The 72,089-nt window shown below is 40.0% G+C and overlaps 1 protein-coding gene across 1 annotated transcript; it reads left to right on the top strand.

Moving 5' to 3' along the window:
- Positions 1-21,591: 21,591 nt before the first annotated feature.
- LOC133456430 (antigen WC1.1) lies at positions 21,592-63,774 on the top strand. The gene is made up of 20 exons (XM_061734905.1): positions 21,592-21,646; positions 25,044-25,388; positions 27,135-27,236; positions 30,171-30,380; positions 31,888-32,076; positions 32,147-32,301; positions 34,021-34,168; positions 35,979-36,281; positions 46,696-47,004; positions 48,063-48,407; positions 49,402-49,704; positions 51,576-51,890; positions 53,658-53,918; positions 54,932-55,107; positions 58,960-59,068; positions 59,954-60,103; positions 61,795-61,875; positions 61,995-62,175; positions 62,600-62,634; positions 63,566-63,774. Exons 1-20 carry the CDS (start codon positions 21,592-21,594, stop codon positions 63,772-63,774), a joined length of 3,981 nt encoding a protein of 1,326 aa, XP_061590889.1.
- Positions 63,775-72,089: the final 8,315 nt, after the last annotated feature.

The following is a 72,089-nucleotide window of genomic DNA, read 5'->3' as shown; positions in this document are numbered from 1 at the left end:
GTATTAATGGTGGTACCAGCAGATGCAGAAGTACTACAGTCCTTTAGTATTAGTGCTGGTACCAGCAGGAGTACTACAGTCCTCTATTATTAGTGTATTAGTATTAGTATTAGCAGCAGAACTACAGGAGTCCAGTTTGATCTCCGTCGTGACTTGAACATGTGTGAACTGATCTATGTCTCCATCTGGTGTCAGAAACATGTTACTGCAGCAAACATCAGGACTTCAAGTTCATCTTCAGGTTTTATTCGACAACCAATAAACTTAGTTTTAAACAAATACTTTTTCGTCTTTTATTGTGGATATACAAATTCCTCTGAATTATACAATTTAAAAAAAATATATATATATAAAAATGTTCATCCAAAAATGAAGTCAATAATAAAACAACAAACATGAGTTATACTAAGTATCCCCAATAATCAACAGCTGACAGATCCACCTTACATGTAGTTCTTCTACCGACCACTAGGGGGCTGCTCTTTCCTTTACGTCCCCCCTCAGCACAAAGAACTAATGAAGTAAATAAAGGTGAGGATTATAACGAGGCCAGCAGAGCGCGCTGTTTCCCCGTGGAGGATCTGTACAGTCAGAGTTTTTACTACAAGCTTTAAACAGGCCTGAACCCAGAGTTCAACAAACTCCCATAAGTGAATAATAAATAATAGGCAGAGGTGTAATTTAAATTATTTTCCCCTGGGATTAATAAAGTATTTTGATTGATTTATTGATTGATTGATTAATAAACAGACATCTTTTTTTTTCCAACAGTAGGAAACAACTGATTTTGCTTTGATTTTACTACAGTTGGTTTTAGTGAAGTTATTGGATATTTTTATATTGGTAAATATATATTATTATATTAGTATACAAGCAATTTGTAGACGGTCCCTAAATCAGCATCATACAGTCAGTTTCATGTTGACATCAACGTCTTTTCTGCAGTTTACAGTCTCGTTTTGATGACGATGGACTTGTAACTTGTCTATGTCTCAGTGGTTGGAAACAGAATGAGCAATGGTAGAATTAGTGGTAAAATTAAAATCCTGTTTGGATAAGTTGTTAATTATATTTATGAGTCAATATGCACCTTTATTCTTAAAATAAAAAGCATTTCTGCTAATACATTTTTATTTTCAAATTTTGCATTTCAAATTGAATTTTGTTACACTTTTTGCAAGAGAATTGTTTGAAAATTAATTTGTGAATCACAAAATGCAGCTTTATTCTGAGAATAAAAATAATTTTTGCTGATCCATTTTAATTTGAATAATGGTGCAGGATTGCTTTCATACTTGTCAAGTTAGACTTCATTTTAAAAGTCTTTTTATTTGTTTTGAACTCTTGATTTTGATTTTTTGATTTAGATTTTTATTCTTGTGGTTGCTTAATTTAAAGCAAATTAATGCAGAATTCCAGTTAATTTACTCATTTTAAATTGTATTTGTAGTTTTAACTAATTAAAAAGCAGCTTGATACAAATATTTGAAAAAATAAAAAATAAACATAATTTTAATGCTTGTGATTTTCAACATTTTTGTAGGTTTTTTTTTTCTTGTGTTCAGTAGTTGCTCAATTTAAAGCAAATGAATGCAGAATTCTAGTGAATTTACTCATTTTAAATTGTATTTGTAGTTTTAACTAATTAAAAAGCAGCTTGATACAAATATTTGAAAAAATAAAAAATAAACATAATGTTAATGCTTGTGATTTTCAACAATTTAAGGCTTTTATTTTGCTAACTGAGTTGTGAGGAGATTAGAGAAACGGCTGGAACTGGAACTCAGTCAGAGGAGAATATTTACTTGGACTCAAACGTGAAACGTTCTTCTCTGAAGCCGAGATAAAAGGAAGCGGCTCTCGCCACGATTTCTTATCACGACTCGTTTCCCACCGATAAGAATCTGCTCTAGCTGGGGAAGAACTTGCTCCGGCTGCAACGGCAGGAGCCTCAACCTTCAGTCCTGACGATGCTGCTCTTCTGTTTTAACATTCTTCTGTTCACCGTTAACCTGCATGAATTTTTCCTCTATTGCTTGTAATGTTTTTATTATTATATTTTATTGTTGTGAACTGATTATTTTTAGCCTTAATCCTTGAACTTTTATCATGATTTCATTTTAATTACAGTTTTTCTTGATTGCATAAGCATGATTTTCAAAACAGGGCCCGTGGTTTCAAAACACTACACACAATTAGCACAACAACACACCAAATTAGCAAAACACTACAGATCCTTTGCAAAATTAAACACGCTTGTAAAAACTATACACTTCTTTTTAAAAACCACACTTTGTTACTATATGAAACAAACACGTTTCACATTACTATACTCTGTTTGCACGAGTTACACTCTGCTGTGATAAACCTAAAACACTTTTAGCACTTCTACGTCCCTATGATTAGAGTAGGCTACTATCAACAAAGTACAAATATACAGTTTTTATTGATCGTTTTGGCCCATTTTTCCATTCACAGTTTACTTTTTCAAAACAGCTCACACAAAGCCCTTAACAGAAGCTGAAATAACCAAAACACTTTATGATGTTTGCAGAATGACACCACTTTCTCAAAACTTGTCACACATCCATCAAAACCAAACTTTTCCATCAAAACCTACAATTTTTTCTCAATTGAACATGTGTGCTTTCTCATTTATTTACTGTAACGATGGATAACAAAATTGAAACCACAGCTATCAATATCAACTTTTGTTCAACACCCTCATAGTATTGACTATTTTACAACTGACAACATACTACAATTTGGGTTTTGTATTGAGCACTCTAACTTAGTTATATAACTTAGAAATATACTGTCACAGAGTATTTACAGTAAAATCAGAAAATGTGTATACAGTAAAATATAGTAGATCTGTTTTTGTATTGCTGAAGTTCCTGTCAACACCATTGATTTACATTTGTTCTACTGTGTACAAAATGTCAAGATTCTGACAGAAAAATATTTATTGCAGTACTTGTCACATGCACATACTGTAAGCAATCAAAATGACAGGGTTCAATATGCAGTACAACAAAGGTCAATTCTCAAAGAAAGTACTGTAAATGAAACACAATCAAATAAAACCCTGTAAATATGAAAAAAATAAAAATACAGAAAAAATTACGCATTGTCGACACGGGCCTGACAATCAGGCCACATTTTCTCGTCCACGTCCTCCTCGATCTATGCTTGGTGTCAACTTCAAGCTATTGACCTCTTTGATAGGTTGAGGACTACTTGCTTTGTTTTGCAAAGAGAGTTCACACAGGTGCTGATAATTTTTAGAATTGAGAGAGCAGTTCCAATTGGCTGCTACAAAGTGTCTGCAATGTGTTGCCATGGTAAATCAGTTATGTTTTGTGTCTCTTTGTGAGAAGTGTGTTAACTGTTTTGAAAAGTGTATTACAGTAAAAGTCAAAGAAAACTGTGTGGAAAGCAATGAGAAATAGTTAACCGATTCGCCAGAGAGGACTCTTGCTGTGCAAAGAAGGTGTGAGCATTAGATAAAGTTGACCCATGATGTGCAAAATGTGTCAAAGCAATCGAGAAAAACTGTAGTCTTTCTCTGACTCTTGTGCTTGGAGACCAATGAGCTCACCTGCTGCTTTCTATAGTGTAGATACACCTGAATGGTGTGTCTACATTTAAGCAAACAAGTGTTTGCACACCTGATGACTGTGTTGAACCAACTGGTTGGACGGTGTGCTAATTTGACAGTCAGTGCTTTGGTATTGCAAAGAAGTGACTTTATGATAGATTTTTGTGTCTAATGTACGTTTAGTGTGTTTAGTGTTTTGAAAATCACTGTGTGTAGAGTTTTGCAACAAGTGTGAGGTTGACAATGTGCTTATAGTTGTGCAAATATGGGCGGATGTTTTGCTTCTTGAGTGTAAGGTTTTGCTAATAGTGTACTACTTTTAATTTTAGTGTGTAAGCAATCGAAAAAAACTGTAACTATACTGTGTCAGTGTGCATTGGTCTCCCAGTTTTTATTTTTGTTTTTATTATTATGCCTATTTTTCAGTCAAAATGTCAAAGCACTTTGTATTTCATGTACCTGAATGAAAGGTGCTATACAAATACAATTTGATTGATTGATTGATTGATTGATTGATTGATTGATGAAGGCCCAGAGAAGAGTTGGTGGAATCAACCCCGGAATATATATTTTTTTTCATTATGCACTTTGAGAAAAAAGTCGAAATGTCGAGAAAAAAGTCGTAATGTCGAGATTAATGTTGAAATACAATTTTAAGAAAAAAGTCAACATTTCGTGAATAAAGTTGAAATGTTGAGAAAAAAGGCGAAATTTCGACTTTATTTACGACATTTCGACTTTTTTTTCGAAGTGCGCTATAAAAAAAAAATCTTCCCCTCTCAAATATTTTCTCTCCTGCCTGGCCCTGATACTCTTCTGGCCCTCAGGGGGATTTCCTCGTGTAATTCTATCAGAAATTGAAACAGTTTTTTGTTTTAAACAGCATACTAAAGGTTTTTTTTGCTGAATTAACATCAGATAAATAATTATTCAATCCAGAGCAGGTCCAGATGTTCAGCTACAACATCCACAACAACATCCAGGACGAGGAATTGGACAGTTTTTATATCTTTGCTTTTGTTTGAGTCTGGAAACTTCAGCTCAAAGAGTAAAACACTCGCACGCACGCACACACACACACTAAACAATTGTTTATTTTATTGATTGTTAAAGTAAAAATGTAAAACTGATCATTTTAAACAAATAATATTCTATTAAATCATGTTAAAGACTTTACTGTCAGGTGAAATATGTTCAATTATCAGTCTTTTTCTTTGTCATGTCAGTTTTTAAGTCCTGCCTTTAAACTCTTACTTTGTAAAGCTCTTTAAATGTTTGTATGTAAACCACCTTTTCTTTATTCATGACATGCGTTTCCAAATAAAGCTGCTCTGCCTCTGTTAGGGGGGACTTTAGAGGTTTTGAGGGGTTTTGAGGGGTTTTGAGGGGTTTTGAGGGGATTTGAGGGGTTTTGAGGGGTTTTGGTGCCTTAGGTGACGGCTTCTCAGGTGAGTTTACGTGAACTCGCTAATTTTATTATTTTTTCAGACAGGATTTTATTTAGTTAGCATGTTTGTAATGTGGATCTTAGTTATATTCATTCATATTAAAGTTAAATGTTCAGATTTTTTTAGATTGCATTTATTTATGGATTATGAATATTCTTATGGAACTGAAATTTGTATGAATGTGTGTGTGTATTTGTGTGTGTGTGTGTGTGTGTGTGTGTGTGTGTGTGTGTGTATGAATGTGTATATATATATATATATATATATATATATATATATATATATATATATATATATATATATATGTGTAATTGTATTTTATATATAATTATATTATATACCATATGACGATGTAAGGGAGGGCTGAACTTGATAAGCTTTTCTTCCTTCAGCTCCTTCTCAAACTTGCACTTCATCGTAATGTGCTATTTTTTCTTATATCATTATATACACCATATTTGTTATATTTGTTTTATGCTTCTGTATGTTTGAGACAAGTAAAAATCAAACCCAGTCACACATCCACCATACACGGGTCCACATCTGGGTTGATTCTCTCCTGACGCCCGTGAACATCGGGAGCTTTCTGTTTGTGGGAGCAAATACAACAACCGTGAAAAGCATTGGTCTTTTGATTTGTGGATGGCGTTTCCATGGAAACCCTTTCTCCAGCTATTGTGAGTGTACGGAAGAGTATTAGGGCCATGCAGGAGAAAAATGCGCACTTCGAGAAAAAAGTGGAAATGTCAAGAATAATGTTGAAATACAATATCAAGAATAAAGTCAAAATTTTGTGAATAAAGTTGAAATTTCGAGAATAAAGTTGAAATTTCGAGAATAAAGTCAAAATTTCGAGAAAAAAGTTGAAATACTATTTGGTGAATAAAGTGTAAATGTCTCCTCTGGTCCATCAAATCTAAACTAACTAACTAACTAACTAACATCCTTGGAGTGGAACGTTAAAGTACGTTTCTGAAGTTATGCAACTGTATATGTGTGATATGTGTTTCAAATCAATATCGTCATCAAATTGTGACCTTTTTCTCGACATTTCGACTTTTTTCTCAACTTTTTTCTCAACATTTTGACTTTTTTCTTGACATTTTGACTTTTTTCTCAAAATTGTACTTCAACATTATTCTCGACATTTTGACTTTTTATTGACTTTTCGACTTTTTTCTCAACATTTTGACTTTTTTCTCGAAGTGCATAATGAAAAAAAAATCTTCCTCCTCTAAAATATTATTTGTATTTTTCTCCTGCCTGGCCCTGATACTCTTCTGTAGTGAATGTCGTCACGCGGCGCACAAACGTGTTGAATCTGATCAGGTGGATGGAAATAATGTGAAAGATTCTCTCCAAATCCAAACGGGCCTGTGTTCGTGTTCACGTGAAGAGAGTGAGACGCGTTCATGTTTCCTGAGAAAGAAGCAGCAGCAGCAGAAGTGTGAGAGCAGCGTTTCCTGCCCAGATGGGGGATCTGGTTTCACAAATACGAGCCAGAGGTTTGTGGCTTCGCTGCTGCTGAAGCGGCTCCGTCGACGGCTGCCGCTCCGCTCGCTTCGTCTGCCACGGCAGCGGCGATAACCGCGACCCGTGTGGTCAAGACGGACCTGAACGGACCTGATTGGACCTGATCGGACCTGATCGGCCCTGATCGGACCTGATCGGACCTGATCGGCCCTGATCGGACCTGATCGGACCTGATCGGCCCTGATCGGACCTGATCGGACCTGAGCAGACCTGATCGGACCTGATGGGACCTGATCGGACCTGATCGGACCTGATCGGACCTGAGCAGACCTGATCGGACCTGATGGGACCTGATCGGACCTGATCGGACCTGATCGGCCCTGATCGGACCTGATCGGCCCTGATCGGACCTGATCGGACCTGATCGGACCTGAGCAGACCTGATCGGCCCTGATCGGACCTGATCGGACCTGATCGGACCTGAGCAGACCTGATCGGCCCTGATCGGACCTGATCGGACCTGATCGGACCTGATCGGACCTGATCGGACCTGATCGGCTCTGCAGGGCCGGCAGCCAAGATTGAACAAAATTTCTGTACAATATATCTGGGAAATATATAGGGGTGTAACAATATATCGTGCCACGAAATTTTGCGATCACGATCTCGAGAAAAAAGTAAAAATGTTGAGAAAAAAGTCGAAATGTCGAGAATAAAAAGGAAAAGAAAAAGGAAGAAAAAATAGAAAAAAAGGAAAGAAGATGATACGTGTCGTGAAGGTGACAAACTGTAGCTGATATTGGGTTATTATTAATATGAATATATTGTGTTTACTAGTAACATCCTATTGGTGCAGCGGGATCACGTGACGACCGCACCTAATCTAATTTTAGTTGTTCAATTTCTGGAAAAGAAAAAAGTCGAAATGTTGAGAAAAAAGTTGAAATTTTGAGAAAAAAAATCAAAATGTCGAGATTAATGTTGAAGTACAATTTCGAGAAAAAAGTTGAAATGTTGAGACCACGAAATTTTGCGATACAAAAACATCACGATACGTGTCGTGGAGGTGACGAACTGTAGCTGATATTGGGTTTTTAATATGAATATATTGTGTTTACTAGTAATATCCTATTGGTGCAGCGGGATCACGTGATGACCACGCCTAATTTAATTTTAGTTGTTCAATTTCTGGAAAAGAAAAAAGTCGAAATGTCGAGAAAAAAGTCTGGTTTGGTAACCTCAGCATTTTGAATAAAAACAAGCTGAGGAATGTGGTCAAACTCTGCCAGAAAACAATTGGCATTAGCGTGAATGATCTGGATCACATCTATGAAGCCAGAGCCACTCGGAGGGCAAAGGCCGTTCTGGCGAACCCTCACCGTCCTCTTCATGCTGAGTTTCAGCTTCTCCCGTCCAAGAGAAGCTACACTTTTCCCTGTAGGGCCAAAACAAACAGGTACCTCAGGTCATTTATCCCATCTGTGGTTAAGTTTTTAAACAGCCTATAGGGGGAACAATGTGATGTGATGACTGTTTTTATTATATTTATTTATTTATTGTATTGTGTGTTTGAAGTGGGATATATATGTATGTTGTGCTGTGGTTGAAAACCAAATTGCCCTTTGGGGACATTAAAGCTTTTCATATTATATTATAGCCGGCTTCCAAAGCCGATCTCAATAATATTGATAACATCAGTCCGACATATTTGCACATGTTGTATGTTTGAATTGTGCTTCCACATCTGGACCTGAAGTTAAGTTTATTTCAGACCTAAATCCTTGTTCTACATCAAACTCAGACACCTGTTAGGATTTTATTAAATTGTTAAAAGTATGAGGGGATTTTTTCTATAAGATTGTACTGATGGTTGATCTCAGTGCAGAACCAGCTCCTGTTTTTATGAGCAGACTGATTATCTGAGTTCTTCTTTAGGTGAGGACGGTGAAGAGGAACGGATGTTTAAGATCGATGAATCCCCTCCTGTTTTTCCCTGGGTCCCTAGTGGCTCCCTGGGGCTTGTTCAAAAATGTTTGACCTTTTTTTCTTTTTTTTCCTTTGTTCTTTTTTGTTTATTTTTTTTCTTCTTTTTTCTTTTTTCATTTTTTTCATTTTTTCTTCCTTTTCCTTTCCTTTTTAATCTCGACATTTTGACTTTTTTCTCGAAATTTTGACTTTGTTTCTGACATTTTGACTTTTTTCTCAACATTTTAACTTTTTTCACGAAATCTTGACTATTTCTTCGACATTTTGACTTTTTTTCTCGAAATTTCGACTTTTTTCTCAACATTTCAAATTTTTTCTCGAAGTGCATAATGAAAAAAAAAAAAAACTTTTCATTGTTTGCAGCTCCAGACATATTTGTTTTTTGTGTTTTTGGTCCAATATGGCTCTTTCAATATTTTGGGTTGCCGTCCTCTGTCGTAGATCTTTGCTGGGTTGGCATGTCGGATTAGAGATAGACAACAGGAAATATATGGCTGAAAGTGTGACATGTTTAAGTTTCTTTCCCTGCAGTTGACCTCCCAGATAAGGTTCAACATCGGCTCCTACAACGTACAAAACACCTCCCTTTTTAGTATAAATACGACTGGATCAATGACCACTGTGTGCATTTCTCTCCTACCTTTGTGATGTGAGAAAAGTTTACCTCCGGCTGGAAAACATTGTGCATAATCAGTACTGGAGTTGAGGGGGGATGAGGGGGGATGGCATCCCCCCCTGAAATAAAAACGGTCCAAATCATCCCCCTGTAAAACTGCCATCCCTCCTTTCCATCCCTCATGTCATTTCATCAATGAATGTGGTTTTACTGCTATTTCAACATTTAGAGTCATCACCAGAAAAATAACACCAGAAAAATAACTTATTTGACAATTTTCACCTGTTTCAAGTAAATTTTCACTTGAAATAAGTAGAAAAATCTGCCAGTGGGACAAGATTTATCTTCTCATTACAAGCAAAAAAATCTTGTTCCACTGGCAGATTTTTCTACTTAATTCAAGTGAAAATCTACTTGAAACAGGTGAAAATTGTTGTTTTTTCCAGTGATGAGTCTTGTTTTAAGTGTAATAAGATTTTTTTTACTAAAATGAGACATTTTAACTAGAAATAAGACAAATATTCTTGTTAAGATTGTGAGTTTTTGCAGTGATCCATGTTACTTATCCTGTGAAGGACAGAGTCATATTGATAAGTTCAGAAAAGTGTTTTTTATTGTTGTGTTTTGATGTATTTGATGTAAGCCCAGTGGATATTTAAAGCTTACAGAAGGCTGCATTTAACTGCTGCTATGTCATTCCTGCAGTATTTCTGCAGCTGTTTTGGTCACTGCTATTATTTGTAATATATTATATTATTTGTAATCAGCACAAATTATCTGTCCCCATATGATAAAATCCACCACCATCCCCCCTGATTTTTTTTTACAACTCGAGTACTGTGCATAATATAATAAAAGCTTGTATTATGGTGCAAACGACAAACGAACACGAGGATCTTTCACACCCGACGGTTACGTAACTCACGTCAACCCCGAACTAAAAGCTTCAACGTCTGCTGAACAAAGAAAACACAAAAAAGACAAGAAACAAGCAGCCGAGGCGGCGAGAAGACGTCAACGGGACAAATATAAACTCACGTTCGCTTCGGTTTAAAGTCTGTTTCAACTCATCTGACGTTTGTATCAATCAATGTCTGGTTTTCATTGATCCTTCCCTTTAAACTCAGCTCCACTGAACTCCTCCGTTTATCTGAACTCCTCCGTTTATCTGAACTCCTCCGTTTATCTCGTTTTACGAGTTTAAATGCCACCGAGACGGGTTTTTACTAAGGTTTTAAATATCACATTGAAAAAACTGTGCTGTTTATTGTTTTCTTACATTTAAACTCATTAAAACCTCGAGGTGTTTGGAGTGACGCTGCTGGTAAACTGCGTTTTCTTCGGGACTTTAATGAATAATTCTGCCGACTCACATCACATTACCCTAATTTAAGCAGCCATCCTCTCGGAGGCTGTTTTATTGTTTTATATGACTGTTTATTGTAAAATCATTCAAACATTTAACCTGCTGAAAGGTTTACCTTGCCCCAAGTGTTTCTTAAACAATTTAAAATTGTCTTTTTTTTTTCTTTTTTGAACATTTATGGTCTGAAAAAAGCTCAAAACGTGCTATTTGATCCAAGACAGAATCTGTTGAAGCCTGTAGTTCAAAGAATAAAAGATGAGTAATTAGTCGGGTCCTTCATGGGTGTCTGATGAAAATCCTTCTGAAAGCCTCAACGACTTCTAATATTTAACATTTCTAAATGACTGCATTAGTGATGCACAAAAGCAGCACAGCAGACAGGAAATTAAAAACGCTCCGAGGCTTTTACACACGTTTTTTTTTTGGTTGGTTGTTTTTTTCCATTTTGTTGCAACACATGACTAATCTTTACTTTCTGGTAATGAAGTAATCTGGAAAGTCTGAAGCCACAGAAACCTCAGGTCTGTGCAGCTCCGACGTTTCTGACACTACGCCCAAGAAACATACACGTTTCTACCGCTACGTCCATGAAACATACACGTTTCTACCGCTACGACCATGAAACATACACGTTTCTACCGCTACGCCCATGAAACATACACGTTTCTACTGCTACGTCCATGAAACATACACGTTTCTACCGCTACGACCATGAAACATACACGTTTCTACCGCTACGACCATGAAACATACACGTTTCTACCGCTACGACCATGAAACATACACGTTTCTACCGCTACGCCCATGAAACATACACGTTTCTACCGCTACGACCATGAAACATACACGTTTCTACCGCTACGCCCATGAAACATACACGTTTCTACCGCTACGACCATGAAACATACACGTTTCTACCGCTACGACCATGAAACATACACGTTTCTACCGCTACGACCATGAAACATACACGTTTCTACCGCTACGCCCATGAAACATACACGTTTCTACCGCTACGACCATGAAACATACACGTTTCTACCGCTACGCCCATGAAACATACACGTTTCTACCGCTACGACCATGAAACATACACGTTTCTACCGCTACGACCATGAAACATACACGTTTCTACCGTTACACCTAGGAAACATACACGTTTTTACCGCTACGTCTATAAAACGTACACGTTTCTACCGCTACGTCCATGAAAAATAAACGTTTCTACCGTTACACCTAGGAAACACACGTTTTTACCGCTACGTCTATAAAACATACACGTTTCTACCGCTACGTCCATGAAACATACACGTTTCTAGCGCTACACCCATGAAACATACACGTTTCTACCGCTACGTCTATAAAACGTACACGTTTCTACCGCTACATCCATGAAACATACACGTTTCTACCGCTAACGCCCATGAAACATACACGTTTCTACCGCTACACCCATGAAACATACACGTTTCTACCGCTACATCCATGAAACATACACGTTTCTACCGCTACGTCCATGAAACATACACGTTTCTACCGCTACGCCCATGAAACATACACGTTTCTACCGCTACGCCCATGAAACATACACGTTTCTACCGCTACGTCCATGAAACACACACGTTTCTACCGCTACGCCCATGAAACATACACGTTTCTACCGCTACGCCCATGAAACATACACTTTTCTACTGCTAGTCCATGAAACATACACGTTTCTACCGCTACGCCCGTGAAACATACACGTTTCCACCGCTACGTCCATGAAACATACACGTTTCTACCACTACACCCATGAAACATACATGTTTCTACCGCTACACCCATGAAACATACACGTTTCTACCGCTACACCCATGAAACATACACGTTTCTACCACTACACCCATGAAACATACACGTTTCTACCGCTACACCCATGAAACATACACGTTTCTACCGCTACACCCATGAAACATACACGTTTCTACCGCTACACCAATGAAACATACACGTTTCTACTGCTACACCAATGAAACATACACGTTTCTACCGCTACACCAATGAAACATACACGTTTCTACCGCTACGCCCATGAAACATACACGTTTCTACCGCTACACCAATGAAACATACACGTTTCTACCGCTACACCAATGAAACATACACGTTTCTACCGCTACGCCCATGAAACATACACGTTTCTACCGCTACACCAATGAAACATACACGTTTCTACCGCTACGCCCATGAAACATACACGTTTCTACCTCTACGCCCATGAAACATACACGTTTCTACCTCTACGCCCATGAAACATACACGTTTCTACTGTTACACCCATGAAACATACACGTTTCTACCGCTACGTCCATGAAACACACACGTTTCTACCGCTACGCCCATGAAACATACACGTTTCTACCGCTACGCCCATGAAACACACACGTTTCTACCGCTACGCCCATGAAACATACACGTTTCTACCGCTACGCCCATGAAACATACACGTTTCTACCGCTACGTCCATGAAACACACACGTTTCTACCGCTACGCCCATGAAACATTCACGTTTCTACCGCTACGTCCATGAAACATACACGTTTCAACCGCTACGCCCATGAAACATACACGTTTCTACCGCAACGACCATGAAACATACACGTTTCTACCGCTACGACCATGAAACATACACGTTTCTACCGCTACGACCATGAAACATACACGTTTCTACCGCTACGTCCATGAAACATACACGTTTATACCGTTACACCAATGAAACATACACGTTTCTACCGTTACACCAATGAAACATACACGTTTATACCGTTACACCCATGAAACATACACGTTTCTACCGTTACACCAATGAAACATACACGTTTCTACCGTTACACCAATGAAACATACACGTTTCTACCGTTACACCAATGAAACATACACGTTTCTACCGTTACACCAATGAAACATACACGTTTCTACCGCTACACCCATGAAACATACACGTTTCTACCGTTACACCAATGAAACATACACGTTTCTACCGTTACACCAATGAAACATACACGTTTCTACCGTTACACCAATGAAACATACACGTTTCTACCGCTACACCCATGAAACATACACGTTTTTACCGCTACGTCCATGAAACATACACGTTTTTACCGCTACGTCCATGAAACATACACGTTTCTACCGCTACATCAATGAAACATACACGTTTCTACCGCTACACCCATGAAACATACACGTTTCTACCGTTACACCAATGAAACATACACGTTTCTACCGTTACACCAATGAAACATACACGTTTCTACCGCTACACCCATGAAACATACACGTTTTTACCGCTACGTCCATGAAACATACACGTTTTTACCGCTACGTCCATGAAACATACACGTTTCTACCGCTACATCAATGAAACATACACGTTTCTACCGCTACGTCCATGAAACATACACGTTTCTACCGCTACGTCAATGAAACATACACGTTTCTACCGCTACGTCAATGAAACATACACGTTTCTACCGCTACGTCCATGAAACATACACGTTTCTACCGCTACGTCCATGAAACATACACGTTTCTACCGCTACGTCAATGAAACATACACGTTTCTACCGCTACGCCCATGAAACACACACATTTTTACCGTTACACCAATGAAACATACACGTTTCTACCGCTACGTCCATGAAACATACACGTTTCTACCGCTACACCCATGAAACATACACGTTTTTACCGCTACGTCCATGAAACATACACGTTTCTACCGCTACATCAATGAAACATACACGTTTCTACCGCTACGTCCATGAAACATACACGTTTCTACCGCTACGTCCATGAAACATACACGTTTCTACCGCTACGTCCATGAAACATACACGTTTCTACCGCTACGTCAATGAAACATACACGTTTCTACCGCTACGTCCATGAAACATACACGTTTCTACCGCTACGTCCATGAAACATACACGTTTCTACTGCTACACCCATGAAACATACATGTTTCTACCGCTACACCCATGAAACATACATGTTTCTACCGCTACACCCATGAAACATACATGTTTCTACCGCTACGTCCATGAAACACACACGTTTCTACCACTACACCCATGAAACATACACGTTTCTACCGCTACACCCATGAAACATACACGTTTCTACCGCTACACCAATGAAACATACACGTTTCTACCGCTACGACCATGAAACACACACGTTTCTACCACTACACCAATGAAACATACACGTTTCTACCGCTACACCAATGAAACATACACGTTTCTACCGCTACGACCGTGAAACATACACGTTTCTACCGCTACGTCCATGAAACATACACGTTTCTACCGTTACACCAATGAAACATACACGTTTCTACCGTTACACCAATGAAACATACACGTTTCTACCGTTACACCAATGAAACATACACGTTTCTACCGCTACGTCCATGAAACATACACGTTTCTACCGCTACGTCCATGAAACATACACGTTTCTACCGCTAAAACCCATGAAACATACACGTTTCTACCGCTACGTCCATGAAACATACACGTTTCTACCGCTACGTCCATGAAACATACACGTTTCTACCGCTACGTCCATGAAACATACACGTTTCTACCGCTACGTCCATGAAACATACACGTTTCTACCGCTACGTCAATGAAACATACACGTTTCTACCGCTACGCCCATGAAACACACACATTTTTACCGTTACACCAATGAAACATACACGTTTCTACCGTTACACCAATGAAACATACACGTTTCTACCGCTACACCCATGAAACATACACGTTTTTACCGCTACGTCCATGAAACATACACGTTTCTACCGCTACATCAATGAAACATACACGTTTCTACCGCTACGTCCATGAAACATACACGTTTCTACCGCTACGTCCATGAAACATACACGTTTCTACCGCTAACACCCATGAAACATACACGTTTCTACCGCTACGTCCATGAAACATACACGTTTCTACCGCTACGTCAATGAAACATACACGTTTCTACCGCTACGTCAATGAAACATACACGTTTCTACCGCTACGTCCATGAAACATACACGTTTCTACCGCTACGTCCATGAAACATACACGTTTCTACCGCTACGTCAATGAAACATACACGTTTCTACCGCTACGCCCATGAAACACACACATTTTTACCGTTACACCAATGAAACATACACGTTTCTACCGCTACACCCATGAAACATACACGTTTTTACCGCTACGTCCATGAAACATACACGTTTCTACCGCTACGTCAATGAAATATACATGTTTCTACCGCTACGTCCATGAAACATACACGTTTCTACCGCTACGTCCATGAAACATACACGTTTCTACCGCTACGTCCATGAAACATACACGTTTCTACCGCTACGTCAATGAAATATACACGTTTCTACCGCTACGTCAATGAAATATACATGTTTCTACCGCTACGTCCATGAAACATACACGTTTCTACCGCTACGTCAATGAAACATACACGTTTCTACCGCTACGCCCGTGAAAAATACACACATTTTAAAAAGTTTGTTCTTGGTTTAGGTGCCAGTAAATGATCATAACATGATTGTCTGGTTGGATATTTATTGTCATTTCTAGTGAACACTATCTGATCTGCGAAATATTGTGTTTTTTTTACTATTAATCAAATTCCTCATGAAAGTAAGGAGACTTAATTTTAATCTGTCTATAACCAACAGCCATGATAAATGCTGATGCATTTTTAAGATATTTGCATGCAGTGAACAATTTAAAGAAATCCTAGCTGCTTTGTTCTGTGCAATTTGAAGTTTTTTAATATCTTTGGTGCCTGCAGATGACCAAATAATTGGGCAATAGTCCAGATGGGACAACACTAGAGCCTTAATGACTTGGTTCAGAGTATCTGGTTCAACATACTTGGAATACTTCCTTGTTACTGCAATACTTTTACCCATTTTCTTTGTAATGTGATCGATTTGTTCTGACCATGTTCACTCCAGCACTCACAAACATCTCACTCACGCTCGTCCATCTGGACCTTTTTTTCTCAGACCATCATTGTAGCCACTTGCAGTCTCTGAAGGCTTTTTTATAGTTCAGCCACAGATGTGCAGTGTACAGATGTGAACAATACGCTTTGAACAGAGTCAACTTCCCTCCAACAGTACAACGACCACATTTACGTGACACTACATTTGCTTGCACATACAACCAGTACTCGAGTTGTAAAAACAAATAAAATCAGGGGGGATGGTGGATTTTATCATATGGGGACATATAATTTGTGCTGATTACAAATAATATAATATATTACAAATAATAGCAGTGACCAAAACACCTGCAGAAATACTGCAGGAATGACATAGCAGCAGTTAAATGCAGCCTTCTGTAAGCTTTAAATATCCACTGGGCTTACATCAAATACATCAAAACACAACAATAAAAAACACTTTTCTGAACTTATCAATATGACTCTGTCCTTCACAGGATAAGTAACATGGATCACTGCAAAAACTCACAATCTTAACAAGAATATTTGTCTTATTTCTAGTTAAAATACCTCATTTTAGTAAAAGAAATCTCATTACACTTAAAACAAGACTCATCACTGGAAGAAACAACAATTTTCACCTGTTTCAAGTAGATTTTCACTTGAAATAAGTAGAAAAATCTGCCAGTGGAACAAGATTTTTTACTTGTAATGAGAAGATAAATCTTGTCCCACTGGCAGATTTTTCTACTTATTTCAAGTGAAAATTTACTTGAAACAGGTGAAAATTGTTAAATAAGTTATTTTTCTGGTGTTATTTTTCTGGTGATGACTCTAAATGTTGAAATAGCAGTAAAACCACATTCATTGATGAAATGACATAAGGGATGGAAAGGAGGGATGGCAGTTTTACAGGGGGGATGATTTGGACCGTTTTTATTTCAGGGGGGATGATTTGGACCGTTTTTATTTCAGGGGGGGATGATTTGGACCGTTTTTATTTCAGGGGGGGATGATTTGGACCGTTTTTATTTCAGGGGGGATGATTTGGACCGTTTTTATTTCAGGGGGGGATGCCATTCCCCCTCATCCCCCCTCAACTCCAGTACTGTATACAACATACAACACACGACACTGACGATAAATGTCCTCATCTTCTGTCAGTTGATCTGTGATCACGTGGCCAAGATATTTCACTTCACTACAGATATTCAGAACATTACCTGACAGTTTAAAGTCAGGAAAAGTCATATGTCTATCTTCCACGGTTCTGCAGATCATAATAACACTTTTTGACTCGTTATACTTTACATCCTGTTGCTCCCCACACACAGAACACACATTAAGGAGCTGCTGCAGACCAGTGAGCTCGGGCTAAACATCACACAATCATCTGCGTACATAAGATGGTTCATCACTGACTGCGTTTCCATGCATCAATAACCCTTTTAAACAAGGAATATTAGCAATAGCCATGTAAACACCAATAACCCCTTTGAACACCGTATTTTCTGGACTATAAGCCGCTACTTTTTTCATAGGTTTTGAACCATGCAGCTTATACAAAGGTGCAGCTATTCTGTGGATTTTTCTTCCACCACTAGGGGGAGTGCTAACCGGAATTAGAATCAAAACTAAGACTAAATAAATGCAGAGAAGAATACGCTACTTCTTCTTTAGCAGATAGAAGTAGGTAGAAACAGATTTCAAACAGATAAATATATAAATAAATTCCAGTTATTTTCTCTTGGTTCTGTCCCGTTTTAATCAGCAAAGTTGCTGCCGTGTTAAAAGACACTGTTAGGAAAGATCTATTTAGGTACAAACATGTACATCATTTACAGTTCAAAATCCTCTGTACATGTATTAAATATCTAATAATAAACATAAATATCTACGGCTTGCATATCTTTTTTTTTTTTAAATAGAGCAGATGCGGCTTATATACAGGTGCGGCTTGTATATCTTTTTTTATTATTTTTTTAAAAATAGAGCGGGTGCGGCTTATATACAGGTGCAGCTTATAGTCCAGAAAATACGATAACTGGAATTTGCTCATATTCCGGTTTTTAAAAACCGGAATATGAGCCCTGGGTTACTCCTTTTCTAACCTGATCCGACTATACGACGCTGGGAACACGTGAAGGTCTTAGTTAGCAGGCTAAATGTTAAAGGTCATGACAAAACAATCAGGAAAAGATTTTAAAAGGTATGTTGGGAAGATTATTAGGGTCAGGGAGGAGAAAAATTAAAATATATTAGAGGAGGAACATTTTTTTTATTATGCACTTTGAGAAAAAAGTGGAAATGTCGAGAATAATGTTGAAGTACAATTTCGAGAAAAAAGTCTAAATGTTGAGAAAAAAGTCAAATTTTGTGAATAAAGTTGAAATTTTGAAAAATTTCGACTTTATTGTATTGTATTTCAACTCGACATTTCAGCACTTTGGACCATGTTGTTGTTTTTAAAGTGCTTTATAAATAAACTTGACTTGACTTTTTTCTCAACATTTCGACTTTTTTCTGACAAAAAAGTAAAAATGTCGAGAAAAAAGTCGAAATGTCGAGAAAAAATTGAAATGTCGAGAAAAAAGTTTAAATGTTTAGAAAAAAGGCGAAATTTCGACTTTATTCTTGAAATTGTATTTCAACATTAATCTCGACATTTCGACTTTTTTCTGGAAGTGCACAATAAAAAAAATCTTCCCCCCTCAAATATTTTTTCTCCTGCATGGCCCTGATACTCTTCCATATCGAACAACAACATTGGACAGTTGATAAAAAATAAAACGCCTGATTAACTGTTGAACACGGAGGTGGGAGTTTGATGATTGGATCACCGACGTCTCAATATTTCAGATGTTTCTTTTTACATCCTGTCTTTTTAAAATCCTGTAAACACCAAATGATTTTTGTTTTATAACTTTATATGTGACGGCAGGTGGACTCTCTTTCTCTTTATGAAACACAGATGAGTTCAGCTGAATCAATGAAAGGTTTAGTTTTGGTGCGTTTCCTGAGAAAAACCTGGACTCTTGATGGATAAAGTCCGGATGAATGTTAACGTTTGGCCCCGTTTTCTTTTGTATTTGTTCACAAGTTCAGAATAAAACGTTAAAGTGTGAGGGTGTGATCGATGCAGCAGATTAGCAGCAAAAATAGAAAATAATGTTGTGACATTTATGACTGCACTGATGTTTTTATCTCTCTGAGGAAGTCAGGGGCCTTTTTTCTTGAAATCGCTATCACAGCTTTCTTTACTTCCTAGATTATTGATAAAAATGATACAAGGGCTCACTAATTTTGTCTCCTTTTTACTCTCTCAGGGAAATTATTTTAATTTCTAAAAGTAATTATAGCTCGACCTTTGTGTGATTCTGACATTTGACTCCCTCGTTAGTCTCAGATGTTGGAACCGCTGGAAATGATCGGCGGGTTATTAAATACAAGCAAAAACAGAGATATAAAAGATAAGAACAAGGACACTCGGATTTCAAATGTTTCTCATGAAGGGAAATTTGTAGAACGCTATCTTTATTTTTTTATAAAAAAAGAGGGTTTTTTCAGTCCCCAAACATTTCCTTTCACACTTTACATTTCTAATCGGTTATTGACGATTATTAAGCTGAAGTTCTACAGTTAACGTCTTTCTGCTTTGCTTCAAAAAGACAATAAACCACTTATTTAGAAAAAAAGACCCAGTAATGCAGCAGCGCGGTTCTGTTAAAAACAACAAGCATGTGCATGAACCTCCAATGCTTCAACAAGATAAAAAACATAATAATAATAATAAATAAACTAATGTCGGCAGCACTGCTTCCTCAAAATTCACTTTTTTGATCTGATAAGATGAAAAAAAGTGAGAACCTTTGGACGTTTGAAGCGTTTCAGACACCAGAACGCTCGTCGCCCGTGGAGACGGTAAACTTAGGAAACGCCGCGCTGCTAGCAGCAAAGCTGAGCTAATATCGCATTTTAAAAATTCAATATTTGAACACGTTACAAAAATAATTCTGTCAGTGTTTCAAAGGCGTTAAAAAATTTAAAATGAAATGTTTGTTGAGTCACATTCTTCTCTTTCATTTGGACCATTTTAAGGTAGAAAACAGACGATTACGAGCAAATACTATATACAATATATAAATATAATATTTTATACATATAAATACATTATATATATATATATATATATATATATATATATATATATATATATATGTATATATATATATATATATTATGGCTGGGTATCGATTCAAATGTCAAGAATCGATTCGATTTCGATTCTTAATATTCAGAATCGATTATCATGATTCGATTCGATATACTGATTTGGCTTAGTGTTATTTAAAATGTTTTTTGAGCTGTTGCCTGAATTATATGACTGTAAAATTAAAATAACTATTGAAATAATAATTTCACAATAATTATTGTGAAATATCTAAGAAATAAATAACTCAAACAGGCCTTTCAATATCCATTTAAAGTGCAAAAAAGAAAGAAATTGCAACAGTTCATGCAGTTAACAAATCATTTTAGCTTATCTAATTTATTCTGTCACCACGTACACATATTGCCATGAAGCACCTGCATGTTTCAGGTATTTCATGACAAACTGTGTGTCCGACTACTGGGATTAAAGTTCACCTGGCGAAAATGAATCAAAAAAAGAAAATCGATCTTTAGACATAAGAATCGATTTTTAGCAATCAATTTAGAACCGGAAAATTTCAACACAGGCCTATATATATATATATATATATATATATATATATATATATATATATATATATATATATATATATATATATATATATATATATGTATGTCATGTGGCCCCAAAATCCCACCGTTTGTGTGTTTTGGAGGAAGATTCAAACACTTAATCTTGTTTTTTTTTATATATTTTTTATTAAATATGTTATAAAGTTGTGTGTTTTTCTTCCTAATTGTAAAGCTAAATGCTGAGTTGAGATGTGGGCGACGTGCGTCTGCTGCAGCTCCTGCAGGACGCGCCTCCCGCTCTTATAAAGTTGAGCTGATCAGTTCAGATCAGTCTGATGAGCTGATGATGAGCTGATCATGAGGTTCCTGCTGCTCTGCTGCTTCGCTCTGCTCCAGCCGCTCCACTCACAAGGCAAGTTTCTCTTTAAAACTACACGCAGCTTAGTCAAAATGACTTTAAATAAACTAAAATAACAGGAAATCATTTTTTATTTATTCAAACTGATATATTTTACAGTCCATGAACATTTTCCGTGTTCCAAAATCAATGGAAAGTGATTTATTAGTTCTAATATCTAATATCTATATATATATATATATATATATATATATATATATATATATATATATATATATAAACCCACATATATATTATTTATAATAATAATAATAATAATAATAATAATAATAATAATAATAATAATAATAATAATAATAATAATAATAATAATAATATCATTTTATATGTAATCTATATAATTTATTTTTTTTATTCAATTTCTTTTTTAATGAGCATATGCCATTTTGTATTTTACTTGTTTATTTAAGTTTTACAATTTTACAAAATTTCTATTTTTTTTTTTTTGCAATTTAATTTTAAATAATTTTTTTTAAATCTTCCAAAATCGAAATTTAGCCATGAGGAAAATGAAACTTCTGATATTAACCACTATTAACCACGCCGAACCCCGACAGCCCAAAAACATACATTTTGAATTTTTTATCATATCGCCGAAAAACATTGAACCGGTTTCTAAGTAGTATTATTTTTTATGAATATACATTAAATATTTGTGTTTAATTGTTACATAAATGTAATAATTAACTAATGTATTTATTCATTTATTTGATAAAATATGTATTTTTTTAATTATCAGGGATGTTCAGAGGTCTCTGGAGTTAATGTGAGAAATATGAAATATCCGCCTTTAGCGTGTATATATAAATATAATATTTTATATATATATATATATATGTGTATACATAACGCGGAGGGAGAGCTGTTGTTTGCATCCTTGCGAGTTGCACTTTTATTTATTTTTCTTACGATCCATAAACATACGTTAATTAGCCGTTTCGCCAACATCTATGACGGCAATCTTTCATATTTGACTCGGTCCTTTTTTATTTAGTAAAGGTGGGTATAGATTGTGTTTTAATCGGCTGTATATGATGTGTTTGTGGTTTTTATTGTGACTTTTCCTGGGGACTTCAGTGACCTTTTTTTGGGACTTCTGGTCCTCGTGAGACCAGTTTGGTCCCGGCGAGACAGAAGGACGTTTTTAGGGTTAAAGGTGAACTGGAATAACAAAGCTAAGGTTTGAAGGTGGTAGTTAAACTCAAGTAAACTCAGGTTTAAGAAAGTTGTGTAACCGAGTGTGTCGCTCTTTGGTTTAATCACTTAATCAGGTGGGACCGTCTTGGTCCTTAAATTGGTACCAAGTCCCGGTTCTTGACGGGACTGAGCCCCGGTCCATAATGGGACTAATTATCCTACTTTTCTCAATAAGTACGGAAGAGTATTAGGGCCAGGCAGGAGAAAAAATATTTTGAGAGGGGAAGATTTTTTTTTATTGTGCACTTTGAGAAAAAAGTCGAAATGTCGAGATTAATGTTCATGTACAATTTCGAGAAAAAAGTCAAAATGTTGAGAAAAAAGTCAAAATTTTGTGAATAAAGTTAAAATTTCGACTTTATTCACGAAATTTCGACTTTATTCTTGAAATTGTATTTCAACATAATTCTCGACATTTCGACTTTTTCTCAACATTTCGACTTTTTTCTCAAAGTGCATAATGAAAAAAAGATCTTCCTCTAAAATATTATTTTTACTTTTCTCCTGCCTGGCCCTAATACTCTTCCGTACAATAAGATCCTGCTAGCCCAAAATAAATTTTTGAGAATGGTTACTTTTGCCAAAAAAACTGAATCTTCTATTCTTCTTTTTAGAAAATTTTATTTGTTTTCTGTCTTCAATGTGAACATCTATCAAACCTGTGTGTTTATGTATACGTTTGTATATTCATCTCATGACCTGCCACTCAGCTTCCAGAATGTTTTTACGTTTTCCTCAGACATCCATTCATCCATTCATATCAGACACGACACTCAAAGGACTTTCACCTTCCTTTATGCCGGACTTCACACAATCAACGCACTTTAAAATACAGAGGACCTATTTACTTACATCACTAAAATCAATATCTGCACTGGCTTTGTTCAAAAAACACTTGAAAAAAATCATTCTTTAGTTAAGATCAGAAACACTTCTGGAGTTGTTAAATTGTACTTTTTTTCATGCAATTATCCTACATGTTCATCATTTTTCCTATCTTTCAATAGTATTCAGTTCAGTATTGTTTTTTTTCATGCTATATTGTCTTTTTTTGTTTTATATTATGCATTTCTATATTGTGTTTTTTAAATGGGCGAAGGTACGAATTGAGATTCCATTAAAGCTCAAATTTGAATGTCCAAAATAAAGTCACTGTGATTTGAAGTGATAACTGCTGCAGAAACTCTCATTTTTGTAAGATTATTAGGAGCCTCTTGTTTCCAATCAATGGCCTCTGGATTAGACTGTACATCGTATTGTAGAATTTTATAAATTGCACAAAGTAAAGTATAGATCCTTAACAAAATTACAACACCAGTGAGCTTGAGATTACGAACGTTTATTTTAACTGATGCGCAATCAGGAGAGTCAACGTGGAGCACGCCGGCTGGACAGTCGAGTCTGAGGAAACATGTTGTTTGATTTCTCTTATATGGGAATGGATAAGACCTGACAGATGATTGGAAACTGGTAACATAAAAGACAAGGGACACTGTGTCCCCCTGCACCCGACACATAGGGGCTAGTTCTCCTAGAGAATACATACAATATGGCTGATTATGGTTTACAGTTTAATATTAAGATTCCCAGAATATCTTAATTTTTTGAGATAGGATATTTGAGTTTTCTTAAGCTGTAAACCATGATCAGCAATATTAAAATAATAAAAGGCTTGCAATATTTCAGTTGATTTGTAATGAATCCAGAATGTAGGACATTTTTGTTTTTGTAATTGCATTACAGAAAATCACAATATTAAAATTTTCTGAGACAGTCCTGTGTGTATATATATATATATATATATATATATATATATATATGTATATATATATATTTTTTTTTTCTGTAAAAATATATTTTCTGTAATTATAGTAATTATATATATATATATATATATATATACATATATATATATATATATATATATATATATATATATATATATATATATATATATATATATATATATATATATATATATATATATTATTACAGAAAATAAAGGACTTTATCACAGTATTCTAATTTTCTGAGACAGTCCTGTATATCTTTTTTTTTAATTATTTAAAATGCAGGTGTGGCTTATAGTCCAGAAAATACGGTATATCATGTTTGAATTTTTTCCCATGACGATCGATACCTGATAAGGACATTGTGAAACTGCTCGTCAACCGTCCATCATGTCCGTCTCCAGGTCCAAACAGGGTGATTCTGCGGGATGTGGGCCGGGCCCCGGGGGTCTCGGGGAGATCTGTGGAGCCCTGCCAAGGCCACGTGGAGGTTTACTACAACAACACGCCGGGATACGTGGGGGACAAACACTGGAGCGGGAACACGGACCTGGTGGTCTGCAGGACCACCCACTGCGGGACGCCCGTCCGAGACGCCCAGGACGTCCAGCGGGAAACGGGCCGCACCGTCTGGCTCAACGAGCTGCGTTGCCAGGGCAACGAGAGCAGCCTGTGGGACTGCCCGGGCTGGCCCGGCCCGGGACTCAGCTACTACCAGAAACCCACCGTCAAGAAGGTCACGTGTTCACGTAAGCTTTACCGTCTGTTACCGGACACCAGCAAATACAATAGTTAATCACTACAGAAGAGTTTGGGATCAGTTTAGAAAATATTTTGAGCTACAGAAGCATCTGCTCCTCTTACGGAAGAGCATTAGGGCCAGGCAGGACAAAAATAAAAATAATATTTTAGAGGAAGAAGATTTTTTTTTTCATTATGCACTTTGAGAAAAAAGTCGAAATATTGAGAAAAAAAGTCGAAATGTCGAGAAAAAAATGTATGTACAATTTCAAGAAAAAAGTCAAAATTTCGTGAATAAAGTCAAAATGTTGAGAAAAAAGTTGAAATGTCGAGATTAATGTTGAAGTACAATTTTGAGGAAAAAGTCGAAATGTTGAGAAAAAAGTCAAAATTTTGAGAAAAAAGTCGAAAATGTTGAGAAAAAAGTCCAAATTTCGTGAATAAAGTAGAAATTTTGTGAAAAAAGTCGAAAAGCTGAGATTAATGTTGAAAACAATTTTGAGAAAAAAGTCGAAATGTTGAGCAAAAACTAGAAATGTCGAGAAAAAAGTTGAAGTACAATTTCGAGAAAAAAGTCAAAATTTCATGAATAAAGTCAAAATGTTGAGAAAAAAAGTTGGAATGTCGAGATTAATGTTGAAGTAAAATTTCGAGAAAAAAGTCGAAATGTTGAGAAAAAAGTCGAAATGTCGAGAAAAAAGTCAAAATTTCGTTAATAATTTTGAAATAGAATTTCGTGAATAAAGTCGAAATGTCGAGAAAAAAGTCGAAATGTCGAGATTAATGTTGAAATACAATTTCGAGAAAAAAGTCGAAATATTGAGATTAATGTTGAAATACAATTTCAAGAATAAAGTCGAAATTTGTCCATTACCCGCAATTTCAGCTTGCACGAATGCGGCCACCTCTTCCAAGCTTGTGTGATTAATCCTTCGGAACAGACGCAGTTTTCGGCACAGACTCTTCAAAGTCTCTTCAAAATACTGATAACTATGCCGTCTTTATGAACTAAAAGAGAAAGAATTTCTTTGTTACTGAAGCCGATTCTGAAGTACAGTTTCACCAGTTCATCTATCGGCCAAGAGGCATTTTGTAAAGACAGTACATGCGCTGTTATAGTCTCAAAAGGTTGACTTTATTCTCGAAATTTCGCCTTTTATCTCAACATTTCAACTTTATTCATGAAATTTTCACTTTTTTCTCAACATTTAGACTTTTTTCTCGAAAATGTACTTCAATATTATTCTCGACATTTCAACATTAATCTCGACAATTCAACATTAATCTCGACATTTCAACATTAATCTCGACATTTCGACTTTATTCACGAAATTTTGACTTTTTTGCTCATTTCGACTTCATTCTAGGAAATTGTACTTCAACATTATTCTCGACATTTCGACCTTTTTTTCAATATTTCAACTTTATTCACGAAATTTTGACTTTTTTCTCAACATTTCGACTTTTTTTTCCTCAAAACTGTACTTCAACATTAATCTTGACACTTCGACTTTTTTCTCGACATTTCGACTTTTTTTCTCGACATTTCGTTTTTGTTCTCGAAGTGCATAATGAAAATAAAATCTTCCTCCTCTAAAATATTATTTTTATTTTTTTCCTGCCTGGCCCTAATACTCTTCCGTAATGGGATGAAAGTAAAAAACCAATAAAACATATTTACAAAAAAGAAAAGTTTTCCCGTCTGTACGACAGTGCGATGACTCAGCAGATGTAAAAGCTGCTCCTTCTTCCAGATCAAGTCCGTCTGAAACTGGAACAGTCGGAGTGTGAAGGAGCCGTCCGCTACTCCACGGACGGGGGAACCAACTACGGCTACTTCTGCAACGACAACTGGAGTAAATGTTCCCCTTCGTACGGTATTCTTAAGCAGGAAGTGCGGTTACAACTAGGGATGGGAATCGAGAACCTGTTCTTGTTCAGAACCCGTTACAGTCGTCGCAGCGACTTGAAAGTTCGAGCTTCCTCTGTGTGTTATTGTCCAATCAGCAGAGACATGCCACCAGTGGCCCCGCCCCTTTTAGGGGCCCTGTGTGTTATTGTCCAATCAGCAGAGACATGCCACCAGTGGCCCCGCCCCTTTTAGGGGCCCTGTGTGTTATTGTCCAATCAGCAGAGACATGCCACCAGTGGCCCCGCCCCTTTTAGGGGCCCTGTGTGTTATTGTTCAATCAGCAGAGACATGCCACCAGTGGCCCCCGCCCCTTTTAGGTGCCCTGTGTGTTATTGTCCAATCAGCAGAGACATGCCACCAGTGGCCCCTTTTAGGTGGTTTCAGCCAGGCTCAAAAATGACACCAAATATAAACATCTAACAAGTTTCTGTTAAGGGGCAGTTATATAAGTCACTTTGGAAAAGAGGGTCTGCTAAATGACAATAATAGTTAGTAGTAGTAGTTGATGTAGTAAGCGGTAGTAGTTAGTTGTAGTAGTTAGTAGTAGGAGTTAGCAGTAGGAATAAGTATCAGTTAGTAGTAGTTGCTGTAGTAAGTGGTTGTAGTTAGTTGGATCACCAAACAGACTTTTGCGCTGCCATTACCTGTCGAATAAAATGAACAAGAAGCCGCGAGTTGCTCTTTTGCTGATTTCCGCCTCCTGACTCAGACGTCTGACGGCCCCGCCCCTCCGACCAATCGGTGGCCTGTAGTGTGATGACGACAGATACAGCCGACTCAGCCACTTAAAACCTCGGCAGAGTAGGTACAGAAAAAGTATCTACTCGGCACGCCTCCACCCGCCTTGACCCCTAGTGGAGAAGCACAAAACGGGGGCGTGGTGAGTCGCGCTGAGTAGGTATAGAGAGTACTCGAGTTGTAAAAATAAATCAGGGGGGATGGTGGATTTCATCATATGGAGACAGATAATTTGTGCTGATTACAAATAATATAATATATTACAAATGATAGCAGTGACCAAAACAGCTGCAGAAATACTGCAGGAATGACATAGCAGCAGTTAAAGGTATTGTGACATGAAAAACACATTTTTCTTGATTTTTTGTGTTTTGTTGGGTGTCTTGACATCAATTACACCCAAAAAACAACGAACTTTTAACATTCAGTGTATTGTGTGCTTTCTGGGATTTTCCGCATAACTATGCAAAAACGGCGCACCTGGTTTGGTGGCGGGCCGTGAAGTCAGGGCCCGCTAAATCACCACCCCCTCCACCCAGCTCCCTGTCTCCTCCTCTCCAGTGCACAATAAAGGCTGATTTATGGTTCCGCGTTACACCGACACAGAGCCTACGGCGTAGGGTTACGCGGCGACGCGCACCGTACGCTGAACCCTACGGCGTAGGCTCTGCGTCGATTTAACGCGGAACCATAAATCAGGCTTAACACGGAGCTGTTTAGAGCCTCTTCTGTTCTCATCACCGGAGGAAAACTGCTAAGAAGACCCGCGGCCACTGACTGGAATTAAGATAAGGGGACACTGCTGCTTGCATGCCTTTATTTTTAGGATTGTTTGCGGTGGACTGCTCGCCGTGCTGCTTTTCCGTGCATGCTTCGCCTGTCGCTCCCGGCTTAACTCTCCGACGCCGCTGTTAGAAGTCCGTGACCAGAGGACTCTACTTCCAGTCGAGTCCTCTGGTCACGGACTTCACAGTCTGGGCTGTGTTTGTGGTTCGGTGTGCGCGCGTGTGTGTGGAGACGCCGGCAGAAGTGTGTAGCGGTTGGTTGGAGGAGGAGGTTTGGAGGAGGAGCGGGGCAATGATTGACAGGAAAGGGGGAAAAGGAAGCGTTTTTCACGGCGCAAAAAAACATTGTCATAAAAAGCCAGGAATGGAGTACTAGAGTGAATTTTTTCTTGTTACACCCTTTTAGACACATTTGAGGGATGTTGGCCAAGACTTTTAATAGTGTTAAAAGCATGTTAAAAATGATGTCACAATACCTTTAAATGCAGCCTTCTGTAAGCTTTAAATATCCACTGGGCTTACATCAAATACATCAAAACACAACAATAAAAAACACTTTTCTGAACTTATCAATATGACTCTGTCCTTCACAGGATAAGTAAAATGGATCACTGCAAAAACTCAAAATCTTAACAAGAATATTTGTCTTATTTCTAGTTAAAATGTCTCATTTTAGTCAAAAAAATCTCATTACACTTAAAACAAGACTCATCACTGGAAAAAACAACAATTTTCACCTGTTTCAAGTAGATTTTCATTTAAAATAAGTAGAAAAATCTGCCAGTGGAACAAGATTTTTTTGCTTGTAATGACAAGATACATCTTGTCCCACTGGCAGATTTTTCTACTTATTTCAAGTGAAAATTTTCTTGAAACAGGTGAAAATTGTCAAATAAGTTATTTTTCTTGTGTTATTTTTCTGGTGATGACTCTAAATGTTGAAATAGCAGTAAAACCACATTCATTGATGAAATGACATAAGGGATGGAAAGGAGGGATGGAAGTTTTACAGGGGGGATGATTTGGACCGTTTTTATTTCAAGGGGGGGATGCCATCCCCCCTCAACTCAAGTACTGGGTATAGTACTAGTAGTAGTATAGTAGTAGTAGTATAAAAGCGCCATTAGTTAGTAGTAATAGTACTAGCAATAGTATAATGGTCGACTTGTAAGCAGGTGATATGGTGGCAGGAAGTGAATAAGAATTCCTCATCAACCTTGATGGTTCAATTATTCCACAAGGTGGCGCCACAACAACTGATGTTTTGGGTAAATTATTATTATTGTTGTTATTATTATTATTATTATTATTATTAAGGTTCCGTGGCGCTGATTGTTGGTTTCTGTTACATCCAGGACAGCCTGACGCCGCGCTGCTGTGTAAACAGCTCGGCTGTGGAGGAGCCAGAGATGTTTCCAAACCGGCTCGGATGCTAACGGACGACTTTGACCGATCAACCAAGATGAAGGTGAACTGCAACGGAATCGTTGACGTCACCAACCTGTGGCAGTGTGTTGCCGGGGAAACCCAGGGGTGCAAGTTACCGGCATCAGTGACATGTGAAGGTACACACACACACACACACACACACACACACACACACACACACACACACACACACACACACACACACACACACACACACACACACACACACACACTCATACACGTGTACCATGCTATCAGTGGACCTGTCACTGCACTTCAACCAACAGTGGACCTCTGTTTCTGGTCATTTAAGAAAAGCAAAAATAGGATAGAAAATTTATTTTTAAGACCTTTTACCATAATATTACTGCAAATGTGATTTTTTTTATTTTGTTTAAAGAAGTTGCCAAAAGGGGACTTCAATCCTTGAGCGATATCTACCTATCAAAGAGTTGACCTCCATACACTGCAGACGAACTGTCTGTACTCATTCTGTCACCTAATGACTGTTTACTGCAAAGATTTTATTTGATTCTTTCAAAAATGGATAATTTCAATTGAATGTTATCAACATTTAAACATTTCTCTGTGATACAAATATTACTAAAAAAAATCACGGCCACTTTAATTGAGAATAAATAAGGTTTTACCTGCAAATCAGAAGTAACCTGGTTGCATGCACCAATACCAATACCCCCAGCCAGCAGGAGCAGTGCTGAGTATAGAGCAGAGCTGGGTAGAGTAGCCAAAAATTGTACTCAAGTAAAAGTACTGTTACTTCAGAATAATATGACTCAAGTACAAGTAAAATGTAGTCATCCAAATAATTACTTGAGTAAAAGTAAAAAAGTACTTGGTGAAAAAACTACTAACTAAGTAACTGTTGAGTAACGTCTGACTTATTTTTTTAACACAACCATTCAAACAGACAAAAGTACAAAATAATCATCTTCAGGCAAATTAAATCAATAAAATAAATTAAAATTAATAAAAAAATAGCTTAAATTAAAATAATCTTAAAGTAAATTCAAGTACTTTAATAAATAATAAAATAAATAAAATAATAACAGAATAAAAAATAAATTAAGCACAAGTAGCACAAAATTTCCAGCCTTTGTACTTTTCTTTTTTAACCAGGTAGAACTAGAACAACATGAACTCATAGAAACTCTGTGTGTGTTTGAGTCTGTGTAAATGTGACAAAACATGCAAAAACAAACATTTTTCCCAAAGAATCACCCAGTGATGTCATGAGATTGTACGCGGAAAAAAGGGATAAAAGAAAAGTAACAGCTCAACGTAGCCTAATGTAGCGGAGTAAGAGGAACAGTTTCTTCTTCACAAATCTACTCAAGTAAAAGTAAAAAGTATAGTGATTCAAAACTACTCCTAAAAGTACAACATTTCCCAAAACCTACTGATTTTGGCATGATTTAAAGCATGACCATCAGAGGACCTGAAAAATGTCCCCTGCTGGCTTTGAGGTCCACTGTTCGTGAGTGTGTAACGACGCTGATGTCCACTGTTGAATAGGTACGCAAGTGCACACACACACACACACACACACACACACACACACACACACACCCTCCCAGTAAAGGTAAAGGTAAAGGTCAGAGGTCACGACCCCCCTCCCTCCTCCAGGCCACCGGCGGCTGCAGCTCCAGGGAAACCCGGCCAACGTTTGCTCCGGTCGGCTGCAGCAGGAAGCAGGCGGGAGCTGGACGCCTGTTTCAGCCAATCACAGCGTGGACGGCTGGTGCAGACGGCTGCACTGCGGTTCCTACGGGAACCACACGCGGCTGGGCGCCGGTCTGGACCTCACCTGCTCAGGTAACCGAGCCGCCAGACTCAAACCCGAGCAGGGAGGAGGTCCAGGTCCCGACTGTTTCCTCCCTTTCAGACCAGGTGCAGGTGGTTCTGATGGACCGGAACAAGGAAACCCGGTGCTTCGGTTTAGTTCACGTCAAGGTGAACGACACGGCGAGGCCCGTATGTGCATCCAGCTGGACGCAGAAGGAGGCGGACCTGGTCTGCAAGGAGCTCAACTGTGGCACAGTGAGTTCAACGACAACAATAATAACAATAATTAAAGCTGCAAGCAGCGATGAACGGGCCCTCGCACTCACGGCCACCGTCCCCCATAAGCATATCAGAAATGACACCACCCACGACTTCCTATGTCAAACCATTCAAAAGTTATAGCAGAAAATAGGGACAACCAATCAGAAGAAGAGGCGGGGCTAATTCAGGCCAATTATGGTCAAGGACTCAATACAGAATCTGATGACACCACCCACGACTCTCTATGTCAAACCATTCAAAAGTTATGGCAGAGAAAAGTATTCTAGGGGGCGCTGTTGAGCCGTTAGGCCACGCCCATTAATGCAAACCATGAAATATCAAATTTATCGCCAGGCCTGGCTTGCGTGCAAAATTTGGTAACTTTTGGGGAACTATCAAATATGGACCAATCAGATGAAGGGAGGGCACGCTTTTTGGCGTCTAGCGTCGCCACAGTAACACTTTTGACTGAGAAAAGTAATGCCCATCGTCGCAGGATCGAGACGCACATTTTGATGTATAACACACCTGGGTGCACGTTACGGTTTGGGCGAAGAAGCGGCTGAAGAAATTGCATAAATTGCGCCAAAATTACACGATTAATTCAAAATTGCCGACTTCCTGTTGGGTTTCGGCCATGGCGCCAAGAGGCTTTTCTTTAAGTTGTGACATGATACAGGTGTGTACCGATTTTCGTGCATGTACGTCAAACCGTATTGTGGGGCTTGAGGAACAAAGTTTTCTAAGGGGGCGCTGTTGAGTCATTTTCACCAAATTTTGCACACAAGCCAGGCCTGGCGATACATTTCATGTTTCCTGGTTTACATTAATGGGCGTGGCCTAATGGCTCAACAGCGCCCCCTAGAAAACTTTTCTCTGCCATAACTTTTGAACGGGTTGTGATAAAGACATGTCTGTATTGAGTCCTTGACCTTCATTGGCCGGAATTAATCCCGCCCCTTCTTCTGATTGGTCGATATTTCATAGTCCCTTTTTTCTGCCATAACTTTTGAATGGTTTGACACAGAAAGTCGTGGGTGGTGTCATTTCTGATATGCTTATGGGGGGCGGTGGCCGTGAGTGCGAGGGCCCTTTCATCGCTGCTTGCAGCTTTAATTGTTTTAATTTTTTTATCCAACTACCGTATTGGTCCGAATATAAGACGACCCTGATTATAAGACGACCCCCTCTTTTTCAAGACTCAAGTTTGAAAAAAGACTTTTTGAACACCAGATTCAATTTTTATACAGAAAATAATTACAGTACATCTGAAACAAATGATTATAACAAAATATTTGAGAGAAAAAGCATGTTATTTTGCCTCATTCAAATCATCATTTTAAAGTTTGCATTATAACCTGCCGATCTTCCACCCACTTTTCTCCAGATTGTCGCTACGTTTCTCCATTTTCTGTTATCTCTTCTCTTATTTTCTTCTCTTTTCTTTCTTACCTATAGTTCTGCTTTTCCGCTATCCTTCTACCACTATTTTTATGTTTCTTCTTCGTGACAGGGGTTGGCCTGGGGAGTTAAGTTTAGCATTCGCTTTAAAGATATCTGGCTCCATCTAGCGTTGTGATGGGTGTAATGTCTAGACCCCGAATTTCAGTCTTATTTCAATGCAGAAAACACCGTCTTATATTCGGGCCAATACGTTAATATCTTCTGTCTGGCAGCAACGTATTTGAGCCATAACAAACGGTGTTTCCCTAGATGATCACATGGCAGACATCAAGGACGAGCGCCGCGGCGATCATGGACCATGTGAGCTGCTTGGGGACGGAGTCATCGCTGTGGTTCTGTAACGGGAGGCGTGGCCACAACATCCCCTGTCAGGAGTCTCCTTACATTTACTGTTCAAGTGAGTTTTGTTCATGTTTAATCAACACATGTCGATTCTTTGTGTTCCTGTGCGTTAAGAGATGCACCGACCGACCCAAAGGGGACCCGCCTCGCCATTATGGTCCGTTTTCTGCATGCGTCATATCTGCTGTGGCCCGTCACCGGGAAAGAGTGGCACGGAAGAGTATTAGGGCCAGGCAGGAGACAAATAAAATTAATATTTTAGAGGAGGAATAGTTTTCTTCATTATGCACTTCGAGAAAAAAGTCGAAATGTCGAGAAAAAAGTCGAAATGTCGAGAATAATGTTGAAATACAATTTTGAGAAAAAAGTCGAAATGTTGAGAAAAAAGTCGAAATGTCGAGATTAATGTTGAAATACAATTTTAAGAAAAAAGTCGAAATGTCGAGAAAAATGTTGAAATACAATTTTGAGAAAAAAGTCGAAATGTCGAGAAAAAAGTCGAAATGTCGATAAAAAAAGTCGAAATGTCGAGAAAAAAGTTGAAATGTCGAGATTAATGTTGAAATACAATTTCGAGAAAAAAGTCGAAATGTCGAGAAAAATGTTGAAATACAATTTTGAGAAAAAAGTCGAAATGTCGAGAAAAAAGTCGAAATGTCGATAAAAAAAGTCGAAATGTCGAGAAAAAAGTTGAAATGTCGAGATTAATGTTGAAATACAATTTTAAGAAAAAAGTCGAAATGTCGAGAAAAATGTTGAAATACAATTTTGAGAAAAAAGTCGAAATGTCGAGAAAAAAGTCGAAATGTCGATAAAAAAAGTCGAAATGTCGAGAAAAAAGTTGAAATGTCGAGATTAATGTTGAAATACAATTTCGAGAAAAAAGTCGAAATGTCGAGAAAAATGTTGAAATACAATTTTGAGAAAAAAGTCGAAATGTCGAGAAAAAAGTCGAAATGTCGATAAAAAAAGTCGAAATGTCGAGAAAAAAGTTGAAATGTCGAGATTAATGTTGAAATACAATTTTAAGAAAAAAGTCGAAATGTCGAGAAAAATGTTGAAATACAATTTTGAGAAAAAAGTCGAAATGTCGAGAAAAAAGTCGAAATGTCGATAAAAAAAGTCGAAATGTCGAGAAAAAAGTTGAAATGTCGAGATTAATGTTGAAATACAATTTCGAGAAAAAAGTCGAAATGTTGAGAAAAAAGTCAAAATTGACTTTACGATATTGATTTGAAACACATATCACACATATGCAGTTGCATAACTTCAGAAACCTAGCCTTTAGTTAGTTAGTTAGTTAGTTAGTTAGTTAGTTAGTTAGTTAGTTAGTTAGTTAGTTAGTTAGTTAGTTAGTTAGTGACATTGTATTTCAGCATTAATCTCGACATTTTGACTTTTTTCTCGAAATTGTATTTCAACATTATTCTTGAATTTTCAACTTTTTTCTTGAAATTGTATTTCGTGTAAACTGTAAACTGCTGAAGGTGCTTCAGCTAAGGTTAGGGACACTGAAAATGAGCCACAGTTCCCTTTGATCACAGTTATTGATCCCCGGTAAGTTAAATGTCATAGTATATAGTCTATTGTTACTGTATAATGGTACTAAAATTATACGTAGTCGCAAATGACTATATTAACTACTATTTCTATTACTAACGTAATAAAGACAACATAATACATGCTAAATAATAAAAAACATTTAAAAAATTACTTAATAGTTTAAAAACAATTGGATAAAATCTGAATCAGTGGATCCGATTCACTGAAATATCGGAAATTGGCCGAGAAACTTGGAATCGGTGCATCTCTACTGGACGTCATGAAATGTTTTCTTTAACAAATCCCTCTCTTTCCCGATCCAGAGAGTATGGAGGTGGAGCTGCAGGACGGTCCTGGGAGATGTGCCGGGAGACTGGCGGTGTTGCATCAGGGAGAATGGAAACGGGTCCAGACGACGGGCTGGGAGGACAGTTATTCCAACCGCGTCTGCAAACAACTAAAGTGTGGGAAACAATCCAACATCTCTCAAACGTTCATTAAGGGTTCGGGTGATTTCATGAAGATCCAGAACTGCGGCTCGGGCAAAAACATATCAGAATGCTTTACAAGCGAAGACCGGAACAGGCCACAGGTGGACATGGAACCGGTGGTGGTCACCTGTGAAAGTAAGTTTCCTTCTCTGGGTGTAACGTTGTCTTCAGGTCGGTGATAATTATAGGCAAGTTTCCACTAGCGGGAGGTGAAACGGTCCGGATCTCCCGCTAGTCGAAACACGTCCAAACGGCCTGGACCTCCACTTTGAGAATGTGTTTTTTAGCATTTTATGCAAATGTAACTCCAAGACAGTATATACCAGGGGTCGGCAACCCGCGGCTCTAGAGCCGCATGCGGCTCTTTGGCGCCGCCCTAGTGGCTCCTGGAGCTTTTTCAAAAATGTTTGACCTTTTTTTTCCTTTTTTTCATAATTTTTTTCTCTTCTTTTTTTCATTTTTTTTATTATTTTTTTCCTTTTTTTCTCTTTTTTCTTCCTTTTTCATTTCCTTTTTAATCTCGACATTTTGACTTTTTTCTCGACATTTCGTTTTTTTGCTCAACATTTCGACTTTTTTCTCGACATTTCGACTTTTTTCTCGACATTTCGACTTTTTTCTTGAAATTTCGACTTTTTTCTCGACATTTCGCCTTTCGCCATTTGCCTTCATTCTAATTCTGATACAAGACTTTTCATTTTTTGCGGCTCCAGACATATTTGTTTTTTGTGTTTTTGGTCCAATATGGCTCTTTCAACATTTTGGGTTGCCCACCCCTGGTATATACAGTAATGAAATATAGACAATTTATGCAATTATAACTGAAAACTTTAATGTTTTCATACCTTTACACATGTTTAAAGCTAAACACATGGCACCAGTTATTCTCGTGTCCAACAAAACATTCCTTTTTTTGAGCATAAACCAAAAAATACCAAAAGTTCACTGTAAAACCTGATAAGTTAGTTGAACTCAAACTGTTTGAGGAAACCGATTGCCTAAAACCATTTTAGTTTATTAACTCAAACAATTCAAGTGTAAAAAAATATTCCATTGAGGTTCAAGTAACTCAAATATTTATTGTTAAGGTAACTTGGTTAAATACATTTGATAGTACCATTTCATTCAGTAAACTGAACTTAAAACTAATACGTATTATACACTCATATGTAGTATTTCCTTCAAACTTGTGTTGATTGTATTAATTTGCATCAAGACGGATTTTTTGTGCCAAAATTAAATAAATAAATACATAATTAATTAATTAATTAAAATGGGAATTAAATATATCATTAATTAATTAAATGTGTCATTAATTAATTAAAATTAGAATTAAATATGTCATTAATTAATTAAAATACAATTCATTTTAAGTTAAAAAAAAATTATTATTTCAGCATTTAATTAATTAATGACACATTTAATTAATGATTTCGTGTTGCGTGTGAATCATGAAATGTAAAACATTTAATTAATTAATGATATATTTCATTCCCATTTTAATTAATTAATGATGTATTTATTTATTTAATTTTGGCACAAAAAATCCTCCATATCAACCAAGTTACTCAGTTTTATTCCTCTAAATTAAATTATCACATTCTAGTGGTGACAACTTCTAGCTACTCAATTCATTTTAGGAAACTGATTACCTTAAACCATTTTAGTTGTCATAACTTAAATAACTCAACTTTAAGTTGCTTTAACACAATACAAACACAGACATCTTATACCAGCTTCAAACATTTATTTAATTCATTTTTGAGTTATCTTAACTGATGGCAATGAGTTACCTCAACTTTTTCCAAAGTTTAAGTTATTTCAACTTACTTCTGTTATTAAGATGTACTGTTAGGTTTATACAGTGTTGTAATGTAATGTTGAAAAAACAAATCGATCTTCAGACATATGTAGCCGGTTTGGGCTCTGCGTTGTGTTCTGATGGATGGATGGACGGACACAGGGACTCGGCAATGTTGTTCAGCCAGTTTATTTCAGAAATAAACCTGAAATAAACGTTGAAAAAAACTAGGCTTTAGTGTTTGCTCGGACACTAGAGCCTCGACGCCAGTTCTCTCTCCGTTGTCAAAAGCAAGAGCTGCAGCCACACTTAGACTACAGTACATGACAAATTCAAACAGAAATTATATAATACAAATACATATAACACACTTCACAATAAACACAAGACTAGCTGAACAACATATTTTATATAAAGTTAATAAAAGAATAAATTAAAATACAACAAACGTGGGAGCAACAGAAACATACCTGAAATAAACGTTGAAAAAAACTAGGCTTTAGTGTTTGCTCGGACACTAGAGCCTCGACGCCAGCTGCAATGAGGGAAACACGGGTCAACAAATGGAGTGGTTTGTGAGTATGTGTGTGTGTGTGTGTGTGTGTCAGAGCGTAGAGCAGAGTGGGGGGTCCCCACAATGCCATCAAAACAAGCCTCCGACAAATTAACCCAATTAAAAGAAAAGATTAAAAGAATCCCCCAAAACACCAAAACTGCTCACAAAAGAAACATATAACAACAAAACTTCAGACTACAACAATACTCCCCCGTTTGTAACACTTAAAGACACTTATAAAGACACTTATAAAACAAAATATGAACAGGTGGAAAATAATCCACTTACTTCTCTCTCCGTTGTCAAAAGCAAGAGAGCGAGAAACCGCGCGAAAGCAGGTGGATGACGTCACCGCGGTTGTGAAGACCCCACCAAAATAAGATAAAATTAACAAAATAAGACTGAAAATAAAATAATATGGAGTGAGGGATTTTTGATGGAATGCATATATATACACACTATTATATACCTGCTACATTCACCCCTCCTGAATTCCACCAAAATCCTGAGCGACTGACAGGACATATCATAACAGATAGGGACAACCAACATCACGAAAAAAAACTGGCACGGGTACACACAAAGATCTAATCTTCACATTCAGCTAAGAGCTGCCCGGTAAACAGGCCCAGAGAAAACAAAAGGTCGGCCAAACCCCACTTTCTCCTAGAAATGTCTGGTGCCGCGTACACCAAACCACCCGGCCTACCTGAGTCCCAAACCAAACTGGTGAGTACATTCAGGAAGTACACCATAGCACAACGACAAAAAAAAAAAAAATGTGAAAAAAAGAGGGCGAACCTCTCTTTAAAACAAAAACATAAACAAAACAACCCCTCTAGAACAGAGTGGAAGCAAGCTATGAACCCTAACGAAACGAATAGGCAAACCCCCCCATGCTAAGAGGTTCCTGAACCATTGTTTCTATCAACCGGTCGACTTTTCTAACAACCCTCCCAGCACGTGTCCTGACCACACCCTGCATGTCTGGTTGCGTGGGTCCCTGACTGACTCGACCCCGTTCTTCCTCAACTCTGGGTAAGGCGCCAGGAATAACTGTAGGGGCATGGGCTGTGTGAACACTCGACACTGTATCTGACATATAAACTGCCGGCACTGTAACTGGTCTGAATGACTGGACACTACTGGCGTCAATCACCAATGCTGCATCTGGGGCAACTGACTGGTCTGGCTCTGTGTTCCTATCAGACTCATCTACCTCTGAATCAGACTGGTGACTGACATCTTCTGCTCCACTGAGGACCCATGCGCTCGTCCTATCTCCTGAATCCTCCTCCTCCAAAGAGTCGACGGTATCTTCCATTTGAGACTCGTCCTCGGAATCATCAAAACCATCCTCGGTATCTGATGGACCCCCTTCAGCAGACGTCACAGGCAGGAAACTGATATCCAGGAGAAGGTTGCGATGCACCACCCTTGTCCTTCCATCGCTATCCTCCAGCTTGTAGATATGAGTCTGTGGATTGCAGCCCACGACAGTATAGACTGTCGGTTCCCACTTGTCTGCGAGTTTCTTCTTGCCCCTCTCGCCTTTGTTGGCGAGAAGCACCCTGTCTCCCACATTCAAACAAGTCCCCTTGACCCTTCGATTGTAACCCCTGGCCTGCTTGTCTTGCTCCTTGATGGCATGTCTTTGGGCAATATCCGCTGCCTCGCGAAGGTGGGACATAAGTGTTGTCACATAGCTGCCGTAGTCAACAACCACAGGGTCGTGCAGGACCTGTTTGAACATCACATCGATGGGAAGCCTTGGAACCCGACCAAACATCAGGTGGAAGGGCGCATACCCAGTTGTCTCATGCACCGTGGCATTGTATGCAAACGTCAGGGTCTGAATCTGCTGGGGCCACTTGGCTTTCTCCCTCAGTGGCAGAGAACGGAGCATACTTCCCAGAGTCCTGTTAAATCTTTCAGTTCCTCCGTTCCCCATGGGGTGATACGCTGTAGTGTGTGACTTGGAGACTCCCGACAGTTTGAGCAGTTCTGCAACCAGATCACTCTCAAAATTGGTTCCCTGGTCTGTGTGAATTCGTCCTGGAAATCCATACACACAGAAGACGTTATCCCATAACTTCTTAGCAACCTGCTTCGCCTGTTGGTTGGTGCAGGGAAAGGCGTGGGCCAACTTAGTAAAATGATCTGTCAGGACGAGAACATCCACTGAACGTTGCTTGTTATCCTCCGCACTCCAGAAATCCAAGCACACTAGTTCCATAGGAGCGGAAGTCCTGATACTCTCAAGCGGAGCTCTGGCAGAAGGTTCTGGTGTCTTGGCCAGGATGCACCTCTGCCCAAACAGTCTTTCTCTCGCCTTGAGGGTCTCCTCTGTCGATCTAGAAAAGGCATGACTTTGGATATGCTAGGGTCAAGCTCTTGGCTTTGTCGGAGCTCTTCCAGCGAGAAAGCAGGAAGCAGATCTTGCCCACATGGAACCAGGTGTTGCACGGACTGAATTAGTTCTGTCGCCCTGGACTCCACAGCTGCGTCCCAATGACTATGAGAACCAATTATAGCTTTCACAATGTCTTTACACAGGGGCTGGAGACAACGGGACTGAGCTGCAGCGCCCCGTTTTGCCTTCTTAGTTTGTTGACACTGGACTTTCAGACGGAAGACATCCTGAACTCCATTCACTCCAACTTCATCAGACTCCGCAAGCAGATTGTTGTAGGACTCCGAGACAAGTCTATGCCCAACTGGCTTGGCAAACGGATCACGACTGAGGGCGTCAGCCACCACGTTCTTGGTTCCGGCAATGTGCTTCAGACTGAATGTATAAGGAGCAAGCTTTGCTACCCATCGTTGCTCACAGGCGTCGAGTTTGGGCTTGGTCATTATGTACGTGAGTGGATTGTTGTCCGTCCACACTGTGAAGGAATTGCCCTTCAGCCAATGGCTGAATTTGTCACAGACACTCCACTTCAGCGCCAAGAACTCAAGTCGATGAGCTGGATAATTTTTCTGAGAGCTGCTCAGTGTCTTGCTTGCGAATGCTATGGGTCGTGCTTTGCTTTCACCAGCTGGTATTTGTGACAACACTGCTCCGAGTCCGTCCAAGGAAGCATCGGTAGACAGAATCAGGGGACGTGAGAAGTCGGGGTGTGCAAGGACCACACAGTTCAGCAGACTGTCTTTAAGACTGACAAAGGCGATGTCACACTCCGGAGTCCAGTCATCAGGTTTGAGTTTCCTGAACGTCCCTGCCTTCACATTGACTTTCTTCTTTCCTCTTCTCTTTTGACCAGCAGTCAGAGCAAAGAGAGGCTTGGCGATGGAAGAGCAATTAGGGACGAAATGTTGGTAAAAGAACACCATGCCTAAATAGGACTTGATCCTCCGCACTGAGGGTGTACACCCATCATCTTCCATTAGATCAGACTTAGACATCTTGGATATTACTTCCACCTTTGCAGGATCCACAGCCACACCACTGCCATCTATGATGTGACCCAGGAACTTGACAGACGATCGCATCAGGTGACACTTCTTGGGACTCAATTTTAGGTTGTGGTCTCGCAAACGTTGGAAGACGACCTCTAACCTCTGCAGTGCTTCGTCTTCAGTTGACGCAAAAACAAGCAAATCGTCCAAATAACATAGCAAACTGCTGAAGTTCAGATCCCCGAATATACTCAGCATCATGCGCATAAAGGAGGCTGGACTATTGCATAGCCCCTGCGGCATCCTATTATACTCATGCAGACCCAGCGGTGTGGTAAAGGCTGTGTATTTTTTGTCCTCTTCGGCCATGGGGATGTTGTAAAAGCCGGACGTCAAGTCCATCGTGCTGAAGTAGGCGTTTCCTCCCAAGGCGGCCAAGCAGTCTGACTGGTGTGGAAGGGGATGGGCGTCCTTGAGTGTCCTTGCATTCAACCACCGGAAATCGGTGCAGATCCTCAGGTTTCCATCCTTTTTCCAAACCATCACCAGCGGTGAGGCATACTCGCTCACAGACTTCCGGATTATCCCTTGCTCCTCCATGTCCGTCAAGACTTGACGTAGTTTCTGGTAGTGAGCAGGGGGTACTCTTCGGTAAGGAAGGCGGAACGGGCGTTCGTCAGTCAATCGAATGCGGTGGACGAAGCCTTTTGCCTCACCGCAGTCCATCTCATGCTTGGAGAACACATCATTGTAGCGCTCAAGCAGCTGGACTAACTTCTCCTTCCCTGTTTGAGTGGTGAGACAGTGTTGTACGTCAAGGTTGTCGAGGCCAACATCCCGCAGCCTCTGCTCGAGATCAGAAGGACTGGTTGATGTTTGACACTTGGCTGGAACAGTCTTGTCAACCTGACTAGAGCCTTGGAGCAGCTCAAAATCCTCCACAGCCAGACAGGGGGACACATCCGCCAGCTTACAGTTCCTCTTCAACGTAACTGGTCTATCAGACAGATTGGTGACCTTCATGGGGATCCACCTATCACCCCACAGAGGTGTCACGATACGACCAACCATGATGTTACGTGGCATGGACTTGGATGAGGTCGGTTCCACCATCACAGTGCTTCCTGGTGACATCGGAGTATTGTTGGGCAGCTTACCCCAAACAAGGTGTTCTTGCATCGCTAGAAGAGTGACTGATTGTTTGAGCTTGACTGTGCCAATTTTGTCCGGTAGCTCCTCACCCCTCCAACGGGATGTATTAGCCATGACGTCTAAAAACTGTTCACACTCTGGGGACGAAGAAAGGCTGCAGACGGAGATGAGGCGCCAGTAATCATCACTGTTCTTCAACTTGTGCATGAGAAACTTGATGACGTTTGTGCCGATAATAAGATCATCTCGCTGGCCTGGCACCACAAGGACTGGAACGATGCAGCTCTCTCCATACACCTTCAGTTCAACCTCGTACAAGCACTTTGGTTTAGTGAGTTTTCCTCCACAGCCCACTAAGACCACTTCCTGAGTCATAGGTCTCCGTTCTGACAATACTTTCTCACTCAGCATTCTTTTCTCTGCTTCTTCACTGAGAGTACAGGCCATGGAACCTGAGTCAAGCATCCCTCGCATCTGGAATGTATTATTTACATTGACTGGAGCATAGAATAGCTCGTCGTATGGCTCAATTCTCTGTGTCTTCTGTGCTATTACTTTCACACCGGCCGGTGCTGTACTGCACACTTTCACATAACACTGTTCAATTTCACTGTCACTTCTGAGGGTTTGTTTGTCCTCACCCACACTTCCCCTCTTCCAATGCGGGCCAGTTAGTTTAAAGGCTTCTGCTCTCGAGGTGGCTGTGCGGCTTGGTCCTTCCGTCCGTTGGTGTAACTCGAACAGTCTCTCTTGATATGGCCTGACTTGAAACAAGACAAACATAGGCGGTCCCGCATGCAGTGTGCCAGAGTCGAGTGTTCCACAGACTTGCAGACTCTACAGTGTCTCCTCTGTGACTGGTCAGACTGGTGCTGTCTATAGATCGGCTGGTTACCTTGAGCCATTGCCTGGCTGTTCTGAATGAGTGTGCGATCAAGGAGGCCAATCAGAGTCCTGAGACAATTATCATCGAACTGAGGAGCAGATGTGACACTCGCTTCAGCCTGGACAGGTGGCATCACAGGCTGGCTGGGCATTGATGTCTCCTCAGACACGGGTGCTTGAGCATGAGCGGTGACAGGCCTCACCGGGCCAGGACGGTGTGGTCTGGTGGTCAGTCGTTCTCCCGTCTCGATCTGATAACGGTCAACGTGCTCCTGTATTTCACCAGCAGTCCATTTCTCTGGCGCTTTGAACCGCAGCACTGCAGCAAGGGAAGGATCAGGACAATACTTGACAAACATCATAGTCACCTCTCGACAGGGATCATCAATATGTCGCCCTTGTCTGCTCAGACCTTCCTCAGCTGCATCAACAGCCTTGTTAAGGCGGATCCAGTACTCAACTGGGTTCTCTCCTACCACAGGCACGGTGCTATAGAAGTCTGCAAGAGGCATACTGGACCATGACACACCACTGAAATGCTGTTTCAGTATGTCAATGATAACCTTCGGGTTCTCATGAGGTTTCAGTGAAGGATTGCTACGGAGTGTTATTTTTACGATGTCTTTGGCTTTGCCCATCAATCTAGACAACATTTCCTGATGCTGCTCTCCTAGCTGTATGCCCCTTTTCCTCAAGTAGGTGTCCATGAGCTCCTCCCACTCATGCACCGTAAGCTTGTCAGACCCATCTCCTCTGTACACTGGAGGCTCTCTCACATCAGACTGCATGACTAACTTCACACCAGTCAGATTAAGTGTGGAATCAACAAGTGACTGGCCTGTACCTGGGTTCTGAACCCGTACCTGACTGTCTTCACTTGTCTGACTCTTCCCCTTTAACTGAGCTGATATAGAATGTCCTACTTCTAGGGCAATCTGTGTGATGAGACTACTCAAAGCTGGGCTACTCACATCTGGGATGACTGACAGTGATTCACTGGGCATGTGTGTAATGAGTGGACGGCTAGGTAGATGAGTGGAAGTGAACACTGGGGAACCTACATTGTCTGGAACACTAACTGGATGGGTGGATCTGGGTGCTGGTGACCTCACCTCTGGTCTTACATCTGGGGAATTAAACAGCTGCGCCCCCCTTCCAAGACCAGTAACTGGAGAGTTAAATAGCTGTGACCCCCTCCCTAAAGAGTTAAACAGCCGGACGCCCCTCCCCAAACCAGAAATCGGAGTGTTAAATAGTTGGGCCCCCCTCCCAGAACCAGAACCAATAATATGAGCCGATTCCCCATTTACAGCATTGTAATCCATTTTCTTGTTTTCTTCCAAATAACTCATCAATGCAAAAAAAAAAGAAAAAAAAATATATGTATATACTGATTTTTCACAATAACAAAGAAAGTAATTTTCAGTTGTCTTTTTCTTTCACGTGACACTTTACATTTCTTTTTTTTTCTTTTTTTTTTAGTTATACTTTTCCATTTCCAGAAAAAAAATATAGGATCATACAATAACCAAATCCTTCCCAAATGCCCTTGTCACTGTGACAAAGTTACTTCAATATAACCTTCTTAAAAGAACTTTAACGTTGTTGTTGGCTGACCCCTGGCGACCAAGCTGGCGTTGATCTTGATGCATCCGGGTCGTCACGGCACCAATGTAGCCGGTTTGGGCTCTGCGTTGTGTTCTGATGGATGGATGGACGGACACAGGGACTCGGCAATGTTGTTCAGCCAGTTTATTTCAGAAATAAACCTGAAATAAACGTTGAAAAAAACTAGGCTTTAGTGTTTGCTCGGACACTAGAGCCTCGACGCCAGTTCTCTCTCCGTTGTCAAAAGCAAGAGCGCTGCAGCCACACTTAGACTACAGTACATGACAAATTCAAACAGAAATTATATAATACAAATACATATAACACACTTCACAATAAACACAAGACTAGCTGAACAACATATTTTATATAAAGTTAATAAAAGAATAAATTAAAATACAACAAACGTGGGAGCAACAGAAACATACCTGAAATAAACGTTGAAAAAAACTAGGCTTTAGTGTTTGCTCGGACACTAGAGCCTCGACGCCAGCTGCAATGAGGGAAACACGGGTCAACAAATGGAGTGGTTTGTGAGTATGTGTGTGTGTGTGTGTGTGTGTCAGAGCGTAGAGCAGAGTGGGGGGTCCCCACAATGCCATCAAAACAAGCCTCCGACAAATTAACCCAATTAAAAGAAAAGATTAAAAGAATCCCCCAAAACACCAAAACTGCTCACAAAAGAAACATATAACAACAAAACTTCAGACTACAACAATACTCCCCCGTTTGTAACACTTAAAGACACTTATAAAGACACTTATAAAACAAAATATGAACAGGTGGAAAATAATCCACTTACTTCTCTCTCCGTTGTCAAAAGCAAGAGAGCGAGAAACCGCGCGAAAGCAGGTGGATGACGTCACCGCGGTTGTGAAGACCCCACCAAAATAAGATAAAATTAACAAAATAAGACTGAAAATAAAATAATATGGAGTGAGGGATTTTTGATGGAATGCATATATATACACACTATTATATACCTGCTACACATACGAATCGATTTTTAGGAATTAATATGAGAATTTATTTAGAATCGGAAAATCGATTGTTTTCAACACAGGCATAGTTTGGACAGTTTATTAGTAGTTTATTGAATTGAAATGAAAGAATGAGCGGGTCGTTCTTTTCTTTTCCTCGTCCAGAGCACAAGGTGCTCGTCCTGTCGGAAACCTGCTCTGGAAACGTGGGAATCTGGCAGGAGAACCGGGTCAAGTGGCTCTCCGGATCCAACGACACGTGGAACGCCGAGTCTGCCAACACCGTGTGTCGGCAGATGCATTGTGGGAAAGCCGTGGACTTCACGGCTCATCCGCTCGCCAACGACACCATGGAGGCGGACGCTGGGACGATATCGTACCGTTGTCCCGCCGCGGAGAAGTCCCTGTTCGACTGCAGGAAAATGTCCCGTCCAGACGACGCCAATCACACCATGGCCTACGTGAAATGTTCAGGTAACGCTGGGCATACACTGTGCGATATTTTAAATGGTTTGATTCAGCCCCATCTCACACTGCACGACTAGATCGCTGAGTTCAAAAGTTCACAGCCCACGATTTATGGTCTCACACTGTACGACCCGATGCTCTGATGCTCCGTCTGCTCACACTATACGATCATAATCCTCCCGTCGGAGTTCTGTTACTGGAACTCGAGGCTGGTTTTGGGGCAGGGGTGGGCTGTGTCCACCCAAACGTGCGTCCTGCCCACCTAATCAAAGGTTATGGGGATCCTTTGATTTTTTATAATTTTAATTTTTTATATATAGCCTATAAAAAAAAATCCCAAAATATCTGTACCGTTTCTGATTGGGTGGGCACTGCGCATCATTTTTAGACACAACAATGAACGCATACCGCAAAAGTTGTGTCTTGGCGGAGGGACCCGACGTCCGAGCAAAATGAGACAACAGAGAAGAGAAGTGTTCAGAACAGCACACAGAGACACACTAAAGGCGGATTTATGGTTCTGCGTTACACCAACGCAGAGCCTACGCCGTAGGTTACGCGGCGTCCGCCCCGTACGGTGCGGGTCGCCGCGTACCCTACGCCGTATGCGTATGGTTGGGCAGACGTGGGAAATGCAGTCTTTTTTTCTGCTATTAAAACATGATTTGTAATGTGAATTTGCAACACTTTAAACTACAAATAATAGTTTTTGACGTGACATCAGAGATTGCGCATGCTCTCTGTGAAAGGATGAGCCCAATCGGGTCGTAGCTGCTTCAACTGTGTGATTCCTTCACGAGGAGAGACCAGGATTTCAAACACGTTTGATTTTCTTGCGACCTCACGATTTGTGATCGGGAGCTCGTCGTGAGGTGTTAATCTCTGGTCGTGAGGTGTTACACTCTCGTCGTTACCCCACGTACACTGCAAGAGGCACAACCAACGATTGGGTCGAAATCTGGCCCGATCCAAAAAATAGTCACATGACTGGAAAATCGGCTCAAAACGAGCAGATAATCGCAGTCTGCCCGGCTTAACCTGAGCTCTTTCTGACTCCCCAACAGGGAACATCCACCTGAACCTGAGCGAGGGCTGCTGGGGATACGTGGACGTTTATCTGGAGAAAAGCTCTGGAGGTTTGTGTGAGGACACGTGGACCGACGAGCAATCCCAGCAGCTGTGCAGCGACCTGGGCTGCGGGAGCAAGACCTTCCCCTCCTACAGTCAACGCAAGTCACGCACGATCCTGTTCAAGAGCCTGCACAGCTCGGGCTCGGGCCGGAGCCTGCACAGCTTGGGCTCGGGCCGGAGCCTGCACAGCTCGGGCCGGGCCCCGCTCAGCCAGAGCAGCTTCGTCAGCTGGGACGACGCCAGGCGGGGCTGCAACCCGGCCTACGTGGTCTGTGAGGGTACGAGCTGATCTCTGCACTCTACTCACCTTAGTCTAACAACTGCTGCTTTTACTATTTTACTTCTTTTGTACGGAAGAGTATCAGGGCCAGGCAGGAGAAAAAATATTTGAGAGGGGAAGATTTTCTCTTATTGTGCACTTCGAGAAAAAAGTCAAAATGTCAAGAAAATAGTCGAAATTTCAAGAATAAAGTTGAAATTTCAAGAATAAAGTCAAAATTGTACTTCAACATTAATCTCAACATTTTGAATTTTTTATATAAAGTCGAAATTTCGCCTTTTTCCTCAACATTTCAACTTTATTCACGGAATTTTTACTTTTTTCTCAAGATTTTGACATTTTTCTCGAAATTGTACTTCAACGTTAATCTCGACATTTCAACTTTTTTTAAACATTTCGACTCTTTCCTCGAAGTGCACAATAAAAAAAAATCTCTCCTAAAATATTATTTTTCTCCTGCCTGGCCCTAATACTCTTCGTAATTTTACCTCTTTTCTTATAATTTTATTTCATTTTATTTGTTATTTAAGCGTACTCTTAAATTAAATACTTATGATTTTTGAAAAGCGCAGAAAGTTACACTAGTGATGGATAAGCCCTGAATTCAGGCATTGTGACCTAGAATTGTCAAATTGGTTTAATTCACCGTACGAATCTGCACAGATTACTTTTGTAATTCTGTATTTGACCCGGTCTTTGTACATTTTGACCGTATAGAAACGTAATTCTTGCTATTTTAAGAATGAGATGAACCTGCTGGATCTACTGCCCTTACTTTGTAACAACTTGTGCTTTTTATTATTTTACCTCCTTCTTATCATTTTCTTATCATTTTATTCATTATCTACTGTTTAATTGTGTCTTGCCGCTTTTAATGTTGATGTAAAGCACTTTGAATTACCTTGTTTTGAATTGTGCTATACAAATAAACTTGTGTTAACTTCTGTATTTTCATCCTAACAACAACCAGCCCTCTCTGTGTTTGGTTGCAGGCAGCATCAGGACCAAACTGAGCCCGTCCCGGGACAGATGTTCTGGAAACGTCCTGATCCACTACGAGGGTCAGTGGCTGCCGGTGCAGAGGAAAGCTCTGGAGAGCGATGGAACCGGGGACGCCGTGTGCAGGGAGCTGGACTGTGGGGTCGCCGTGGAAACCATCCCCTACTTCCCCCCCAGGACGGAGGCCCAGAAGGTCGTCACCAAGCTGCGGTGCTCCTCTAATGAACGGCTGAGGGACTGTGAGATCGAGGCCGGGACGACGTCAAACGTCCGGCTCGGGGGCCTTCGCTGCTCCGGTTCGTGGAATCTTTTTACCTCTGACGGCCCGTCCGCTGGTTACAGTCAGAAAGGTCCAGTCGATCCAATCCAGTAAAGTATTTAGTCCAAAATACATTATTATACCAGTAAATATCCACAAACAGACGCTGCATCATTTGAAATTAGCCGCTCAATGTCCCAAATTTTCAACGTGTTATTGGCTGTAACGCCGCTTTGCACGTCTTCACAACAGATATCTTGGTCTAGTGCAGTAGGTTAACTCATTTTTTCAAGACGATACTTCACTTTGATAAAGAAGCATAACATTTGGCACAAATACTCTCCAAGGTCTGCTCTTTAGGAAAAAGGCGCGTGCCACTCAAAATTCCAAGAGGGCGGCCCCAAAATCGAAGATGTCCGCCCAAAAAAATTTAATCGTGATATGATATTATTGCCATATCGCCCACCCCCCTAAATCTACGTATCATGCAGGGCTGGGGATCGATTAAAAAGTCAAGAATCGATTCAATTCCGATTCTTAAGATTCAGAATTGATTATCAAGATTTGATTCAATCCGATTCAATTCGATTCCGATATTAATTTGGGTTAGTGTTATTAAAACTGTTTTATTTTATTGTTTTATTAGGACGGTTTTATTATCCCATATTCCGTTTTTATTTTTTTTATTTTCGGTCTTTTTTGGGTTTTTCATTTTTGAAAAACCCGAAAACAAATTGAGAACAAATGTAACCCCAAGACAGTATATAAAGTAATGAAATATAGACAATTTATGCAATTATAACTTAAAACATTAATGTTTTCATAGCTTTAAACATATTTAAAGGCAAAAACATCATGATCAACAAAACATCCTCTTTTGGGCATGAACACAAAAATACCAAAATGTGTAATGTAATGAAAAATCGATCTTTAGACATACGAATTGATTTTTAGGAATTAATATGAGAATCGATTTAGAATTGCAAAATCGATTTTTTTCAACAAAGGCCTAATACAGGGGTCGGCAACCCAACATGTTTTAGAGCCATATTGGACCAAAAACACAAAAAACAAATGTCTGGAGCGCAAAATATGAAAAGTCTTGTATAAACCTTAGAATGAAGGCAAATGGCGAAAGGCGAAATATTGAGAAAAAAGTCTACATTTTTAGAAAAAAGTCAAAATGTTGAGAAAAAAGTCAAAATGTTGAGAAAAAAGTCTACATTTTTAGAAAAAAGTCACAATTTCGAGAAAAAAGTCGAAATATCGAGAAAAAAGTCGAAATGTTGAGAAAAAAGTCTAAATTTTTAGAAAAAAGTCGAAATGTTGAGATTAATGTTCAAGTACAATCTCGAGAAAAAAGTCGAAATGTGGAGAAAAAAGTCAAAATTTTTAGAAAAAAGTCGAAATGTTGAGACAAAAGTCATAATTTCGAGAAAAAAGTCGAAATGTTGAGATTAATGTTGAAGTACAATTTCGAGAAAAAAGTCAATGTGGAGAAAAAAGTCAACATTTTTAGAAAAAAGTCAAAATTTTTAGAAAAAAGTCGAAATGTTGAGAAAAAAGACGAAATGTGGAGAAAAAAGTCGAAATATCGAGAAGAAAGTCGAAATGTCGAGATTAAAAAGGAAAGGAAAAAGGAAGAAAAAAAGAGAAAAAAAGAAGAAAAAAAGGAGGAAAAGAAAAAAAAGAAAAAAAGAAAAAAAAGAGAAAAAAAGAGAAAAACAGAAGAAAAAAAGGTCAAACATTTTTGAAAAAGCTCCAGGAGCCACTAGGGCGGCGCTAGAGAGCCGCATGCGGCTCTAGAGCCGCGGGTTGCCGACCCCTGGCCTAGTATAATGTGACCTCTCCTTTGATAACGAATGCGACTAAATATGTCTCAAAATCTTCTCTCTTTTTTGACGTCAGGGTGGAGGAAGATGGCGCTGGAGGTGGAACACGCCTGCAGAGGCGACGTGGTCGTTCGCTCCGAGGGTCGGAGGAGCTTCGTCTCCAGTCACGGCTGGACGGACGTGGAGTCGAACCGGCTCTGCAGCGACCTGAACTGTGGCCGGGTCACCAATCACACATCAGTGAAGGCCGAACCCGGGTCTCTCTGGAACAGCACCTTCCACTGCTCCCGGGTCTCCGGGGTTCCAGGGGTTTCAGCTCCAGAAAGCATCTGGGACTGTGAGACCAGAACCCGGCCGTCGGGGCAGGACAAGCTCTTCATCCAGTGTGGAGGTGAGAGTCGCTCCTTCACCGCCGCGTTTGAGACGGTTCGAGAAACAGATAAAAACTCACTTCAGATAAACTTAGGCCACGTTTGCACGTAGGCGGGTATTTAAACGGATATTTCCCCCTCTACGTTTTGAAAAATACCATCATTTCCAGGAACCTGCATAAATAGCTGTTAAGGTGCTATGAGCAGCCAAACCTACAGGGGGCAGTGTAACGAGAAGATAAAGTCATGCTAGCCAATCAGAATCCTGGAAAAAAACGTCAACAAATGACACGAGTAACTTCCAGTTACTTCCAAGATGAACCAGAGTCTTTGGTTTGGAGTGACAGAGAAGTGGAGTTACTTTTAAGTGTGACTTTAGAATATAAAACAGGTAAAATACAAGAAAATATTGACGGTGGCCAAACTAATTGTAACCACAGGTGTCACTCATGACGCTGGTGACGTTTCTGTCTCATAATGTGACGTTCTGAAGCCTAAATGTCCGTTTCTCTCCGTTTACAAGCAAACGTGAAGACGGAGTTTTTGCAAATCTCCACTTTGGTCGTTTTCAGAAATAATAGTTTTTGGAGACTTTGAGCTTCGTTTTCGTGTAAACGAACGGCCAAAACGCATGAAAACACCACCGTTTTTGCTACGTGTAAACGGGGCCTCAAATTCCCCAAATCAGCTGGTGGCCAATTTCTGTTTCTTTTTTCAGACCAGTGGCGGCTGGTCAGTAGGGGGCGCTAGCTGGTCAGTAGAGGTGCTAGCTGGTCAATAGAGGTGCTAGCTGGTCAATAGAGGTGCTAGCTGGTCAGTAGGGGGCGCTAGCTGGTCAGTAGAGGTGCTAGCTGGTCAATAGAGGTGCTAGCTGGTCAGTAGGGGGCGCTAGGGCGATCCGTCTGTAAATTTCCCGCTCCATTGTTCCCTCACTCGTGAACAAGATCCCGAGATACTTGAACTCCTCCACCTGAGGCAGGACTTCTCCACCCACCCGGAGAGGGCATGCCACCCTTTTCCGGTGGAGAACCATGGCCTCGGTCTTGGAGGTGCTGATTCTCATCCCTGCCGCGTCGCACTCGGCCTCAAACCGCCCCAGCACATGCTGGAGGTCCCGGTCTGATGAAGCCAACAGGACAACATCATCTGCAAAAAGCAGAGATGAAATCCTGAGGTTCCCAAACCGGATCCCCTCCGGCCCCTGGCTGCGCCTAGAAATCCTGTCCATAAAGATTATGAACAGGACCGGTGACAAAGGGCAGCCCTGCCGGAGTCCAACATGCACCAGGAACAAGTCTGACTTACTGCCGGCAATGCGAACCAGACTCCTGCTCCGATCATACAGAGACCGGACAGCCCTTAATAGAGGGCCCCGGACTCCATACTCACTGAACCCCCACAGAATGGCACGAGGGACACGGTCAAATGCCTTCTCCAGATCCACAAAGCACATGTAGACTGGTTGGGCAAATTCCCATGAACCCTCGAGCACCCTGCGGAGGGTGTAGAGCTGGTCCAGTGTTCCACGACCGGGACGAAAACCGCATTGTTCCTCCTGAATCCGAGGTTCGACTATCGGCCGTAATCTCCTCTCCAGTAACTGAGTGTTACTTTATGATAAATACCTGACTTGTAAGGAAATATGATTCGAATATGATTCGAATGCTGGACAATAATTCAGCTGCCCTTGATGTTTCCCTTTATTTTTGTGTGTCATTGGAAGGATTTTGAAAACCAAATACAGATAATATTTAATTCCTAACTTGTGTTCCTGCTGGTCCCTGCAGCGGAACCTTCCGTCAGCCTGTCGGGGCCGTGCGGCGGGACCCTGGACCTGGACGGGTTCCCGGTCTGCTCCAGCTCCTGGGACCTGGACTACGCCCACAGAGTCTGCCAGGAGCTGGACTGCGGCAACGCCGTGGTCAACTCCTCCTCCCCCCACACCGGGGAGGGCTACCACGTCAGCTGCGACCACCACCAGTACAAGCTGGGCCAGTGTAAGAGGGCCCGGGGGGCCTGCACCGGCAGGGTCAGCATCTACTGCACCGGTGAGACGTTTGCACCAGTTCCTCAACACATCCTGACTGGTTGGGGGGGGGGGGCATTATCAGCATCATCTACTGAGGTCTAAAGCTGCTTTCATCAACGAAGATTATGACTACCGTATAGAGCAGGGGTCGGCAACCAGCGGCTCTAGAGCTTCCCTAGTGGCTCCTGGAGCTTTTTCAAAAAAAAATTTTTTTTTCTTTCTTTTTTTCTTTCTTTTTTTCTCCTTTTTTTCTTTTTTTCTCATTTCTTTCTTTTTTCTTCTTCTCTTTTTTCCTTTTTTTCTCTTTAATTTTTTCTTCTTTTTTTCCTTTTTTCTTCTTTTTTTCTTCCTTTTTCCTTTCCTTTTTTATCTCGACATTTCAACTTTTTTCACCAAATTTTGAATTTTTTCTCGAAATTTTGACTTTTTTCTCGAAATTTCGACTTTTTTCTCAACATTTTGACTTTTTTCTCAACATTTCCACTTTTTCCACGACATTTTGACTTTTTTCTCGAAGTACATAATGAAAAAAAAAAATCTTCCCCCAGTTATAACTAATATAGATACATGCAGCATGTGTTGCCTTCATTTTCTGCGGCTCCAGACGTATTTGTTTTTTGTGTTTTTGGTCCAATATGGCTCTTTTTAATTTTCTCTCAAGAAAAGTCAAATGGCGAAAGCCGAAACGTTGAGAAAAAAGTTGAAATGTCGAGAAAAAAGTCGAAATGTCGAGAAAAAAGTCGAAATGTCGAGATTAAAAAGGAAAGGAAGAAAAAAAGAGAAAAAAAGGAAAAAAAGAGAAAAAAAAGAAGAAAAAAAAGGTCAAACATTTTTGAAAAAGCTCCAGGAGCCACTAGGGCGGCTCTAGAGCCGCATGCGGCTCTAGAGCCGCGGGTTGCCGACCCCTGAGCTATACAGAAGAATGAAACAAATATAAAGAAATATTTACATTCAGTTTTGGTCCCCGTATTTAGATTTCATGTCCATGACAACTCAATGGGGGATCTTTGGTTTTTATCTTTATTTTCACAGAAAGAGTTGAATTCAACGTGACGAGGAAATGTGGCGGCTCCCTGCAGATCAGAGTGAGAGACGGGTGGGAGTACGTGGCTGTCATGGACGCCTCCACGGAGCTGCAGGAGAAGCTGTGCCGAGGCCTGAACTGCACCCCGAAGATGCTGCAGGGCGACCAACGCCCTCAGGACATGGTACATCCTCACATAGGGCTGCCTCCTTTAAAGGAGCATGAGGCAGGATTTATGAAAATAAATGTGTATATGTTTTAAGTTTTCTAGTAATAATGTCAGGTGAAGCGTTCCAAATCAAAAAGAATGAGCCCTCTAGTGTATCTCTGCGTTGCCTTGAACAGGCTGTGTGCTGCAAAATGTGCTGCAATTCTGGGCCTGAATTTCCCGCGCTGGGCGGCGGATGTGACGTCACATGACGCTGCATGCACGTTCTCCCCGTTCTCCCGTGCCGGCTTCACTGTTGGCTGCAGTACCCCCAACGGCTGTCGTGGTGAAGGGTGGCGCTAGAGAGTCTCATTTCTTAAAAGGAGCCTCATGCTCCTTTAAGGCAGTGATTCTTAACCATAGGGCCGCGGCCCACACTTGGGCCGCGAGCGCCCCCTAGTGGGCCGCGAAAAAAATTCTGTTTTGTAGGTTTGGGCCGCGGGGGCCGCGGGACTGCATCCCGACCATGTGGTGGCGCTAATGCGTTAGTCAGTTGTTACTGACTGCCAGCCGGTGGAGGAGGGAACCAAGAGGAAGAAGCGGGGGAGAATAATGCCGCGGCACGTTCCATTTACCTCGGACACTGATCTAGCTGCACGTGTACTATTAAGGCCTGTATTTACGGAGAAAATCCTTTGTTTTGCACAAAATAGGTTTAAATCCGCGAGGATAAGGGATCGTTTACTTGGTCTGCGCTCAGAGTCGGCTTGGATCTGCCAGTATCAGGGATTGATTACTTGGTCTGCGCCCAGCAACGGGGAGAGCGAGCGCCGCGTGATCCTTTATTTTTATATTCTCCATCGTGGCCACAACTAAGCCCAAAGCCCGAAACAGACTCAGAGCAACGCTGGATGCTACTCTGAGAGTGAGCCTTTCCCCCATTCCACCCAGACTGGACCTGATTGTGTCTCAGAGGCCCAAGTGTCTCATTAAGAGCTGCAGATAAAAAGGAAATTGTATTTTTTTTTTAATATGTATATGAAAGAAAATAAAGATTCTTCTGGTTCTGCTATGCACAAATATAGTTTCATTTGCACTTTATTTCAATTTTATTTACAGTTTATTTAATTTAAAAACATTATTTTGAATGTATTTATTTTACTTTTTATTAATAATAATGGCTTGGTTTTATATAGCGCCCTTCAAGACACCCAGAGCGCTTTTTACAGAGACCATTATTCATTCTTACACATTCACACTGGTGGTGGTAAGCTACGTTTGTAGCCACAGCTGCCCTGCAGACTGACAGAAGCGTCAGTCGGCCCTTCCGACCACCACCAAACATTCATACACATTCACACGGGGCAAGGTGGGTAAGGTGTCTTGCCCAAGGACACTACGACAGCAACTGGGACTCAGCGGGATTCGAACTGCCGACCTTCCGATCATTGGACGACCCGCTCTACTGCCATCCATTGATTGAATTATATGTATATATATTTTTTATTCTGAGTCCTTCCTTTTTTATTTAAGTAAAATCTAATTATTGATCTTTTTTTATTAATAAGCCTGAACTGATGGATTTGTCCTAGTATAAATCAAGCTTGACGTGTGCATGTTAACATTGACATGTTTCATAAAAGTCCGTGATGATCATTTTATTTGACAAGGTTTTTACTTGGGCCCTGGGCCGCTCTGTACTGAAAAAATTGGGCCTCGAGGTCAGAAAGGTTAAGAACCCCTGCTTTAAGGGACGCCCCGATTTCAGCAACGTAGGCACCAAAAAAAAAGGGACATCCCCAAAACTTCTAAACTGCATAAAAAAATATTTATTCTACCGTATTTTCTGCACTATGAGGCGCACCTAATGGCCTTATAATCTGGTGCGCCTTATATATGGATCAATATTGAGCTGCAACAGGTCTGGCAACCATAGACATATACAGGACTGTCTCAGAAAATTAGAATATTGTGATAAAGTCCTTTATTTTCTCTAATGCAAAAATGTCCTACATTCTGGATTCATTACAAATCAACTGGAATATTGCAAGCCTTTTATTATTTTAATGTTGCTGATTATGGCTTACAGCTTAAGAAAACTCAAATATCCTATCTCAAAAAATTAGAATATTCTGTGAATCTTAATCTTAAACTGTAAGCCATAATCAGCAATATTAAAATAATAAAAGGCTAAAATATTTCAGTTGATTTGTAATAAATCCAGAATGTATGACATTTTTGTTTTTTTAATTGCATTACAGAAAATAAAGAACTTTATCACATTATTCTAATTTTCTGAGACAGTCCTGTAGATACAGGTGAAGTCATGCTAGCCAATCAGAATCCTGGAAAAAAACATCAACAAATGACACGAGTAACTTCCAGTTACTTCCAAGATGAACCAGAGTCTTTGGTTTGGAGTGACAGAGAAGTGGAGTTAAGGCTGAATTAAGCTTCTGCGTCACACCAACGCAGAGCACACGCCGCAGCCGTGACGCCGTGCTGAACCCTTCAGACTTCTCCGTCACTCCATTTGGTCGCTGTGCAGTACCCCCCGCGGCCGCTAGTTAGCGATCTTTTTCTGAATGGTTTATCCGACTTTTTCCGGTCACAGTGAATCAAAGAAATAAGGACAACTATTGTGCAAAAAACAAAAACAAAAAAAATCACACATAAATGAAGAAAAGAGCCCTGGAAGTTCACTATTGATTCAAACCGGAAACCGGAAATGCTTCGCTTTCAAACGAACCAATCACAGCTCTCTCTGTCTGCGTTTGGTCTGCGTCTCCTCGACGCGTAGTTACAATTTTCGGGAGGTGCACGTCACTGACGGCGCAGGTGACGGCGTGTCCTCTGCGTCGATCCAAACCACACGCCGTAGGCACGGCGCCATTTTGACGCAGAAGCATAATTCAGCCTTTACTTTTAAGTGTGACTTTAGAATATAAAACAAGTAAAATACAAGAAAATATTGACGGCGGCCAAAAAAATTGTAAACACAGGTCGCACTCATGACGCTGGTGATGTTTCTGTCTCATAATGTGACGTTCTGTAGCCCTTGAGGTTTCCTCTTATTTTCAATTCAATTGAATTTCCTGTATTTGTTTAACAGGGACTGTACATATTAATAGACACAAGTGTAAATATTCACGGTTGTAGCCAGTAATTTCCACCATTCGTCCCCGCGGCAAATTAATGCCAGACACAGAATCAGACACCAGCAGACATGCGCGACGAGATATGACATCCATATCGACAAAGCACAACATTAAAAAACATGACTGAGCATTACAGAAAATAAAGAACTTTATCACATTATTCTAATTTTCTGAGACAGTCCTGTAGATACAGGTGAAGGTCAGAAAATTAGAATATGGTGTAAAAGTTAATTTATTTCAATAATTCAACTTAAAAGTTGAAACTAATATAGGAGTCTCATTACATGCAAAGCAAGATATATTCAGGCTTTTGTTGTTATAATTTTGATGATTGAATTGTTTATTGATTTCATAAAATATTCAAATTTTTCAAGATTTTTTCATTTAGGGTTTTCATAAACTGTGAGCCATAATCATGAAAATTATAACAAATAAAGGCTTGAAATATCTCACTTTGCATTTAGTGGGAAATAATATATTTGTTTCACCTTTAGTTAAATTGACTGAAACGAATGAAGTTTTGCAATATATTCTAATTTTCCAACCTTCACCTGTAGATTATGACATCAATAAATAACAGAGAGCGTACCTTTAATATATCCTGTCCTGTCATGGTTAATTAATTGTTTGATTTGTTAAGGAAGGATTCCTTTATGCAATATTTAACCCTTGAATACCGTGGTTGTCATATCGGTTTGGACTGTAATTCTGAAGTTTTCTTTGGGTCTAGAGTGGCATGACGACCAGCCTGGCCTGCAAGTCTGGAGCCAAAGACCTCAAGTACTGCGTCAACCTGCACGCGCCTAAAACCAAGAAACCGGCCGTCTTCTACTGCCACGGTAACCAAGACCCGGAGTCCCCCCCCAAGTTCTCTCACATCCGGTGTCGGACGGCAAAGTGACCTCTACAGAAGAGTATTAGAGCCAGGCAGGAGAAAAATAAAAATAATATAATATTTATTTATTTTTTAATAATATTATATATAATGCAATTTTGAGAAAAAAGTTGAAATGTCAAGATTCATTTGAAGAATAAAGTCAAAATTTCATGAATAAAGTCGAAATGTCGAGCAAAAAGTCGAGAAAAAAGTTGAAATGTCGAGATTAATGTTGAAATTCAATTTCAACAAAAAAAACAAAAAATTATTTATTTAGATTTGACAATGCATATTGATTACAGAGGGGTATTAGGGCCAGGCAGGAGAAAAATAAAAATAATATTTTAGAGGAGGAAGATTTTTTTTTCATAATGCACTTTGAGAAAAAAGTTGAAATGTCGAGAATAAAGTCTTGAAAAAAGTTGAAATGTTAATGTTGAAATACAATTTAGAGAATAAAGTCGAAATTTCGTAAATAAAGTCAAAATTTTGTGAATAAAGTCAAAATTTTGTGAATAAAGTCGAAATTTCAAGAATAAAGTTGAAATACATTTCAACTTTATTCTTGAAATTTCAACTTTATTCACGAAATTTCGACTTTATTCACAAAATTTTGACTTTATTCACGAAATTGTATTTCAACATTAACATTTCAACTTTTTTCTCGAAATTGTATTTCAATATTATTCTCAACATTTCGACTTTTTTCTCGAAGTGCACAATAAAAAAAAAAAATCTCAAATATTTTTTCTCCAGCATGGCCCTAACACTCTTCCGTAGACTTCTGCATTTAGAGTCGGTGAATCAGGTAAAGTATGAAACCATCAACTTGTCCATTTGACTTCAGGCTATGAAAAAGAGAAGACGATTGAAACACCATCGGTTCCTACCGTCGCCATCGTCCTGGGAGTGGGAGTGGCTGTGGTGTCGGTGATCTTGATCGCTGTGTTTGCCAGATACTACTTCATCAGGAGAAACAAGAAACGCAGAATGTCACGTGAGTACATCTACGCAGTTAATTACACACTTGTAACCACTTTGATTTTAATGTTTTCTTTCTTCTTTTTCTTTTTAATACCATGTTGATAAAAACCTAAGGCATATATTATTCATTTTTAATATATAATATATATGATATATATTTTAATATATCATATATATTTATTTTATTAATATATCTTTTTTTTTAATTATTATTATTTATTTTTTTTAATGTGAGGGGTGACATCCGTTGCTAGTCGAACACACAAGCTTTGGAGATCTGTAAGAGAACGAGAACAAGCAGAGACACAAGCAGCAACCGTTTCAGGTCCCTGAGACTGAATCAAAGCTAGGCTACTGCCCTTATCTGCCCCCCTCTTCTTTCTTTCTTAAAATGTGTTTGAGAGGGACTATGTGCAATTAAAAACATAAATGTAAACATTTGATGCATTGCACCAGAGTTAGCTTTGGGCTAATTAGCCTCTGCAGTCCCTTGGTACAAATAAATACAGCACAGATAAAAAACATCAAACATTTTGCCTGCAGGTCAAATGAATTCTCGTTCAAAGTTGTTGTAATGAGGCTTTTTTGCCACTAGAGGGAAACTTTTCTCTGCACTGCCTCCAATGTGATCCCTTTATGAAGAGGCTCTACAGTAGCAGCTCTGTGCTGATAGGACAGATTAATTTATGTTGTTGGCCCAAGTGGGACCCAAACACCCCCCCATTACGGTCTTATTCATTATAGAACTGTTCTTGCATGATCTGGGGCAAATAAAAGGAAGTGGTACTTGATCTTGACCCAAAGACGGGGTACTTGATCTGGTTCCAAAGACCGTTGTACTTGGGTACGGAGTGGGTTTGGGTTTGACATGGACAAACTTATTATGTTGGTCCCTCATGGTTTCAGTACTTTGGGCCCAAAATGAACGGCTTATGGAGGCCAGATAGACGCGACTCATGAAGGATACAAGTGAACTAAAGGGCATAGGACTAAGAAAGTGGCAAATTATATGTGTCAAGTCCACCTCTTTTTCCCTCCAAAGGACGCAAGGACACCTCAATTCCAATTTACTAACTGTAACTGTAAATTTATTATAATTTCAAACAAAACAAATTGTTATGATTTTGAAACAATCCTTGGTCCGGACTGGCCTTTATTTACACCATTTAAATAAACCATTTGCTATAGGCCTACACAGTGTCAAGTGTTTCTAATTTCTACACCGTACAGGCGATAAAAAATTTAATGCGTGTTCAGGGATGAAGAAGCTGGTGGTGGAAGGAGAACAAGCCATGAAGGTTGGGGTCGTAGTACCCGCAAGAACTTTAATCTACTTTCACCCCTGAGTATAACCAGACTTTCGAGCTTGAGTGCCATATTGATTATCGACTGCCGGCTCCGTGCGTGACGACGTCATTCGTGCTCACGGGAATTGAAAAGGGAATTGTTTTCAAAAATTTGCAAAAAATTCCAAGGAATTGAAAACACTGAGAACCGGTTCTGCACAATAACCGGTTCTCCATTCCCATCCCTAGTCATGAGACCTGCAGGTAAACCAGCAAGACCAAAGCCAAAAAACCAAACCAGTCGTAAAGAACCGAAGCAAACGTCTTCACGGGATCCAAACATGTGAATGCACTGGTTTTTTTTGTTTCAGTCTAAAAGTCTGAAAACACTTTCTAATGTTACTTTCAATGCTGTCAGGGAACGACGGGGAGTTTTACGAGAGTGGCGAGTACGAAGACGTCGACAAACTGAGCGAAATGGACGACTTTGGTCGCGACGGTGAGTTTCAGAAGTCCTTCATGTATGTTCTATATATGTTCTATATATGTATATATATATTAATATATATATATCTGATTCTGGACGGTGGTTGTGATAAATAAATCCTTGTGTTGCAGGTTTCGGGGCAGATTCTGAGTTAATGGGGGAGAAGGACAGACTCAGCGCGTCGTCTTTGCCCTACGACGACGTGGACGAGGTGACGGAGGGTCAGCCCCTAACCCCCCCCAGGTCCTCCGAGGCCCCGCAGGACGAAGGAAAGGATGGAAAGTTCCGACCTACTCTGAAGCTGATCCTTTTGTTTGTTTTTGTTTTATTATTTGCACTCGTAAAAAGGAACATTACACAGAGGAAAAAAAGTTAAGAAAAGATGCGAAGGAGACGTCATAAAAACCTGAAGGGCTTATAAGCGACTCCCTTCCTAAAAACAAGAAAAAATAAAAAACAATAATTCACAAAACCATATAAGCACAATACATAGGCCTATACAGTCTAACTGATAACTCAGAGTTATATGATACTTCAGAATACAATTAAATAGCTTGGAAATATATTTGAATAATGGTGAAGGAGAAACACAGATATATTAAAAATCTATAAACTTTTTTTCAGCTTTCTTTTGAATGCAGATAATGTTGAGCATGTTTCACTTAGATGTTTTAAACTGATCCACAGCACAACACCTTGATACATAAATGAACATTTAGCAACTGCGGTTCTACAGAAGGGGAAATGCAAATCATTCCTTCTTCTTGTGGAGTATGAAGGATACGGAAGGGTATCAGGGCCATGCAGGAGAAAAATATTTGAGAGGGGAAGATTTTTTTTTTATTGTGCACTTCGAGAAAAAAAAGTCTAAATGTCGAGAAAAAAGTCGAAATGTCGAGATTAATGTTTAAATACAATTTCAGACGGGGGCACGGTGGTGCAGCTGGTAGTGCAGCCGTCTCACAGCAAGAAGGTCCTGGGTTTGATTCCCGCCGGGGACGCTGTGGGCGCTGAAGTGCGTGTTAGTTCCCCCATGACTTCAGTGCCCACACCCTGGGTGGGGTTGGAGAAAGGATCTTTCTGTGTGGAGTTTGCATGTTCCCTGGGTAGCTAATGTGAGCTACCCTGTGAGCTACCCTCACAAAAACATGCAACAGTCCTGGGCTCTACTGCCCCCTCTGGCCAACCGGGGTGCCAGATGGGGTGGGGAGGAACTGGCCAGAATAACGTGATCCTATAAAAAACCGGGGATAAAAAAAAAGAAATACATTTTCAAGAATAAAGTCAAAATTTTGCCTTTTTTTGTCAAAATTTTAACTTTATTCACAAAATTTTGACTTTTTTCTCAAAATTGTACTTTAACCTCAATCTTGACATTTCGACTTTTTTCTCAAAGTGCATAATGAAAAAAACTCTACCTCCTCGAAAATATTATTTTTATTTTTCTCCTGCCTGGCCCTAATACTCTTCTGTAGAAAGATAATAAGAATTAAACTCAAAATAATTATGAAAATGTCTGGGTAAAGTTAATGGAGAGACTTTATACATCAGGATTTCTGTTGGATACTTATTCACATCGTAGATTTTTATTATTTGTAATTTTGAGGTGTGGATGGTGTTAAACGTGGAGAGTTAGGAACAATTCTTACCAAAGATTTTTGGAGTGTATGAATAGGTTGTAAACGTGTTTGTGTTAAAACAGATGGCGTGACCTACGAAGTGGAAGACGTGCAGGAGAACTACGACGACATCGACGCCGACCCCGGGGCCGGGGCCGACGCCGACGCCGACCCCGGGGAGGCCCCGCGGACGACGGCCCAGGTCCACGACGCGCCTGATCCCGGCGCAGCGCCGCCTGCAGGCCGGCTGCAGGAGGACGGGGACTACCTGGTGCCGGGGGAAGACGGGTGAGGCAAAGCTGGGCTGAAACCTAGAATCTCCTCCCTCTGGCAGAACGGACGCTCCGCAAATCCTGCTGACTCATGCTAGTGAGGATAAATACATACAAACACGAGCTTTTAAATGCAGCGAAGGAAGTAAACATGTGAGTTAAAACCAACCCACAAATACTTCAAACAGGAATTATTTTAAAGGACATACAATCATCGCTGTTCTGTTTGTTAAACACTTGTGAAGCTGTTATTATAACAAAATCTGTTATTGTTGATAGGATATTACATATTATATATATATATATATATATATATATATATATATATATATATATATATATATATATATATATATATATTTTATATAATACAAATATATATAATATAATATCTTTGCATGTCTTATATATACATATACATATGTGTATATAATATATATACTGATATATGTATATGTAAGTATATATATATATATAAATGTATATATATATATATATATATATATATATACACATATATACTTGCATATATATGTGCATATATATATATATGTATATGTATGTATATATGTGTATATCTATATATAGATATACACAAATCTGTGTAGTAAAGCTAAGCTGAACTGTATTATTGTTCTTCCCCTTTTTTATCTGCTAACCAACTGATTTTATGTTTTTTAGAGACACTCAGAATGTGCTGTATCAAATTCTTTGTATGTTTAAAAATATACGACGTAAAGACAGTCGATGAGCTTGCATGGTTATTTCCATTGTGGTATTATTTTCTAGTCTTTTTCGATCCCCATGACGAGTTCATAGCTTTATCATCGATATTTATTCAAAATCATTTGCACCACACTGTCATCAAGAGGCGCTTTAAATTCCTTTAGGTAGAGTTTTTGGAGAAAATAACAATCTTCTTCCCGTGTTTGAACGACCACCACGTAGTAACGGGAAAAAAGACCGAAGGTTCAAGGTGCTCCAACATTAACCTGTTTTAATTTTTAAAAAAAAGAGATAATTAACTTGTTAATTCAGAAAAACAGCAGATTTTTTTTTTTCTCAAGTGAATGCAATACACTTCTGCACTAATGACAGTCACCCACAGACTGAAATAACATCCTCTTTTAAGAATTATTTACGGTGGCCGAGACACACCATTGCTGAAAATTAAATAAACGCTGCAAATAAAAATAAACGCTGCAAATAAAAACAAACCCCGCTGCAAATATAAAGAAACGCTGCTGCAAATAAAAATAAACGCTGCAAATAAAAACAAACCCCGCTGCAAATATAAAGAAACGCCGCTGCAAATAAAAAGAAACAACGCAAATAAAAAAGCCACAACGGAAGGGAAATACCGGGGACTATTTTTGCCGATGCACCGGTGTTTTTTACGTGAGAGGAGAAGAAGAAGACGAAGAGGACGTAAGTGAAAAGGAAGAAATAAGAAGAGCGAGGAATAAGAAGAACAACGAACGAAAAAATAAGTGAAAAGGTTAGTGTTCAACGTCGCTACGTGTAATTTTTAATGTGCAACACCGGTGCATCAGCAAAAATAGTCCCTGGTAATTCACTTCCGTTGTGGCTTTTTTTATTTGCGTGTTTTTTTTAATTTTATTTGCAGCGGGGTTTCTTTATATTTACAGTGTTTATTTTATTTGCAGCGGGGTTTATTTTATTTGCAGCGGGGTTTCTTTATATTTGTAGCCTTTTTTTATTTGCAGCAGCGTTTCTTTTTGTTTGCCGCGTTTATTTTATTTGCTAAGCGTTTATTTTATTTGCAGCGGCGTTTGTTTCTGTTTGCAGCGTTACTTTTATTTTCAGCAATGGCGGGTCTCGGCCACTGTAATTATCTGCATGTTTTTACATTACGGCATGTTTTTTCTTTTATTATGGGCATGCCAAGTAGTGGCATGACCATATTGCAATCGTCCAGAATGGCCCAAAGGGCAATGTTGCTAGCATTTCGCTAACATGCTAAAGTCGCAAAAGTCCCACGTCACACCAGCGGGTGTACAGCATGACACCGCACTGATGTGGAAAAAAAAAATCCCCCAAAAGTAAAACACGGCCGAAAAATTGAGGAAAAACATGAAAATGAAGGCGATATATTAGTATCTAGAAAAGGTTTCCCTTTTCTTATTATGGGCATGCCAAGTAGTGGCATGACCATATTGCAATCGTCCAGAATGGCCCAAATGGCAATGTTGCTAGCATTTTGCTAACAAGCTAAAGTCGCAAAAGTCCCACTGCGCACCAGCGGGTGTAGAGCATGACCCCGCTCTGATGTGGAAAAAAAAAATCCCCGAAAAATACAACACGGCCCGAAAAACCTGAAAAATGAAGGCGATATATTAGTATACAGAAAGGTTTCCCTTTTTTTATTATTATTATTCCGCACTTTTTTTCGTCCGTTAATACGGCCCGAACCGCAACGTGCACCCATGCATGGCATACATCGTTGGATGCGTCTCCATCGTGATTCGATGGGTATTACTTTTCTCAGTAATAGGGGTTACCGTGGCAACGCTAGTTGCCAAAAAGCAAAAAAAAAGGCGAAAATTCCCGCGCTTATTGCTCGGCCGAACTTTATCGTAGAGACATTGTTCAAACTTTGAAACACTCGGCCCGATAGTCTTTAAAGGACCATACAACTTCATCATGCTAGTTATTACGGTTTTTGCGATATTTAACTTTCAATTAAAAAAAAAAATCCCTTTTATTTTGGACGTTTGTTGCTAGGCAACGGTTTATCGTACAGACATCATTACAACATTGACAAACCCGGGACGCTTTGTACTGCAACATATTTTAGTCTCGTCAAGCTTGCTATTACGGTTTTTGAGGTATTCCACTTTTCTCATTTTGATGCTAATGGAATTTCGGACGCTTGTTGCGCGGCAACACGATATCGTAGAGACTTTAATTTAACGTTAAAAGACTCGGGTTGCTGTGGACTACAACATACTAAGGTCTCATTACGCTGTCGTTTACAGCTTTTGAGATATTGAAGCCTAAGGCTACGTTCACACTGCAGTTCCCAAGTGACCCAAATCCGATTTTTTGCTCATATGTGACTCAGATCCGATTTGTTTATGACAGTGTGAACAGCACAAGTCACATGGAATCTGATCTTTTCAAATCAGATTCAGGTCGCTTCCATATGTGGTTCTAAATCGGATACAGGTCTGATGTTTTGCAATGCGACCTCAGTGTGAACAGGCAGGTCGGAATTAATGCGACTTTGACGTCACACGCAGAGCCCCGAGCCGCGGGGGAGACACGGGAGACGGCGGGGGTCCCTCCGGGTCGCCTCCGCCTCTCCTCCTCCTCTCCTCCTCCTCTCCTCCTCCCCTCCCCACCGCTCACCTCTTTATACGACCTCAGATCAGACGAGACAACCCGCTGAATTTAAGCATATTACTAAATAAAGAAGCTGAGGATTCAAATCAGCGAAGCGGTCGTGGTCGCATAACCTGCCCGTTTTACAACGAGCTGGACCGTGTGTTAGGTGATAAACCCAGCTGAACGCCGGAGAGCAGAGCTGACACTCCGGGGAGCGGAGCTAGAGCCCTGCTATAGCGGGACTGTTTTCTTCTGTTTTCTTTTGATAGTACTCTTGTATGATGATTTATAACTGGGGTTTTTATTGTTGATCTTTTGATAGTACTTGAATTTTTACAATGATGAACTGTGAACTGCCGAAATGCTGTTGTTGATTGTTTGTCTCATGTTTTAAAAAGACGCTGTATGCACTTTGGTACCTTTGCCCAAAACAAATTTCCCCTCGGGGATAATAAAGTATATCTCATCATCTCATCTCTCATCATCCCGCTCCCGCTGCATTTCTGACCATTACCCGCACCCGCAACGTGTGTGTTCCACTCCCGCTCCCGCCCGCAGTGTTTACATCCGCTCCCGCCCGCTCCCGCAGTGTTTTCATCCGCTCCCGCCCGCTCCCGCAAAACTCTGAGAATTAATGCCCGCATAATGATAGAGATGCAAGAGAAACGTCCTTGACAAATCTGATTTAATGTTAACATGATAATTGTGGAGCTTGATGGATAATTGGCAGTTCAGGCACCTGTTGGATGCAAATCCATCATTGTCATCATCACACGTCTCTGCGCATGCGGGTCAGTTCAGGGCCGCGATGCGTTCACACTCGAGTCGGATATAGGACACATTTTAAAAGATAGTGTGAACAGCCACACAAAAAAATCGGATATGGGAAAAAATCGGAATTGAGCATTAAGGACTGCAGTGTGAACGTAGCCTAATTGTCCCATTCTATCCTATGGAGCTTGTTACCATGGCAACAAAAACCTATGCATTTGAATGGGGGAGCATGTGAATAAAACATCTGTTAATGCTGCCCAGACCGGAACGTGCACCCATGCATGGCATACATCGTTGGATGCGTTTTGATCTTGCCTCGATGGGCATTACTTTTCTCAGTCGAAAGTGTTACCGTGGCAACGCTAGATGCCAAAAAGCAAAAAAAAAGGCAAAAATTTGAACGTTTATTGCTCGGCCAGACTTTATCGTAGAGACATCGTTCAAACTTTCAAACACTCGGCCCGATTGGCACTAACGGACCGTACAAGCTCATTATGCCAATTATTACACTTATTGCGATAATGAGCTTTCATTTTTTTCTTTATTTCCGTTTGACTTTGGACGCTTGTTGCTAGGCAACAGATTATCATAAAGACATCCTACAAATGTTCCCAGACTCGGCACGCTGTGGACTTCAACATATTCAAATTTCATGAAGCTGGGATTTAAGGAAATTTTTTGTCAAAATCCAGGCCAGATGGCCCCATTCATTCGGATGGGTTTTTTTTACCACGGTGAAACAAAAACCTATCCATTAATGTAGCCTGAACCGCAACGTGCACCCATGCATGGCATACATCGTTAGATGCGTCTCCATGTTGCCTCGATGGGCATTACTTTTTTCAGTCAAAAGTGTCACCGTGGGGGGCGCTAGACGCCAAAAAGCGCACGCCTTTAATAACTATTGGGAGCACAGGAATGAATGCAATACAACTGTAAACACCTCAAACTGACATAGAACCACCCCGAACACAACCACTACAGCCCCAAACCAAAGCAGCAAGAGGGGTCGAATGGGCGGTAGGGCATGCCCATATCAAAATTTCATGAAATTTTCTAGTTTTTATTATTCTTATTATTCCGCACTTTTTTTCGTCCGTTAATACGGCCCGAACCGCAACGTGCACCCATGCATGGCATACATCGTTGGATGCGTCTCCATCGTGATTCGATGGGTATTACTTTTCTCAGTAATAGGGGTTACCGTGGCAACGCTAGTTGCCAAAAAGCAAAAAAAAAGGCGTAAATTCCCGCGCTTATTGCTCGGCCGAACTTTATCGTAGAGACATCGTTCAAACTTTCAAACACTCGGCCCGATAGTCTTTAAAGGACCATACAACTACATCATTCTAGTTATTACGGTTTTTGCGATATTTAACTTTCAATTTTAAAAAAAAATCTCTTTTATTTTGGACGTTTGTTGCTAGGCAACGGTTTATCGTACAGACATCATTACAACATTGACAAACCCGGGACGCTTTGTTCTGCAACATATTTTAGTCTCGTCAAGCTAGCTATTACGGTTTTTGAGATATTCCACGTTGCTCATTTTGACGCTAATGGAATTTTGGACGCTTGTTGCGCGGCAACGCGATATCGTAGAGACTTTGATTCAACGTTAAAATACTCAGCTTGATGTGGACTACAACATACTGAGGTCTCATTACGCTGTCGTTTACAGCTTTTGAGATATTGAAGCCAAATTGTCCCATTCTATCCTATGGGGCTTGTTACCATGGCAACAAAAACCAATGCATTTGTATGGGGGACCATGTGAATAAACAATCTGTTAATGCTGCCCGAACCGGAACGTGCACCCATGCATGGCATACATCGTTGGATGCGTCTCCATCGTGCCTCGATGAGCATTACTTTTCTCAGTCAAAAGTGTTACCGTGGCAACGCTAGACGCCAAAATGCAAAAAAAAAGGCGAAAATTCAGACGCTTATTGCTCGGTCGAACTTTATCGTAGAGACATCGTTCAAACTTTCAAACACTCGGCCCGATTGGCACTAACTGACCCTACAAGCTCATTATGCCAATTATTACAATTTTTGCGATATTGACCTTTCATTTTTCTTTTTTATTTCCATTTGACTTTGGACGCTTGTTGCTAGGCAACAGATTATCGTAGAGACATCATACAAATGTCCCCTGACTCGGCACGCTGTGGACTTCAACATACTCAAATCTCATGAAGCTGGGATTTAAGGAAATTTTATGTCAAAATCCAGGCCAAATGGCCCCATTCATTCGGATGGGGTTTTGTACCATGGTGAAAAAAAAAAACCTATCCGTTAACGTAGCCTGAACCAGAACGTGCATTCATGCATGACATACATCGTTACATGCGTCTCCATCTTGCCTCGATGGGCATTACTATTCTCAGTCAAAAGCGTTACCGTGGCAACGCTAGATGCCAAAAAGCGCGCCCCATTAATAACTATTGGGAGCACAGGAATGAATGAAATACAAGCGTAAAAACACCTCAAACTGACATAGAACCACCCCGAACACAACCACTACAGCCCCAAACCAAAGCAGCGAGAGGGGACGAATGGGCGGTAGGGCATGCCCATATCAAAATTTCCAGAAATTTTCTAGTTTTTCTTTTATTCTTCTGTTGATCTGATGGGGGCGCCTCCCTAGCGCCCTCTACTGTCCAGCCACACCGATGTTTCCTCTGTTCGTCAAAACCTTCAGGATTTGTCCTGCTTGTGGATCTCGTGAAGTCGGACCCTCCAAGACTTTGGGAGACGGCTCAGATGTTGAGTATCAAACTGTATGTTAAGTATGTCATATATAGTTTGATACACAGCACAATAAGCCGTTTTTCTCCTCACAGACGTTATTCCTTGTCGCCAGTACTGGAGTTGAGGGGGGATGAGGGGACGGCATCCATCCCTGAAATAAAAACGGTCCAAATCATCCCCCCTGTAAAACTATCATCCCCCCTTTCCATCCCTTATGTCATTTCATCAATGAATGTGGTTTTACTGCTATTTCAACATTTAGAGTCATCACCAGAAAAATAACACCAGAAAAATAACTTATTTGACAATTTTCACCTGTTTCAAGTACATTTTCACTTGAAATAAGTAGGAAAATCTGCCAGTGGGATTTATCTTCTTATTACTCACTTTTGCACAGACTCATATCCGGCACTTTAAAAACCTCATATTGTACACTTTTGCTTAGACATTTTCTCTCTTATATATTTGCTTTTATATTTGTATTGTATTGCACCAATCACCACAACAAATTCCTTGTGTGTGTTTAACAAACTTGGCAATAAACCTTTTTCTGATTTTGATTTCTGATTCTGATTACAAGCAAAATTTTCTACTTATTTCAAGTGAAAATCTACTTGAAACAGGTGAAAATAGTTGTTTTTTCCAGTGATGAGTCTTGTTTTAAGTGTTATGAGATTTTTTTTTACTAAAATGAGACATTTTAACTAGAAATAAGACAAATATTCTTGTTAAGATTGTGAGTTTTTGCAGTGATCCATTTTACTTATCCTGTGAAGGACAGAGTCATATTGATAAGTTCAGAAAAGTGTTTTTTATTGTTGTGTTTTGATGTATTTGATGTAAGCCCAGTGGATATTTAAAGCTTACAGAAGGCTGCATTTAACTGCTGCTATGTCATTCCTGCAGTATTTCTGCAGGTGTTTTGGTCACTGCTATTATTTGTAATATATTATATTATTTGTAATCAGCACAAATTATCTGTCCCCATATGATAAAATCCACCATCCCCCCTGATTTTTTTTTTACAACTCGAGTACTGCATGGAGCGTAACCCAAGTAAGTAAGTGGAGACGTGGAAATCAAATGTTTTCACAATTCGTTGACTCTTTAGCATTTGCTCTGGGTTGATTTGGGGTAACTCTAGCCCCGACCCGACTTTGGTTTCATCCGCATGCACTCGAACGCTTCCTCGCGATCACTTAATCATTTCCCCCCGGTGGCCAGAGACACAAGAGAGCAGCTGCTCGCTACAAACGCTACCATAAATAGATAAACGGGGGCCATCCGTCCGGGGAAAGGACAGGCCTGCGAGAGCCTCACATGTTTAGTCAGGAGTTAGCGGAGCGCCGCTGAGATCACGCACCCAGCGATGCACCCAAAGGGACTAATTTGTAGCTGCTGGCCCTCGCGCGATGTGTAAACATCACACTCGCTCTCGGAGGGCATGCTGGGGGATCAG

This window comes from Cololabis saira, chromosome 12, assembly GCF_033807715.1.
Source record: "Cololabis saira isolate AMF1-May2022 chromosome 12, fColSai1.1, whole genome shotgun sequence".
In the NCBI taxonomy this organism is placed as follows: domain Eukaryota; kingdom Metazoa; phylum Chordata; class Actinopteri; order Beloniformes; family Belonidae; genus Cololabis; species Cololabis saira.
The sequence above is the reverse complement of the archived record's forward strand: the minus strand, read 5'-3'. Positions and strand labels throughout refer to the sequence as shown.

Excerpts from the sequence above, each read along its gene's own strand:
- LOC133456430 (XM_061734905.1), top strand. The coding sequence starts at position 21,592 with ATGAGGTTCCTGCTGCTCTGCTGCTTCGCTCTGCTCCAGCCGCTCCAC. Across the intron at positions 30,381-31,887 it reads GGCATCAGTGACATGTGAAG|GCCACCGGCGGCTGCAGCTC; the intron begins GTACACACACAC and ends TCCCTCCTCCAG. Across the intron at positions 34,169-35,978 it reads TCCTTACATTTACTGTTCAA|AGAGTATGGAGGTGGAGCTG; the intron begins GTGAGTTTTGTT and ends TTCCCGATCCAG.